We start from the raw sequence: 72,089 nt of genomic DNA, 5'->3' as shown, positions 1-72,089 counted from the left end.
TCTGGGTATATATATATATATGTGTGTGTGTGTGTGTGTGTGTTCACTGCTTCAGATGGGTTAAATGCAGAAAGGAAATTTCACAAGTGTGTGATGAATAAAGTTGTGCTTTCTTTCTAAGCTTTTTTGACCTACCTTCATTAAGTTGGTTTTAAACTACTGAGCAGAGTGTGAGCCTCAATAATTATCAAAAACATTTTGATATTTGTCAATAATATGGCTGCCACATGTCAATCACTTCTAATGAGGTCTTGCTTAATTTACTCCAAAAGTTGTAACTAATGAGTACCTATATGGATTCATATGTAACTTGAAAGGCACACACAGGACAAGATTCTGGGGTCATGTACAAAATTTGGTGATACAAATGGGGTGGAGCTAAGGTCAAATAGCTGTATATCAGGAACCGTAAGTCCAATCAAGCTGAAATTTCATCTGGCACATATAGGTGATAATCTGCAAGTGGATTCTTGTGATGATCTAATTACTAAAAAACATTGTCATTCTCCAAACAGTTATCAGCAGATATTTCAAAAAGTTCCCATTAAGCTATTGCCATGAGACTTGAATGTTAACTTCAGAGAAGGACCTGATACTATCCTAGTACCTGATAAAATATTGCTCAAATTGGCTACTTGGGGGCGCTATTCATGTTCATAGACATCAGAGTTCAATTTAATTAGCTATTTCTCAGGAACCAAAATTCCAGTTGAGCTGAAATTTGGTGTGCTCTATCTTTCTACTAATCTGTAATTGAATTTCATAAGCAGGATTTGAGACACCTAGCACTGAGCAATCATCACAAAATGTAATAAATATTTTCATGTATGGTCAATTTATTGCTCTACGTATCTTGAAAAGAACTGGCCAAAGGGGTGCTATATGCAAAAGTGTTTGGACCCCACAGATTGCCTGTTGTAATATTCTTATTAATAGTAGTAAAACCCCAAATCTGAAAAAGTTGGGATGGTATGGAAAATGGAAATGAAAAAAGAAAGCACTGATTTCTAAATTTATTTTGACTTGTATTTCATTGCAAACAGTATATACCCAATATATTTCATGTATTGTTTGGTCAATTTAATTTCATTTGTTAATATATATCCATTCCTGCATTTGAGCCCTGCAACACAGTCCAAAAAAAAGTTGGGATGGGGAAATTTAGGGCTAGTAATAAGGTAAAACTATTAAATAACGATGTAATTTGAAAGAAGTGATGTCAACAGGTGACTGTAATCATGATTTGGTACAAAATCAGTATCCAGGAAAGGCCTGGTCTTTGAGGAGCAAAGATGGGCCAAGGATCTCCAGTTTGTCAAAAAATGCCTGAGAAAATTATTGAAATGTTTAAAAACAATGTTCCTCAAAGAAAGATAGGAAGGGATTTGGACATTTCACCCTCTGTGGTGCATATAATCATTAAACAATTCAAGGAATCAAGTAATTTTGGTGTGTAATGGGCAAGGGTGCAACCCTAACACCCGTGACCTCCGATCCCTCAGATGTCTCTGCATCAAGAACCATCATTCATCTATAGCTTTACTTTGGGAATAGCATTCATCTATAGCTTTACTTTATTTATTTACTTTGACAAAACTTTGTCAAGCACTGCAATAAGGAGTTACATCCACAAATGCCAGTTAAAACTTTACTGTGCAAAAAGGAAGCCTGATTGTGCCAGATCAGGTTTTCCCTGTTTCTTCCCAGCTTTTCAGTGGTTTTAGAATGGGATTGGCTAATTCATGGGCATTTTAATTATGGGGCAGTCCTCTCGACATTATATCTAGGCAGGGGGACGGCTTCAAGGATGTACATTTTTCTACCAGTTCTTTCCTGTTCCTGGTAACGGGGTTTCCATGTTCGCGGTGTAGTCTGCTGTTTGCCTTGGCTGACTTAATTGCTGCAGTTGGTTCTTCTTATTCTTCTAAGGTAGGCATTTCTATTGTTCCCCCACACTGAACACTTACAGCATGGGATTTTGATAATTTCCACTTTCCTTTTGCTTTGTAGCCTGGTTGGTTTGTGGCATACTGTGGCAACTACAGAGTATCAGTTATCCGCTTTGAGCCTTCAGTGAGGGCAGCTTCACTTTTATCTGAGGTAAGTTAGCTTTTTTTTCCTGCCAACTTCTCTAGGCTCTAACAGGCCAGTAGTTCATTTGATTTTTCTGTTTGTGTAGTCTCTGGGCTGTTGCAGCTTTTCCCTTCCTTCCTATTCATTCTTGCTGGTCGGAGGGCTGTACCATTGCTTATTGGCATTCATAGGCCTGTGGTGCACAACTTCTTTGCAGGTGGCTTTTCTCAAGCTTATTGCTTCCATGCCCTGGCAATGCTGCTGTTTTGTTTTTCTGTTATTTTTTGGTTCTATTTTTAAGTTCTGACTATTGCTGGTGTCTTTATTTGGCTGGGCAGATCACTAGGTATGGGGAGGCTGGAGGACAACACCAGATCTTCTCCTGGCTGGGGGGGGATAAATGGCTTCTGATTGACTGATGAGTTTTGCTGAATAAACCTGTAACCAGGGTGGCACGGTAGTGCAGTGGTTAGCACTGTCACCTCACAGCAAGAAGGTTCTGGGTTTGAGCCCAGTGGCCAACGGGGTCCTTTCTGTGTGGAGTTTGCGTGTTCTTCCCATGTCTGTGTGGGTTTCCCCCACAGTCCAAAGACATGCAGGTTAGGCTAATTGGTGGCTCTAAATTGACCATAGGTGTGAATGAATGTGAATGGTTGGTTGTCTCTGCGTCAACCCTGCGATGATCTGGCGACTTGTCCAGGGTGTACCCTGCCTCTCACCCATAGTCAGCTGGGATAGGCTCCAGCTTGCCTGTGACCCTGCACAGGATAAGTGATTACGGATAATGGATGGATGGAAATCTGTAACCAGCTTTTTGTTTTGTATGGCTTCTCATCCTCCTCTCACCATGTGCTTTTGCTAACATTTCGCCCCCCCCATTTTCACTGGGCAAGAGCTGTTGGGCCAGAGGAAGTGGCAGGCTGGTCCCCTGGTGGTGGAATTTCTTCACTGGTCCTTTTGTAGCTGAGCACATGGGGAGTTAATTTGATGGTGTGTAGTGTCTGGATCCTTTCCTTGTTTTGTTTTTCCTTCCTTTCACACATTCTTCTACTATGGTAAGCCCTAGCACTGTTCCTGGCTCTTTTTAAAATGCTGTTTTATAGTCTGGTATAGTATAGTCCCGTATTAAGCCCTTAGTTTTCCATATAATGTCCTAGGTGCAACCAGTGGTGCTGGTGTCATGAATGTGTATTTGACTTCCCTCAGTCAAAATGCAGTGTTTTGTCTTATTTCAATGTATTCTATTCATAAAATTTGTACAATTTTTTGGAATCCTGTCTTTGTCATTTTAAGTGTGTTCATTCAAACCTGTGTGAAGATTTAGGTTTTCAGTGGTTAAATTTTTTCAACTATTTACTAGGGGCAAGATTCCCTTAGGTGGCAAAGTCAACACTATAAATCTCTCCGTGCTCATACCACATTACCGTATGTTAACTGTGTCCAGAAGTGCTGTTGACTTCTCTGGGCTCTGAGGCATCTGAAATGGATCATCAAACACTGAAAACATGTAATATGGCCAGCTGAATAAGTATTCCAGGTCTTTTTTGTAAGAAATGGACACTGTGTGTTCTGAACCAAAGGCGAAAAGGACCATCCAGACTTTTATCAGCAACAAGTCCAAAAGACAGGGTCTGTCATGGTACAGGGTTGTGTCAGTGTCCTTGGCAAAGGTAACTTACACTTCTGTGATGGCAGCACTAATGCAGAAAAGTACATTGAGATTTTGGAGCAACATATGCTGCCTTCAACACGACATCTTTTCCAGGGATATTTCAGTAAGACAATACAAACCCACATTATACACACACATTGCAAAAGGCATGGCTGTAGAAGAATGGGATAAAATAATACCTGAAACACTTCACCACTTGGTGTCATCAGTGAGAAGGAATGGTAACAATACAAAGTGGCAAATACTTTACTATCCCAAGTTTTTTGAAATTTGGTGCAAGAATCAAAATTGAAATAAGTATTTATTAGATCAAATATTTATCATTATTTTCAGTTTTAATTTCAAAATACTGCCCCAAATTTTCCCATTTGGGATTGTAGTTTTAGTGGTAGTAATAACAGGATTATTCTTCTAATTGTTCTTACCCTTTTTTTTAAGTTTCAGTTTCCAGTTCTGGTTCCTTTGCCCAGCGGATATGAACTACTGATGATTGGGTGCCGGCAGATTTCAGCTATGGAGAAAAAATACTATTATGTGCTATGCAATACTCCATTTACAGTATATACCATAATATATTTTGTATGTTTACAAATGCTGACTTCAGCTCATCAGATGCTATCTTTTTCTGACTCCGTAGAAAAGGGACCACCACTGGACCACCAATGACGAAATATCATTTGGGTGCTGAACCACTCTCAATGCAGCAGTGACACATTGTGGTGGATTAGAGTGCATGGCTTTGGTATGTGTGTATCAGGTCCAGCAGTAGCAAAGGGGTGGGTCACTGCTGGGTTGAGAAATAGTTCAACTAACAGCGAGCCCCTTTCTACTAACAGAGGAGGAGCAACAAGCTATTTAGCACAACAGAGGAACTACAATCAGTAATGGTCAATGTGTTCATTTTGAGTATACGGTGTCTTGCAAGAGTATTCATCCCCCTTTGTGTTTGTCCTGTTTTGTCACATTACAAGCTGGAATTAAAATGGATTTTGGGGGGTTAGAACCATTTGATTTACACAACATGCCTACCACTTTAAAGGTGCAAATTGTTTTATTGTGACACTGTGGTAGCGGGGGTGTGGTCAAGCGCTGGTCTGTGACAGGAGGGCGGAGTCAGGGAAGGTAAGTGGCAGAATCACGACACCTGAGGTCAATTAACCTGTGTTTGTGTGTGTCTTCCCAGTGACCGCGCCCTATTTAAGGAGGGAGAGCGTAGAGCAGAGGAGCTCATCCCCGAACAAGATGCCAGTCGTGTGTGTGTGTGTCTGTTTGAGTTAAAGATTGTTCACTGAAAAGTGTGGCAATAAAACCCCCATTCCAAAACCTGATCTTTGTCCTGCCGTCCTCTGTGCTCCACCCACCCATACGAACTGTTACAGTGGTGCCGAAACCTGGGAACTGGAGCGCAGCAGCCGATCAGCCCCATGGAGTCCTCCCCGTTCGCCGAACTGGTCCATGCCCTCGCCACGGCCCAGCAAAGCCAGCATCAGGTGCTAGTCTCCCTCCGAAAGGATCAGGAACAGCGGTTCAAGGCCCTGGTGCTGGCCCAGCAAGAAGATCGTGAGGCGTTCCAGCACCTCCTCGCGTCGGCGGGGTCCACCAGCGCTCCCACCGCGGGCCCGTCCCCACTCACCCTAACCAAGATGGGCCCGCAGAACAACCCCGAGGCATTTATCATGCTCTTCGAGCAAGTCGCGGAGACCTCGGGGTGGCCGATGGAGCAGCGCGCGGCATGCCTCCTCCCCCTGCTAATGGGAGAGGCGCAGCTGGCCGCGCTACAGCTCCCCGCCGACCGCCGGCTGGCCTACGCGGACCTTCGCCGGGCTGTCCTCCAGCGTGTGGGGCGCACCCCTGAGCAGCAGCATCAGCGCTTCCGCGCTTTGCGCCCGGAGGAAGTCGGCCGGCCTCAAACGTTTGGCCAGCAACTCCGGGACACCTGCTGGCGGTGGTTGAGGGCCGACAACCATGACGCTGAGGGGATCATCGACCAGGTAGTACTGGAGCAATTCATCGCTCGCTTGCCAGCAGGAACCGCGGAGTGGGTCCAGTGCCACCGCCCGGCGTTGCTGGATCAAGCAATCAAGCTGGCGGAGGACCATATGGCAGCTGTCCCGGCAGCAGGACAGCAGACAGCCTCTTCTCTCTCTCCCTCTCCTCCTGTGTCTCGTCCTCGCCCCATTCCCCCACTGCGGAGGCGGGGGCCGGCGCCACTGGTGCCGGCCCGCCGCACCCGCGGTGCCCTCCCATTTCTCCCTTCTGTGTCTGTCTCTCCCCCCCCCCTCAGGTGAGTGAGCCCCAGAACACCGGTGCGGAGAGGAAGCCCGGGCGGGTTTGCTAGCGCTGCGGGGAGCCGGGCCACCTCCAACAACAGTGCATGGTAATGGAGGTGGGCGCCGTGGTCAGGATCCCCGACACGCCAGGAGCCACCCTCGATCGGGCCGGAGCGTATCGCATACCGGTGAGTATTCAAGGGGATACATATCAGGCGTTGGTGGATTCCGGTTGTAATCAAACCTCAATTCACCAAAGCCTGGTGCAAAACGAGGCATTGGGGGGAGTACAGGGGGTGAAGGTGTTGTGTGTGCACAGGGATGTTCACAGCTACCCTTTGGTGTCAGTCCACATTTTTTTCCGAGGGGAAGAATTTATAGTAAAGGCGGCGGTTAATCCTCGCCTCACCTGCTCGATAATTTTGGGGACTGATTGGCTGGGATTCGGGGAGTTGATGAGCCATTTAGTGAAGAGTGGGTCCTGCCATACTTCAGCAGGGGGAGGTCCCGGTGTCGCCTTGGCGGGAGCAGCTGTTACAGAGCTGTCTACGTCATTTCCTTGTCAGAGTGAGGAGCCCTATGCTCCTCCTCTCTCTCTCGGGGAATCCCTCACGGATTTCCCGTTAGAACAGTCGCGAGACGAGACTCTGTGGCATGCGTTTGACCAAGTGAGAGTAATCGATGGTCAAACGCTCCCGCCGAACGCCACCCCGTCCTTCCCCTATTTTTCTATTACGAAGGATAGATTATACCGAGTGACGCAGGACACTCAGACGAAAGAACAAATCACGCAGCTTTTAATTCCAAAGAGCCGCCAGGAATAGGTATTCCAGGTGGCTCACTTTAATCCCATGGCTGGACAATTAGGGCAGGATAAGACACTAGCCCGAATAATGGCCCGATTCTATTGGCCGGGGATTCGCGGTGATGTTCGTAGGTGGTGTACGGCGTGCCGCGAATGCCAGTTAGTAAATCCAGCGGCCATTCCAAAAGCACCTTTGCGCCCTCTACCATTAATCGAGACCCCGTTTGAAAGAATTGGGATGGATCTCGTTGGGCCATTAGATCGGTCAGCACGAGGGTACCGCTTTATATTAGTTCTGGTGGACTATGCAACGCAATACCCAGAAGCGGTGCCTCTGTGCAATATATCAGCACGCAGTATTGCGGAGGCGCTCTTCCGCATTATCTCCCGAGTTGGAATCCCGAAAGAGATTCTGACTGATCAAGGCACCACGTTTATGTCACAGACACTGCGCGAACTGTATGGGTTATTGGGGATTAAGCCGATCCACACCAGCGTGTATCACCCACAAACGGACGGCTTAGTTGAACGGTTCAATCGCACCCTCAAGAATATAATTAAAAAATTCTTAAGTGAGGACGCACGTAATTTGGATAAGTGGCTCGAGCCCTTGTTGTTTTCAGTGCGAGAGGTCCCCCAAGCCTCCACGGGGTTCTCCCCGTTCTAATTATTATATGGGCGTAAGCCACGCGGCGTTCTAGATGTGCTGCGGGAAAATTGGGAGGAGGGACCTTCACAAAGTAAAAACGAAATTCAATACGTTATGGACCTGTGCGCAAAACTCCACACACTCACCCACCTAACCCAGGAGAATTTGCGGCAGGCCCAAGAACGGCAAGCCCGCCTGTACAACAAGGGTACGCGCCTTAGGGAGTTCGTACCGGGAGATAAAGTACTCGTACTGTTGCCCACATCGAGCTCCAAATTGATCGCCAAGTGGCAAGGACCCTTTGAGGTCACACGGCGAGTCGGGACGTCGACTATGAGGTGAGGCGAATGGACAGGGGTGGGGTGCTACATATTTACCACCACAATCTGCTTAAACTCTGGAATGAGGTCCCCATGGCGTTGGTGTCAGTGGTTCCAGAGAAGGCGGAGCTGGGACCGGAGGTTCAAAAAGGGGCATTGGCGTCACGTACCTCTCCGGTCCCCTGTGGAGACCACCTCTCCCCGACCCAACTCACGGAGGTTGCCCAGTTGCAGACCGAGTTTTCAGACATGTTCTCGCCCCTGCCCAGTCGCACCAACCTCATAGAGCACCACATTGAGACGCCCCCAGGGGTGGTAGTGCGTAGCCGTCCTTACAGGCTACCCGAACACAAAAAAAAGGTGGTTCGGGAAGAACTCGAGGCCATGCTCGAAATGGGCATCGTCGAGGAGTCCCACAGTGACTGGAGCAGCCTGGTGGTCTTGGTACCCAAGGCCGATGGGTCGGTCCGGTTCTGTGTGGATTATAGAAAAGTCAACGCGGTGTCTAAATTTGACGCGTACCCAATGCCTCGTATTGATGAGTTGCTCAATCGACTAGGCACGGCTCGCTTTTATTCAACACTGGATTTAACAAAGGGTTACTGGCAGATCCCCTTGACTCCACTATCCCGAGAAAAAATGGCCTTTTCCACACCGTTCGGATTACACCAATTCGTCACGCTTCCTTTTGGGCTGTTTGGGGCGCCCGCTACGTTTCAGTGGCTGATGGACAGGGTCCTCCACCCCCACACCACCTATGCGGCTGCCTACCTCGATGACATCATCTATAATAATGACTGGCCGAGGCACCTCAAACATCTGAGGGCCGTCCTTAGGTCGCTGAGGCGAGCGGGTCTCACAGCCAACCCAAAGAAGTGTGCGATTGGGCAGGTGGAAGTACGGTATCTGGGCTTCCACCTGGGCAACGGGCAGGTGCGTCCCCAAATTATCAAGACCGCAGCAATTGCGGCCTGCCTGAGGCCCAGGACCAAAAAGGGGGTGAGACAGTTCCTGGGGCTGGCTGGCTATTATCGGATGTTTATACCTAATTATTCGGACGTCACCAGCCCGCTGACTGATCTCACTAAAAAGGGGGCACCAGATCCGGTCCAGTGGACGGAGCAATGCCAGCGGGCTTTTTCTGAGGTAAAGGCCGCACTGTGTGGGGGGCCACTTTTACACTCCCCTGACTTTTCTCTCCCCTTTGTGTTACAGACGGATGCGTCGGACAGAGGGCTGGGGGCGGTTTTGTCCCAGGAGGTGGAGGGGGAGGACCGGCCCGTCCTCTACATCAGTAGGAAGCTGTCAGTGCATGAGGGGCGCTACAGCACCATTGAAAAGGAGTGTCTGGCGATCAAGTGGGCGGTCCTCGCCCTCCGTTACTACCTGCTGGGGTGCCCTTTCACCCTCTGTTCGGACCACGCGCCCCTCCAGTGGCTCCACCGCATGAAGGATGCCAACACGCGGATCACCCATTGGTATCTGGCACTCCAACCCTTTAATTTCAAGGTGGTCCACAGGCCGGGGGCGCAGATGGTCATGGCAGACTTCCTCTCCCATCAAGGGGGGGGGGGGGGGGGGGGGAGTCAGCTGCAGGCCAGACGGCCGCCCGGCCTGAGTCGGGCAGTGGGGGTATGTGGCAGCGGGGGTGTGGTCAAGCGCCGGTCTGTGACAGGAGGGCGGAGTCAGGGAAGGTAAGTGGCAGAATCACGACACCTGAGGTCAATTAACCTGTGTTTGTGTGTCTTCCCAGTGACCGCGCCCTATTTAAGGAGGGAGAGCGTTGAGCAGAGGAGCACATCCCCGAACAAGACACCAGTCGTGTGTGAGTCTGTTTGAGTTAAAGACTGTTCACTGAAAAATGTGGCAATAAAACCCCCATTCCAAAACCTGATCTCTGTCCTGCCGTCCTCTGTGCTCCACCCACCCAGACGAACTGTTACAGACACAAACAATAATTACAGTGGGGCAAAAAAGTATTTAGTCAGTCACCAATTGTGCAGCTGGGATAGGCTCCAGCTTGCCTGCGACCCTGTAGAACAGGATAAAGCAGCTAGAGATAATGAGATGAGACCAATTGTGCAAGTTCTCCCACTTAAAAAGATGAGAGAGGCCTGTAATTTTCATCATAGGTACACGTCAACTATGAGAGACAAAATTAGAAAAAAAAATCCAGAAAATCACATTGTCTGATTTTTAAAGAATTTATTTGCAAATTATGGTGGAAAATAGGTATTTGGTCAATAACAGAAGTTCATCTCAATACTTTGTTATATACCCTTTGTTAGCAACGACAGAGGTCAAACGTTTTCTGTAAGTCTTCACAAGGTTTTCACACACTGTTGCTGGTATTTTGGCCCATTCCTCCATGCAGATCTCCTCTAGAGCAGTGATGTTTTGGGGCTGTCACTGGGCAACACGGACTTTCAACTCTCTCCAAAGATTTTCTATGGGGTTGAGATCTGGAGACTGGCTAGCCACTCCAGGACCTTGAAATGCTTCTTACGAAGCCACTCCTTCATTGCCCGGGCGGTGTGTTTGGGATCATTGTCATACTGAAAGACCCAGCCACGTTTCATCTTCAATGCCCTTGCTGATGGAAGGAGGTTTTCACTCACGATACATGGCCCCATTCATTCTTTCCTTTACATGGATCAGTCGTCCTGGTCCCTTTGCAGAAAAACAGCCCCAAAGCATGATGTTTCCACCCCCATGCTTCACAGTAGGTATGGTGTTCTTTAGATGCAACTCAGCATTCTTTCTCCATCAAACACGACAAGTTGAGTTTTTACCAAAAAGTTCTATTTTGGTTTCATCTGACCATATGACATTCTCCCAATCCTCTTCTCGATCATCCAAATGCTCTCTAGCAAACTTCAGACGGGCCTGGACATGTACTGGCTTAAGCAGGTGGACACGTCTGGCACTGCAGGATTTGAGTCCCTGGCGGCGTAGTGTGTTACTGATAGTAGCCTTTGTTACTTTGGTCCCAGCTCTCTGCAGGTCATTCACTAGGTCCCCTCGTGTGGTTCTGGGATTTTTGCTCACCATTCTTGTGGTCATTTTGACCCCACAGGGTGAGATCTTGTGTGGAGGCCAGATCGAGGGAGATTATCAGTGGTCTTGTATGTCTTCCATTTTCTAATAATTGCTCCCACAGTTGATTTCTTCACACCAAGCTGCTTACCTATTGCAGATTCAGTCTTCCCAGCCTGGTGCAGGTTTACAATTTTGTTTCTGGTGTCCTTTGACAGCTCTTTGGTCTTGGCCATAGTGGAGTTTGGAGTGTGACTGTTTGAGGTTGAGGACAGGTGTCTTTTATACTGATAAAGAGTTCAAACAGGTGCCATTAATACAGGTAACGAGTGGAGGACAGAGGAGCCTCTTAAAGTAGTTATTACAGGTCTGTGAGAGCCAGAAATCTTGCTTGTTTGTAGGTGACCAAATACTTATTTTACCAAGGAATTTACCAATTAATTCATTAAAAATCCTACAATGTGATTTCCTGGATTCTTTCCCCCCATTCAGTCTCTCATAGTTGAAGTGTACCTATGATGAAAATTACAAGCCTCTCATCTTTTTAAGTGAGAGAACTTGCACAATTGGTGGCTGACTAAATACTTTTTTGCCCCACTGTAAGATGAAGAAAAAAAACAAAAATCTGGAGTGTGCATAGGTATTCACCCCCTTTCATATTAAAGCCCTAAATAAGAGCTGGTCCAAAAAATTCACTTCATAAGTCACATAATTAGTTGATTTAAGATCCACCTGTATGTGTATCTTACATACACATACAATCAAAGTGTCACATGATGTATGTATAAATCAACCTGTTCTGGAAGGACCCTGACTCTGCAACACTACTAAGCAAGCAACATGAAAACCAAGGAGCCTCCAAACAGATCAGAGACAAACTTGTGAAGTATGGATCAGGGTTGGGTTATAAAAAATATCCCAAACTTTGAATATCCCAGGGAGCACCATTAAATCCATTATAGCAAAATGGAAAGAATATGGCACCATGCAAGGGCATAGGTTTGGTACTAACATTGGTGGGGACATAAACCTAATGCGGACCCCCAGTGGTGCCAACTTCAGGTCAACATTATAGGGTCACAATATTTTGCTCCATTGTGTTCCACCAAAAGAGTATCCATCATCTCTCCAAAGTCCAGACTTTTAAATTTTGAAGTTCAGAACTGTAGTAATTCATGAATAATAATATGCAGTTCATTTGATTAATTGCAAATCTTGCATGTGATGATTAATTCATTCTACCAATTTGCAAATATGTTTTACAAGCGAATAACGCATTGACTGTCTAGAGGGTGTATGTTCCTTTCCCTCATAAATGGAAGTAAAACACATCTGGAGCCTTAAACACTGTATTCCACTGGCAAGGGGAGTTGGCTCTCTTCTTTGTGATCTTTAACTAGTTTTAGAATGCTACTTTAAGCTGAGATGTGATTGATCTAACGGTAAAACAGGACAAGGTCTCTAGAACTTTTTTGACACGTTGAAAGGTTACAATTTTACTTGGCAACAGAATGTACCTGAATTCTGATTGGTGGTTGTTCTGTTATTGCCCCTTTGTTGTCTTCTTGAGCCCAGAGTAGAGAGAGAGAGGAGGGCATTACAGGGTTCTGCTGAAGCACAGATAGTGTTCTGGTTGAGGAAAATTGTGTAAAATGTATTTCATCAATTCAGAACACGCTTAAATGACTTATGAACATTGAGGGAAACCATTGGATAAGATGCCACTGTAATGTATTCATTAGCGGTAAGGGGAAACTATTTTCCTTGAGTGATTTACACTTTGTTTTGAAAAATAGCTGCTTTCTTTTCTTTCCTGACATCTCGCCTACTGCTTTCAAATGAACCCCCTCGAAAACCAATCAGTTCAGCATATGTATGTACAACCTCGATTCCAAAAAAGTTGGGACAAAGTACAAATTGTAAATAAAAACGGAATGCAATGATGAAGTTTCAAAATTCCATATTTTATTCAGAATAGAACATAGATGACATATCAAATGTTTAAACTGAGAAAATGTATCATTTAAAGAGAAAAATTAGGTGATTTTAAATTTCATGACAACAACACATCTCAAAAAAGTTGGGACAAGGCCATGTTTACCACTGTGAGACATCCCCTTTTCTCTTTACAACAGTCTGTAAACGTCTGGGGACTGAGGAGACAAGTTGCTCAGGTTTAGGGATAGGAATGTTAACCCATTCTTGTCTAATGTAGGATTCTAGTTGCTCAACTGTCGTAGGTCTTTTTTGTCATATCTTCCGTTTTATGATGCACCAAATGTTTTCTATGGGTGAAAGATCTGGACTGCAGGCTGGCCAGTTCAGTACCCGGACCCTTCTTCTACGCAGCCATGATGCTGTAATTGATGCAGTATGCGGTTTGGCATTGTCATGTTGGAAAATGCAAGGTCTTCCCTGAAAGAGACATCGTCGGGATGGGAGCATATGTTGCTCTAGAACCTAGATATACCTTTCAGCATTGATGGTGTCTTTCCAGATGTGTAAGCTGCCCATGCCACACGCACTAATGCAACCCCATACCACCAGAGATGCAGGCTTCTGAACTGAGTGCTGATAACAACTTGGGTCGTCCTTCTCCTCTTTAGTCCGAATGACACAGCGTCCCTGATTTCCATAAAGAACTTAAAATTTTGATTCGTCTGACCACAGAACAGTTTTCCACTTTGCCACAGTCCATTTTAAATGAGTCTTGGCCCAGAGAAGACGTCTGCGCTTCTGGATCATGTTTAGATACGGCTTCTTCTTTGAACTATAGAGTTTTAGCTGGCAACGGCGGATGGCACGGTGAATTGTGTTCACAGATAATGTTCTCTGGAAATATTCCTGAGCCCATTTTGTGATTTCCAATACAGAAGCATGCCTGTATGTGATGCAGTGCCGTCTAAGGGCCCGAAGATCACGGGCACCCAGTATGGTTTTCTGGCCTTGACCCTTACGCACAGAGATTCTTCCAGATTATCTGAATCTTTTGATGATATTATGCACTGTAGATGATATGTTCAAACTCTTTGCAATTTTACACTGTCGAACTCCTTTCTGATATTGCTCCACTATTTGTCGGCGCAGAATTAGGGGGATTGGTGATCCTCTTCCCATCTTTACTTCTGAGAGCCGCTGCCACTCCAAGATGCTCTTTTTATACCCAGTCATGTTAATGACCTATTGCCAATTGACCTAATGAGTTGCAATTTGGTCCTCCAGCTGTTCCTTTTTTGTACCTTTAACTTTTCCAGCCTCTTATTGCCCCTGTCCCAACTTTTTTGAGATGTGTTGCTCTCATGAAATTTCAAATGAGCCAATATTTGGCATGAAATTTCAAAATGTCTCACTTTCGGCATTTGATATGTTGTCTTTGTTCTATTGTGAATACAATATCAGTTTTTGGGATTTGTAAATTATTGCATTCCGTTTTTATTTACAATTTGTAGTTTGTCCCAACTTTTTTGGAATCGGGGTTGTACTTGGTATGTGACATTTTCAAAAGAGAGGCAGGAGTAACCAAAAATGCCTGATCAAGAAGGCGGAGGCTGTTATGCTTTATTACATGAAAATGTTTGATTTGATTGTTCGTGGCCCAGACACCTTTTAATGTCCACATCACCATCGGGTTGTTGTTTACATGTGTCATGTTACACAAACTTGGTGAGGGCTCTGCAGGTCTTAACTGAAGCACTTCAAATTAAGGGTTAGCAGGCTGCTAAAGTTTGCAGGCACTTCACAAGCAAGACTAGGTGCAATATTAGCCAACATTAGCACAATCTAATAATGTCTTTGTGACCTTAATGAACACCAGTTATTGTCAGTATCAAGTTGGATTGTTATCTACATGCCACACAAACTTAGAAAACAGTCATATGTATGTTGTTATTGTCGATTTTACAAACTGAATACTCACTGTTGTTAACCGATTCATTTTACAAGCTAATCTAATGTTACATTCCTCAAGGACAGTTTGCTAGCTAGCAGCCGGTCACTGCACTGCAACCGCACTTGCTAATTGACATGGTAGCCAGACTTGCTTGCTGTTTTCATGACCATGCCCCCCAGAGTGAATATTCATGAGTGAATTTTGCATGGTGTTTCGCCCAGTGGAAACCTACAGTAACCTTTTGTGTACCGCGCACGGGGCATGATTTTTTTTTCTTCAATCAGAAATATTGGTAGGGACATATCAGCCGTCGTTTGATACTGGTAGGGACACATCCATACCATCCATACCCAATTCTATGCCTATGGCAACGCTACAAACCTGACGAGAAGGCCGCCCACCAAAACTCACAGACCGGGCAAGGAGGGTATTAATCAGAGATGCAGCAACGACACCAAAGATAACACTGAAGTAGCTGCAAAGATCCACAGCAGAGATAGGAGTATCTGTCCATCGGACCGCTTTAAGCTATACACTCTACAGCGTGGGGCTTAATTGAAGAGTGGCTGGAAAAAAGTAATTGCTTAAGAAAACACACTTGGAGTTTGCCATACAGCATGTGCAGGCGCGGTTTTAGGGGGTGGCAATAGGTGGCAGTTGCCACTGTAAAAATACGTCTTGCCACCCTAGTTGCCCCCCTATTTTAAAGAGAATTATTTATTAAAACACATTTTTAAAATTCTACAGAGATACTAAGCCCTCATCTCATCTCTACCTACCGTTATTTACGTTATTTCACACCCCACCCCCGGAATTTTGAAATGGTTTCACCCAGAGAGAGACGTCCTGTTAGCATTAGTAGCAGGTCAGCCTAGCTCGCGTTTTCACCTGTGTGCTATTCAGTTTAAGTGATGTACTTAATTTGTTTCTTTTAGTTTTACGGAAATCTAGGATGAACACATCTGTATAAGTTTGAAGTCTTTAGTAAAGATCCACAATCTAAACCGTTCGCTATCTGTCTATTTTTTGATACATCGCTAGGGCAGAATAGTTCCATTCATTGCTTGGGAATATACTTTCAGAAAAGATGGTTTAGATGGTTGAATCCATTTTCCTTGATGGTACAATAGCTCAATACATATTTGACAAGATGACAGGGGTGAAAGTAAGCCGGTCCTGGCCGGTCCGGCGTACCACAAAGATTTGGCCGTACCAGAAAGAAAAATATACCGTCACTGAAAAAAAAAATGCACTTTCAGCATAACACACCTGCTAATGTCAATTTACCAAAAGCAACACGTTTTCCTCAATATACATTGCATATAACTTGTTCTGACCTGTCTCTGAATTATGTCTGAAGTGAATTCCTTCTGTGTTTCACTCGACAGACAACGTGCAAGATAGTGCACGTAGCCCACTGCTTAACCATCTTGCGCCAACGTGCGCAGCTGGTATCCAAAGTGTTTTAGTAGACAGAATGTCCAAAATGAAAAGTTAGTTTTCAACTGTTCAGCTAAAAAAAAATGTTATTAAAATGATTGTGTTGTTGAAATGATGTGTTTGCAATTTATTTATAATTAAAAACTGATACAGGTGGATGAAAGAGTGATAATGTGATAAAGTACTATACTAGTACAACTGAGTGATGAGAAATCCTAGTGAATGCTCGATAAGTAGACAATAATAAATAATTAGGTGTATTTTTTGCCGCGCGCGCACTATGACTCAAAATAATACTACCAGCAAGAAATAAAAGTTACTTTCACCCCTGCAAGATGACTTAATTGTGAGTCTTTCTTGAGTGCAAGTAAAAATGATTTCTACGATTTGCATAAACTGCTGCATCGACAACCTACGCCCCCCTCCTGGAACCTATGCCCCTCCTTTGCCACCATAAGGAAAAATCTCTGAAGCCGCCACTGAGCATGTGAGACTCTCCAAACACGGAAGAAGATTCTCTGGTCAAATGAGACTAAAATTGATCTTTTTGGCCATCATGGGAAATGCCATGTGTAGCACAAAACCAACACCCTGAGAACACCATTCCTACAGTGAAGCATAGTGGTGGCAGCATCATGCTGTGGGGATGTTTTTCATGTGCAGGGACAGGAAAGCTGGTCAGGACTGAAGGAAATGGCACTAAATACAGGGCAATTCTGAAGGAAAACCTGTTTGAGTCAGCCAGAGGTTTGAGACTGGGACAAAGGTTCACGTTCCAGCAGGACAATGACCCTAAACATACTGCTAAAGCTACACTGGAGGGGTTTAAAGGAAAACAACATTTAAATGTCTTGGAATGGCCTAGTCAAAGCCCAGACCTCAATCCAATTGAGAATCTGTGGCGTAACTTGAAGATTGCTGTACACCAACGCAACCCATCTACTGTAACTTGAAGGAGTTGGAGCAGTTTTACCTTGAGGAATGGGCAAAAATCCCAGTGGCTAGATGTGCTAAGATAATAGAGACATACTCCAAGAGACTTGTAGCTGTAATTCCAGCAAACAATGGCTCTACAAAGTATTGACTTGGTGGGGTGAATACCTATGCACACTCCAGATTTCTGGGGGGGGGGGGTGTTTCCATCTTATTGTTTATGTCACAATAAAACAACAATTTAAGTTTAAAATGGTATGCATGTGTAAATCAAATGGTGCTAACCCCCCCCCAATCAATTTTAATTCCAGCTTGTAATGCAACAAAACAGGACAAACACCAAGGGGGATGAATACTTTTGCAAGATACTGTACATTCTCACAAACACCCACCTTTTGAAGAACTTTGTCCCTCATGTTAGAGTTGGTGAGATCCTCACTGCTGTTAAATTTTAATCTCAGAAGTGGCATCCTAATCGGTGGCACTACAAAAAAGTCAGCAATGCTGATATTTAGCAACTGTTCTGAAACTTATTTTGACTTAAGTTAGATTGTGAATTGAATATAAAAGTGTAACCTGGAAACCCATACACTTCCACTTCACAGAGAGTGGTAACCTTGTCAACACCGGGAATAATGAGATTAACATAACGACCCCTCATTGTGCAGTTGTAATTTACAGATGCACCACCAGGGATGCTAGAGATAATGACACATCTGCAGAGAGAGAGAGAGAGAGATGAATTGAGTTTTCAAAACTCCTTTAATACAAAACTTTAAAAAAAATTACCAAAAATTTGTCACAATGTACCAAATGGTTAAAAATACAATCAAATAAAAAAGGCAAAATCATTTACTCAAAGGATCCAGCATTTTTTAAATCCTATGCAAACTGCAAATTATCTACAACCACACCCAACACATTATAATGCTACATTTGCTCAAATGATGAAAGATTTTTCATTGCCTTATAAAAATGAAACTCAATTAAAATATGAAACCGTTCAAGACTTGAGAACCATTTCAACACTGTCACTGTCCAATTGTTCAATTTTATTTTTACAACTAACATAGATTGGCTTTTTTTTCTTATCTAAGCAAAAAATTAAATCAACTGTCACCTAAAACACTGTTTCTACACATTTCAGACCAAAAACAAAAGACTCCATTGAGAATGTTTCATTAAAAATAAAAAAAAAAGCACCTGTAAAATAGCAACTAAGGGCCACTGCTTCTCACAGTGCATAAAAGTGTGAAACACCAGTTTCCGTTGAACAAAAAAAGGGCACTCTTGGCCCACATTAGGATTCAAAACCGAAACAAAAGACATTAACTGCAATTGCACCATACACAATCTTCCACTGTAAATCACCAGGTTTTTTTTTTGGTTGGTTGGTGACTTGGATAGTGCTCACCATTCTCATTTTCCTTCAACTGCAAAACCATACATTGTATTGTTTAAAGACTTTACACAGAGTTTATATAATGCTTTACCAGTTGCTTGTTGTGGCAATGGGTGCGTGGCCAAGCGGCAGTTTGCGAATGGAGGTCGGGGAAGGTAAGTGGCCGTCATTACACCTGGTGTCAATTAATGTGTGTGTGTGTTGCAGGGATGGAGCATAAAAGGAGGGGTAACACAGAGAAGAGGTGGACTCCTGACCAGAACGCATGTGTGAGTGAATGAATAGCACGACTAAAGCTGAAAAGCTAGATAAAAAAATAAAGTTTGCAAGAACTTCAGTTCCCGCCTGCCATGCTTCTGTACTCCACCCACATCAGGGATTTACTACACTTGTTTTGGTTCCAATAAAATCAAATTAGCAGAATGCAAGTAAACCTCTGAACATCCTTCTAGATTTAAGAACAGCAGGGGCGTGTTTAGCCTATTTTTGGGGGTGCTCAAGCACCCCCAAAAACGAGCTCAGCACCCCCTAGCTCAGCACCCTCAAAAACACTGCTTTTGGACGTAATTTTCAGAAATAAGTGCCCTTGCGCACTGCGCAATGAATGTGTGCGCGGCCGTGTGTGTGTTCTTGAATTCACCTGTTACGTGATAGCTCTATGAGCAGTAAAATACCTCTCCTCCTTGCGTCCCCTCTGATTGGGTTGCCTGTCCGCGCGAGTGCTTGCTACAACATGGTGTTTTTTTAAACTGGATTCCACGCCGATGAGGAACTCGAAGTAGCACCTGAGTATTACTGGCATAGCGAGATGTGAAGGTACGGACTGGAGTTACAATTGTTAAACACAACACAATAATATGCATAATGCAATATTGATGTTCCCTGGTCTATGAACAGAATGATAAAAACGACATTTATCATCCATATCGAGATACATACATGTCAACCTATACGGAATGTCCGTATTTTATACGGATTTGATCCAATAAACGTAGTATATGGGCGTACAAATAAAGTTATACGGATTCTTAAAAAAAAACTTCAATATTTATTTAGAGCTATAATCAAGTCCCACAATGATAAAAGAGCGCATAACATTTACAAACGTACTGTACACCACACAAAGCACAGACAGCCAGTAAAGTCTTATGAAATCGCGCGTTATCTTGTGGTAGTGAGACTTCGTTCCACTTCTGATCATGTGCACACCGCATTGCGAGAATCCCGCTAACCGTGAATTAACATTTTGTTTGAAAAGCGTATTTCCACCTGAACGACTTTCACTAGCGACTGAAAAGATTCCGAATGGGCACTCCGGCAAGATCAACACAGACACTTGCTGTGACATGCAGCCGAGTGAGGTATTGGTGCAGAGCGCTAAAAAAGCTGTCATGGAGTACAGTTCAGAACATTAGAGTGACACTTTGTGTTTTTGTCAAACATTGGAGCTTTGTATTCATTCTGAAGGTTTATTGTTATTAATATTGAATAAAAAGTAACTTGGATATATCATTGTTAATTATCATTCAAATTTTAGGTAAATTATTTTAATTTGCATCTTATACGGATTTTATAAGGGAAATACGGATTTTGGAGGTTGGTTATACAGGTTTGATTGACCAAAGGTTGACATATATGGAGATACTTAATTAGCAAATTAATCAAAACAGACACTGAAACGTACATGCATGAAGCAAACAATTAAACAAATGACTATCAAAAGAACACTACCAAAATATAACAAATATAACAAAAAATATAAACTAATGTAAACTAATGTAAAATCATAATATACACTATTATTACACAATACACAATAACACTAACAATTACCACTGTTCAAAATGAATAGCTCCAACATTACAAATGCAGTAGTAGGTCTTGTTTAGTTAAAAATATAACGTAAATATTTGTGTCAGTGGTTGTAAATGTGTAGATATCATAGTTTATTGGGTCAGCTTCTGTTAAAACATTGCATAAGTCTAGTCTTGTCTAGTTAAGTCTAGTCTAAATGCGGAATAAACGTGGAAACACTGTCGTTCAAGCCAGGTGCCTCTGTCAGCTCTGGGGGCTAAGCACCCCCAAAGATCAGATGCTAGAATCGCCCCTGAAGAACAGCATCAAGTTGGGGAAAGGATCTTTGCAGTCTGGCATGCACCACGCCCAGATGTAGTTTCCCAACATTATCAAATCTTCTGCCATTATAAAAGTAGTAGCCAGGCTACTCCATGGATAGATCTGATCCTCAGTTGACTGGCTATTGTCTCACTATTACCAAGATCAGGACCTGCTAACAGTAAATTCTCTAGGGTTATAAGCCCTGACCTGAGAAGACTACATGTAAATGCAGGAAAGGACCATTCATGAGTTATGTCCAGAGCTGAACCATAGACCAGGGGCTCTTTTAATAACCCGTACAAAAACTCAATGCCTTTTGTTCACTGCACTGTTTTTTTTTTTTTTTAAAGGACCCGACTTTAAAAATATTACTATAAAAAACAGGAAATTTACTGAGGTTCATCCTCTTTGGATCCATCCAAAATAATGGTCTATCCAGTCCCAATCCATCAATAGTCTGTAAAATGGCACAAGCCACAGATTTGCAAATTGATTTCATTGGACTTATGACGAGACGCTGTACAAACTGTACATGAAACACAGTAACTCTGCTTTGTAAATGTACAAGTCCATGCCCACCTTCCTCTTTAGGTAAGTACAAAACACTCTGTGATATGCAGTGTAGATTGTCCCAGGAAAAAAAAAAAAAACAACAATTTCTAGGATTGACTGTATTTTTGGTAGCAAGTGTGCTGGAGGGTCCACACAAACCAGCCGATGTCAGAGGGAGGATGCCACTAAATTGTTGATAAGAAAAAGAAAGAAAGCACAGCTTTATTCATCACACACTTGTGAAATTTCCTCTCTGCATTTAACCCATCTGAAGCAGTGAACACACACATGCACAATGAGCACACACATACCCAGAGCAGTGGGCAGCACGGGCGATTGCTCTAAGACAACAAGGGAGGCTCAGCCTCCTCTAAAAATGACGAACATCGTGTAGGATGAATTGCGCTAGGCTTATGTTATAGCCGACCTTATAACATTGCTATTTCAGATCCAGAATCATAGAAATATATGTGCTCAACCCACTACAGTGCGAAATCATTCCGTTATAACTTTCCCCAGTTTGCCTAATGTGTGCGTGAGTTTTTCCCCCTCGTGACAGTGTGATGCAGCCCAGCCTCAGTGGATTGGGAGCTATGTGCTTGTCAATCTCAAAATCCAAGACGATTATTGGACAAATACTGCGAAAACGCCCGCCCACGGAGTCTCACGGACTCCCAGCCTCAATGGACTTCAACGGCATTTGGGAGCTATGCGCTTTTCAATCTCAAAATGCAAGACGGTTATTGGACAAATACTGCGAAAATGCCCGCCCACGGACTCCGAGCCTCACATGGGAGGGACATGGCAGTTTCCGCGAGGAGACTGGTGATTGGTGAAAGCGGCCGGATATTTTCTTTGATTGACAGCTCGTTTCAACTATAGACAGGCAGCGGTAGAGTGTTGCCAGATTGGGGGGTTTTAAGTGCATTTTGGCGGGTTTTGAACATATTTTGGGCTGGATAACGTCAGCAGTATGTGGCAACATCAGTTCAGTCCCATGCGGATTCGCAAGTGCTGTGGTGTATTGTAAGAGATCAGCTTACATTTCGATTTCATTCATTACATACGGTTTCTACCAGCTTTTTTAGTTTGTATATATTTTCATTGTAAATAAAGTGTAAATATAGTGTTGTCAAGTTTGCTATCTTAGTTCCAGAAATTTCGTTTATTTGAGTGACTGAACTTGAACTTGAGGGGGCTAGTCAGCTAGCAAGAAAGCTGCGCACGGATGCCAAGCATTGCTGATTTAATTTTGGCGAAGCCATTTGCCAGTCTTCCTTTCGAGGAAAAAATTTAAATTAAAGAGCAGGGTAGACCAACGCCTCAAATTGACTTGGTGAAAAAGGTAGGGAATAATACTCGTTCCTTTCAGCTCTCCTGGTACGAGAAAGTGAATTGGCTAACAGCAAGTGACCCGCATCAACAACAGTAAATAGGCTACTTTAGTAATATGTCATGGATGGACCAAAAATATAGAATCTATTTAAAATGTTTATGCTGGGGGGGCGTGGTTATGGCGCTGAACTGAGCACACGTCTTTTTGTGAGCTCCTGGCGATTTTTTCTGGAAATCCTGTAAATTTTCCTTTAACTGCATAAACAGTGGTAACTATCATTTGCGGCGACATATCAGTATACACCGTTGATAATATGCCCGCAAAGAAGGCACAAAACAAATCTAAAACTCACTCTTCTCCGGGCGAGGAAGACGATTTCTCGGATGCTAACAGCCTAGCAGCTAACTCAACAGTTGAAGCTAGCCCCGGGCCTCATGTGGACGTGAACGCTGAAGTGACCCACAACACGGACATTATTCAGGTACTCGACGGGATCAGAAATGACTTTTCCACTAAGATTGATGTGGTTCTGAAAGCTATCCTAGACGTCAAAAGAGACGTGAAAGACTTTTCGGTGCGCATGGATGCAGCAGAAGCGCGCATTAGCGACGTGGAGGACACCGTTAATTCAGAGAAAGGCAAAACGGATGCGCTAGCTAAACAAATGACTCTCCTCACGAATAAAATAGACGAGCTCGAAAACTGTTCTCGTCGTTCCAACCTGCGACTTCTTAACGTGCCAGAGAAGATAGAAGGAAATGACGCGGTGGCTTTTCTTGAGAAATGGCTCCCAGAGGCGCTGGGACCCGCGACATTCCCAAGATCACCGCTCATCGAGCGAGCGCACAGGTTACCCGGCCGGTCACAATCTAATCGACCCGCTACACCAAGAGTCCTTATCGTGAAGTTTTTAAACTTCCAAGATAAAGTCAGGGTGATGCGAGCAGCCAGGGCCAAAGGCAAAGTTACCTGCGACGGTCAAGAGATCATGTTCTTCCCGGATCTGTCAGTGGACCTCCACCGACGAAGAAGGGGATTCGATCGGGTAAAACAACAGCTTCGATCCATGAACATAAGATACGGAATAATGTACCCAGCAAAGCTACGAGTTACGTCTGATGGACGAACACGGGAGTTTGAAACCCCAGCAGATGCTGAAAAATTCATCCAAGGACTACAGAACACTGAGGACTCACAGACTAACTAGTCTGCCTGCTGTATCCTTTACTACTCGCCTATAAGAGCCATATTGTGATAGTTATTGTGGACTTTATGGGACAGTAACACAAGAATATTGGTTATGCGGTCACTTTTTTTTTTCTTTTTTTTTTCTGTCCCTTCTTCTGATAAGAATTTGCTGTTTTTATATTTTTTGTATCATTCCTCTGTTGCCACAGATGGGGTCTCCCATTTAATCTTTTAAAAGAGACTGCCTCGTGCCCATTGTAGGCGGACTTTCATTCGTTCACTGGAGAAGTGGATATTCACGGGAAAGCCTGCTTTCTTTGTTAAGAGTTCAGCTGCAAAATGATTATGTTGATCATTCTATATTCACATGTTTGTGTAGGTTATATCTTTGCCAGAAGTCACACTTGACTTGTTTGTTTCGATTTCTTTTGGTCTGTTATAATGACCGCTTGGTTGAGTTTAGCTGCTCCCTTGTTTACACTGGATCAGTGCGTGCTCACAACCGCATTCCAAGGTAAGGGGGAGAGTGGGGATGAGCGATTAGCTGTCTTGTTCAGGTTGACAGCTAAGGGGGTTCTTGTATGGCAGATTTTAAGTTTTATGTTTGTTTTTCTGTGCTGTTCACAATATGTTGTGTTTTGCTGGTGCACTTCCAATACAACACACAGATACTTAACGGGTTTACCAATAACCAAAGATGATGCTACGCTGTACATTTTGAGGTATTACTAAGACTAGATGACTTCAAATAATAATTTCAAATTTACTTCTTGGAACGTTAGAGGGATGGTAAAGTTGACTAAACTTAAACAGGTTATTACCAGGCTTAAACATCTTAAGTCATCAATTGTGTTTATCCAAGAGACTCATTTACTTAGGGAAGATTTGGTGAAAGTACATAGGAGATGGCCAGGCAAAGTGCTAGCGTCTTGTTTCCCTTCTCACTCCAGAGGGGTCATGGTGTTAATTCATAATTCGGTGCCTTTTCAAGTAAACAACACCATTTATGATAAAGCTGGTAGATTTTTGGTGGTTCAAGGAACTCTATTGGGAGAGAATATTAATTTGGTTAATGTATATGGCCCCAATGATGACAACCCATCATTTTTTGAAAATCTATTTCTGTCGTTGGCCACCCTCACGGGTAAGATAATATTGGCAGGTGACTTAAATTGCGTTTTAGACCCGAAGCTTGATCGCTCGTCAGGGATAGATACATCCCATTCTCATACAAGGAAAAAAATATTACAATACATGAAAGACCTCAATCTCTGTGATCCGTGGAGAACTCATAACCCCAACAAAAGAGAATTCTCGTGCTACTCAGCAGTATTTAAAACCCACTCTCGAATAGATTATTTTTTAATTTCCTCATCTCTGCTAACCAGTATAACTAATTGTGTATATGATAGCATTGTTTTGTCAGATCACGCCCCAACCTCATTATTTTACAACGTGGGACAAACGAATAGACACTCGGCTAATTGGCGCTTACACCCTAAATGGCTTCAAGATGCAGATTTTATGAAATTTGTAGGAGAACACATCGACGTCTACTTTTCAATTAACACAGATCAAACAACAGCAGCCATTAGATGGGAAGCCTTTAAAGCATATATTAGAGGACAAATGATAAGTTTCACCAGCTCCAAATTTAACAAATTTAAACAGACAATGAATGAATTAGATTCTAAAATTAAAGAATTAGAAAGAGAGGTTATCATAGATGATTCTACACACAAAAAACTAGAATTACGAACTCTTAAAGCTAAATACGAGGAGCTTTCTATGCTTAAGGCTGAAGATGGTTTAACAAGACTGAAACAAAGTTTTTATGATCAGGGTGAAAAGCCGGGTAAATTGCTAGCTTGGCAGATAAAGAAACTGGAATCCGACAGAGCCATTAATACAATTAGGAATGAACAAGGAGAATTATCTACAAATCCCACAGAGATAAATAACACCTTTGTCTCATATTATAAAACTCTTTATAATTCTGACAGCCCTACAAACCAGCTAAATCATTACAGTCTCCTGGATGGATTGGTCATTCCCTGTATTTCTGATGATACAAAAAATGAACTGGATAGGGAATTAAACCTTGATGACATTTCTAATGCAATTACAAACATGAGAGGAGGTAAGGCTTCGGGTCCAGATGGGCTGCCGATAGATATCTATAAAATATTTAAAATAAAATTAATAGCCCCATTATTAGATGTTTATTTGGAATCCTTTGAAACAGGTTGCTTACCCGCCTCTTTACGTAGTGCTCTGATTACTCTTCTTCTAAAACCAGGCAAAGCGTCAACTGAATGCGGTTCGTACAGGCCCATATCACTTTTAAATTCTGATGCAAAGATTATAGCTAAGGCTCTAGCTATGAGACTTGAGAGAGTCCTACCAGCCATTATACATGGGGACCAGAATGGTTTTGTGCAAAATCGCCAGGGATTTCATAACGTGAGGAGAGTCCTTAATATAATCCACGAGTGTGAAGAATCCTCTGACACTGCAATACTTTCACTTGACGCGGAAAAGGCATTCGACAGAGTCGAATGGCCCTATCTTCTTGAGGTACTCAAGCGTTTTGGCTTTGGGGATTACTTTTGTAGATGGGTCAAAATTTTACTTGTGGATTCTTTTGCAATGGTATCTACTAATAACCTTACCTCTCAGCCTTTCAAGTTATTTCGAGGCACAAGGCAAGGGTCACCAATTTCACCCCTACTTTTCGTATTAGCCATGGAACCGTTAGCAATTGCGATCAGATCACAAGCCACAATTCATGGTATTAAGATTGGAGAAACGGTACATAATACAGCACTGTACGCTGATGATACCATTGTATTTTTATCACATCTTGTAGAATCTATACCATCTCTCTTAGAGTTGCTTGGTCAATTTGGTGCTATCTCTGGGTTTAAAGTGAATAAAGAGAAGTCATCTATTATGTTTCTAACTGCAAAAGAGAGGAAGAAACCAACAGTATCCCACCCATTTGTGAACGCCTGTGACGGATTTAAGTACCTGGGCATCAGAATAACTCCAAAGATAAGTAATCTTAGCGCTGCCAACTATGAGCCCATGTTAGCAGAGTTGGCAGAAGAGATCACTAGGTGGACAACACTACCTCTCTCGTTGTTGGGTAGGATAAACATTATAAAGATGACTATACTACCAAAATTTTTGTACATTTTTCAGTCAGTTCCTCTCTCCCCTCCTCCCTCCTTTTTTCCTAGGGCCAGAAAACTTCTTTCTAATTTCATCTGGAACAATAGGAAGCCAAGACTCAGACTTTCCCTGTTATACTTGCCTTACGATAGGGGAGGGCTACAATTGCCAAATCTTGAGTGGTACTATTGGGCTGCGCAATTGAGGGCCACAATGTTTTGGTTTTCTGAGGGTGTTCTCCTGCCCTGGTTAAATTTAGAAAAACTAGCCACAAAAGGTTTGTCACTGAATAGCTATCTATACTCAGCATCCTTTAAAACATTAAAGAAGAGTACTACTAATCCTTTTGTAAAAAACACTATTGTTGTTTGGCATGTAGTTCAAAAAAGGATGGGAGACTCCCTAGGGTTATCTTGCTTCTCCCCAATCTGGGGTAATGATCTCTTCGCACCCGCAAAAAACGATATGGGTTTTAAAACATGGATGAACAAGGGCATAGAAAAACTACAGGATGTATATGAGGATCATACTTTAATGTCATTCAATGAGTTAAAGGCAAAGTTTGATATTCCACAAAAACACTTCTTCAAATACCTACAACTTAGAAGCTTTATCCTAGCACATCTAAACAATTCTGTACAGCAACCTCCGTTCTCAATCTTAGAAACACACGTGGCAAAAAACTGTTGGGGTAAAAAACTGGTCTCTCGGTTTTATAACATGTTGATTGAAAATTATAAGGAAAACTCTGATTGTAAGAGACAGGCGTGGATACGAGACTTACAAGACGATATTACAATCTCAGAATGGAGTAAAATATGTTTGAAAACACACACTCAAACTATCAACACTCGATTGAGAATGGTACAATTTAATTGGATAATGCGAACATATATCTCTCCTGTACAGTTAAATAAATTTGATCCTAATATACCCGATCTATGTTATAAGTGTAACATCCACCAAGGTACATTGTACCACTGCTTATGGCAATGCGAAAAGATCCAAAAATTTTGGAGTTCAGTGTTGAAATACATCTCTCAGATCACAAGTTGTCCTGTACCGTTGTGCCCTAAATTGTGTATTTTAAGCATTTATCCAGATGACTGTTCTTTATCTTGTAAAGAAAGAAAACTGGTTGACCTTTGTTTACTGCAGGCCAGACGCTGTATTGCACTATGTTGGAAGAATGTTAGTTGCCCCTCTTTTAACCACTGGTTAAATAACTTAACATCGGGTTTGGCCCTAGAGAAACTGACCTATATTGTTAGAGGGAGGGCTTCTGAATTCTACATCATTTGGAGGATTTTTCTGGAACTGTTGAGGGTTGGGGGTATGGGGGGGACAGCGGAGGAATGAGATAATGAAAGGCATTTGATTTGTTGTTGGGAGTGTACGATGTAACCTATATTTAATATTTGTGGTATCTATTATAATTATTAGTTTTGTTTGTCTATTTATGTTTATGTATTATATATGTATGTGTATACATATTGTATTATTTAATTCTTATTTAATTTATGTATTATTTTTATTATTTGTACTGCCATACGTTTATGATGTTCGTTGTGTTTGATGTTGTTATAATTAACAGAAAAATCAATAAATATATGTTTTAAAAAAAAAAAAAATGTTTATGCTGAGTATATTATATTGGAATATATTTTTTTCTGGATATGAATTAAACACAGCTACAATTTGGAAAACGTTTTTAAACAAAAACACAGCCGAGAACATTTCACACTACAGACCTGGATTAAAAGTGAAGGGTTATCAAAATTATCAATAAAACATTTCTCAGTCAAAATAAGTAAAATATAAGGAAAGTGTCATTGAATGAAATGTGTGGCACCCAGCTCTACTGCTGAGGTTCCTGACAAAGAGCTGCTTTCAAAAATGATCAATTTTTAAACAACATGCCACAATTTTAAAATATAAAATATAACCCCCCCCCCCCAACACCACCATCATGTATATTGGACAGTAGGCTAATGGGCCAAAAGAACCTGTTATTTCACAGTTTGTGACCCTGCCAACAATCAGCCAGATCAGCAAGAGTATGGGCAATCAGCAAGAGTATGGGCAAAATTGATGTTTTTTCTTTTTAAATCTGGAAATATCGTAACCAACCAGCCTCCCCTGTTTGAAAGACTACCAGCCGCCACTGGTGGGCAACCATGATAACAGTGCCCAGGGAGCAGTTGGGAGTTAGGCACCTCGCTCAAGGGCACCTCAGCCCAAGACCATCCCATATTAACCTAACCTGCATGCCTTTGGATTGTGGGGGAAACCGGAGCACCCAGAGGAAACCCACGCAGACGCGGGGAGAACATGCAAACTCCACACAGAAAGGCCCTTGCCGGCTGCTGGGTTCAAACCCAGAACCTTCTTGCTGTGAGGCGACCATGCTAACCACTACACCACCGTGCCGCCCAACACACCCCCTATAGGACATTTTATTAAACAAAAACTTCTATTTATTAAGATGATCCTTTACTTTTTCAACAACTCCTTCATTTTTTTTGTATGAACATTTCATCCCCTAAAAAAACTACAAGATATTTAAAACCCTCCCTGGTCCAATTTAAGCCATCTGGGAGACCTGGCTCCCAATCTGACCACTTCCCAACCACCATAGGAACACTTTTTGACCAGTTAACTTTTGCACAGGAAATAACTCTAAAATTCTCAAATATTTTCAACGTTACATTGACATCCCTCTGGCCACTAACAAACAAAACAAGATCTGCATAAGCTGATACCTGAAAAACACTTCCACAATTTGGAATAGTCATCCTGCGTAGATATTTTCTTAATTTTATCAAAAAGGGCTATATTGCCACAGTATATAATATGCCAGACAAAGCACACCCTTTTCTAACACCCCATTGCCTTTAAAACAAGTACACACGTCACTATTAACCAGGGCTTTGAACCGGTTTAAGGAACGAAAACGAAAACCGGGAACTTTTTCTATTTCACATGGAACAGAAACGAAACCAGAAACTTTATTATTTTTTATGTTCCGGAACAGAAACGCTTATTAAAAATAATGGTAACCGGTTAATACCGGTTTTTATTTCGTTCCTCAAAGTTTCCGTAGCCTACAAATAAAAAAGTCATTCTTCTCCTGCGCAAGTTTCTATGACCCGCTGGGGTTCACTTCCTGTGTGATATTCGCTGACTGAATGGAGAGAGCGGGAGGGTGGACTACTATCACGTCTCCACATCTTAAATAAGAGGTAAATATTGCAGTCTATCGTTATTCAAATACTTCAATTTCAAACACGATATCAATATATTTGTCCACGTTAATGAGAGGCTCGCGAACATTAAATGATGTTAACCTCTGTTAGCCTATCAATGCATAGGGCCTGACTAGCCTTTGGTAACACACTAAACGAATTATCTTTCATTTTTGGCACTTTTTCTGTTTGTGTAGATGGGAAGACATACTGAGAATCCAAATCGCCAACATTTGAAATAATAATTGTTTTGAATTATTTCTTGTCTTATTTAATGAAGGTTGTAACAGAATTAGCCTACATTTGGCTTAAGCTGGATGAGACAGAGACATAATTTTATAGCCATTTGTTAAACAGCTGACAGGGAACGTAATTAACCGTTCCGGGAACGAAATTATTTTGTTCTAACCGGTTCGGGAACGTCTATTTAATGGTGGAGCCCAAAACCGGAAACGTTAAAATTCCGTTTCTGTTCGGAACGAACCAATAGGAAAAAAATTCTGGTTCAAAGCCCTGCTATTAACCTTTAATATACTGTCAACACCACAGTAAGAAGTCTTATGTTATTAATAAAATGTGGACTAAAACCAAAAACCAGAACATTCCACAAGTAGTTGTGCTCAACCATATCAAATGTTTATTCTTGGTCTAGTGACACTAGACCAAAATAGAGGTTAAAAATCCTGCCTGTGTCAAAGACATATCTGATGAAAGAAATACTCTTATGAATCAACCTACGGTATGTACATGTATGTTTTTTGCAGTATTCCACTTTATTCATATGTATAGGGAGGGAAAGTGAAACACAGCGATCCTAGTGGTAGCGTTCCTAAGCCGAGAGCCATGCTATTGAAAATCCCATAGACCCAATTTTTTTAAAAAATCCCATGTGAGGGAAATTTAGTGAATGAACATTCCTATTCCCTGTGTTTCTGTGTGTTGAGCTCAAGTGGCCTAGTGTACTGAGAAAGATGTTTTTCCCATGTTGTAATCGCCTTTCTGTGGCCTTGGTGGTGATAAGCAGGGTGCCTGAGTTCTCCATAACTACGCATCCGCCTGCACATACCAGAGCACGCCAGGTGCACGCTTTAACAAAGCTTCATAGAAAATCTTGAGCCAATCACGTGAAGATACGAGCAGTAAGCGAATGCCTTTAGAGTATAATAGATAACAGCCACTAAAACATAACTCAGAGTGCACGTACTCTCGGCATCATCAGAAGTGGTGTCTTCTTCTATTCTTCTTTTTCCTTTCATATTTTATATATCTGTTTATATGATCTACTATAATAAATAACTGAAAAGACAACTGCTAAGCGTTCTGAAGTGTTTATTAGAAATTTCCATTACACCCACGAAGTTATGACGTGGAACTTGTACACCCCCCAAAAATATGTTGTATATGTTGGGATTATCTACTAACTGTGAAAGTATCAGGTGAAATGTCGCTGTCTTTTAAAAGATTGAAATTGCGCCTAACCTGTCAGAAACGGACTACAACCAAACTGTCTAGTCAGAGTCGCTCATATTACGTCAGCAGTAGGCTTAGCTATCCCACGACCGGGAAGATCTGTGTATTTTGATCATGCTATGTTTTGTGCCAGACTGCAACCACCGGTCAGAGACAAATGGTTGCAAATTTTTTATTTTCCCAAAGGATCCCAAACAACGTCGGATTTGGATTGAAATAATCAGGTGAGTTGCATGTACAGTACACAGTCCTTTAGTTCGATTTTTTTTGCAATCTATGTTAGCTTCTGACACTAATGTTAGGCTAACATGTGATTAATGCTAGATGTACCTGTAGTTGAACAGAGGTTTATAGTCAAGTCAAGTGGTTTTTATTGTCATTTCAACCATATACAGTGAGACGAAATACCGTTTCACCATGGATCAAGTGGTGTTACATTTAAATTATATAAAAAGACATTCAAGACAAGGCAACATATTTAGTGCACGCTATACAAATCGGCATGTTGATGTAGGCTACTCGCCGACTGCTACCTGCTACAGATTTGGAAAGGCGCTAGACTTGCGGTGACGTCACATACGCGACGTCGGGTCCGTGTAGTCTTTGATCAGCTTATTAAAAAACATTCAAAACAATTCAAATCGGTGGAAAAAATAAAGTATGATCACCAGGATCGATAGAGCTGCCCGACATGCACAACATATGTAAGCCATTGTCTTAACTTTGAAGTGTAACCCGAAATGTAATTTTTTTGAAAAGATATTCCCATTCATGGGCGGCACGGTGGTGTAGTGGTTAGCGCTGTCGCCTCACAGCAAGAAGGTCCTGGGTTCGAACCCCGGGTCCGGCGAGGGCCTTTCTGTGTGGAGTTTGCATGTTCTCCCCGTGTCCGCGTGGGTTTCCTCCGGGTGCTCCGGTTTCCCCCACAGTCCAAAGACATGCAGGTTAGGTTAACTGGTGACTCTAAATTGACCGTAGGTGTGAATGTGAGTGTGAATGGTTGTCTGTGTCTATGTGTCAGCCCTGTGATGACCTGGCGACTTGTCCAGGGTGTACCCCGCCTTTCGCCCGTAGTCAGCTGGGATAGGCTCCAGCTTGCCTGCGACCCTGTAGAAGGATAAAGCGGCTAGAGATAATGAATGAATGAATGAATTCCCATTCATTTTGCCATAGAGGTTGGAACGCATCCAGTAGGGGGCGATGATATTACTTTCCTTCCCTATTATTGAAATAATCTTTTTATGGGTGTTATCTGCCATTCAGGTCCTTGTATACATTTTTATTATAAGAATGAGAAAATATTCGAATGCTCACATTCATATAAACCTGTGATTTAGCTTGTAGTTGGAACTTCTGTAGAGTCGTTGATACAGAAAATTAAACACCTTCTGACTATTCAGATTTGAGAATTCAACATGCCTGTAGTATAAGTAGTACAGTTCATTTCTTGGCATCATATAGGTCAGAATTACACAATTCTTAATCATTAAAAATGTCCTTGCCAGTCAGATAAAGAACTGCAGTAATACATTTTTATGGACATGCTCTGTAATAATTTTGGGGAGTCATACTTCAGAAAAATAAAGTGTACAATACTTTAAAATCCACAACACTAAATGTAAGAGTGACTTTATTTAAAGCACTAATTGATGTCATTTAAAAGATTTTGTAATGTATTTCTTAAACAACTTTTTAAAAAGCCTTAGTGTTTTATAATTATGTATGAAGACAATGATCAGTCAGAATTCCACATTATTATGAGCAGTTTGAGTCGAATGTTATAATGCGTTATTGAAGCTTTGAAAGCATACAAAGAATTGTTACCAAATTACAAATACTTATAGGCACCAATGTTTATGCAATGTCTAAAAGTAAACTCTTACTGTTTTATGCTAGTATTTTATATCAATTTATTTAAAAAAAATCACCTGGGGTTATCGTTGCCATTGTTGAGTAAGGAGTTGCCAATGCGAATCTCGGCACCATTTATCCGTTGTGAACAGCAGTCGCGTCGGTTTGTGATGGTTACATTCTTAATATCATGCACTGCCAACAAATCCACCCTCCACCATGGGTTGTCCTCAACAAGTGTGTGTGTACATGAGAGGGATTGTATGTTCGATGCTCTATTGCCGTCAATAGCAAGGCGAGCATAGTACATAAAGGCTAAAGAAGATTGTGTTGCTTTTCCTTTTAAGGCCACATTGCCTGGAGGGGAGAAGAAAACACACATATGTATACATGTGCTTTAAAAGAAAAAAATATTTACACACACAAACTGATTAGTCTACTTAACAAGACAGAGCAATCAGGATGCTCTCTCTCTCTCTCTCTCTTTATACACACACACACACACACACATACATACATATGTGTGTGTGTGTAAAGAGAGAGGGTGGGTTTTACGTCTTCTCGCCCGGACCACAAGCGTCAGTTAATTCAGTGTATGAAGGAGCGTCATGGCAGAGTGCCCCAAACAATGAAAATACAAAATCCGCTTCACCTCAGACTATACGAAAGTACAACCCCGATTCCAAAACAGTTGGGACAAAGTACAAATTGTAAACGGAATGCAATGATGTGGAAGTTTCAAAATTTCATATTTTATTCAGAATAGAACATAGATGACATATCAAATGTTTAAACTCAGAAAATGTATCATTTAAAGAGAAAAATTAGGTGATTTTAAATTTCATGACAACAACACATCTCAAAAAAGTTGGGACAGGGCCATGTTTACCACTGTGAGACATCCCCTTTCCTCTTTACAACAGTCTGTAAACGTCTGGGGACTGAGGAGACAAGCTGCTCAAGTTTAGGGATAGGAATGTTAACCCATTCTTGTCTAATGTAGGATTCTAGTTGCTCAACTGTCTTAGGTCTTTTTTGTCATATCTTCCGTTTTATGATGGGCCAAATGTTTTCTATGGGTGAAAGATCTGGACTGCAGGCTGGCCAGTTCAGTACCCGGACCCTTCTTCTACGCAGCCATGATGCTGTAATTGATGCAGTATGTGGTTTGGCATTGTCATGTTGGAAAATGCAAGGTCTTCCCTGAAAGAGACGTCGTCTGGATGGGAGCATAATGTTGCTCTAGAACCTGGATATACCTTTCAGCATTGATGGTGTCTTTCCAGATGTGTAAGCTGCCCATGCCACACGCACTAATGCAACCCCATACCATCAGAGATGCAGGCTTCTGAACTGAGCACTGATAACAACTTGGGTCGTCCTTCTCCTCTTTAGTCCGAATGACACGGTGTCCCTGATTTCCATAAAGAACTTCAAATTTTGATTCGTCTGACCACAGAACAGTTTTCCACTTTGCCACAGTCCATTTTAAATGAGCCTTGGCCCAGAGAAGACGTCTGCACTTCTGGATCATGTTTAGATATGGCTTCTTCTTTGAACTATAGAGTTTTAGCTGGCAACGGCGGATGGCATGGTGAATTGTGTTCACAGATAATGTTCTCTGGAAATATTCCTGAGCCCATTTTGTGATTTCCAATACAGAAGCATGCCTGTATGTGATGCAGTGCTGTCTAAGGGCCCGAAGATCACGGGCACCCAGTATGGTTTTCCGGCCTTGACCCTTATGCACAGAGATTCTTCCAGATTCTCTGAATTTTTTGATGATATTATGCACTGTAGATGATGATATGTTCAAACTCTTTGCAATTTTACACTGTCGAACTCCTTTCTGATACTGCTCCACTATTTGTCGGCGCAGAATTAGGGGGATTGGTGAGCCTCTTACCATCTTTACTTCTGAGAGCGGCTGCCACTCCAAGATGCTCTTTTTATACCCAGTCATGTTAATGACCTATTGCCAATTGACCTAATGAGTTGCAATTTGGTCCTCCAGCTGTTCCTTTTTTGTACCTTTAACTTTTCCAGCCTCTTATTGCTCCTGTCCCAACTTTTTTTGAGACGTGTTGCTGTCATGAAATTTCAAAATGTCTCACTTTCGACATTTGATATGTTGTCTATGTTCTATTGTGAATACAATATCAGTTTTTGAGATTTGTAAATTATTGCATTCCGTTTTTATTTACAATTTGTACTTTGTCCCAACTTTTTTGGAATCGGGGTTGTATACCATTGTCTAGTAGAGGTAAAAATAATGATGGTGTTGCGCCATGTACTGTTTGCAATAGTGATTTTAGCATTGCCCATGGTGGGGTAAACGATTGTAAAAGACATGTTGAAGTGGACTTATTTGGTAAAAATTCATACATGTTTACAAGGACGCGTTATCCTAATGGGCTTCATGGGCAGCTGCCCAGGGCCTCGGTCACTAGGGGGCCTCGGAGGTAGCGAGATCGGAAAATATAAAACGATATTTTCAGAAGTTTTGATCATACTGATAACATTTTTGATACATTTCGCCACCCATAAGGAAGCCCACACCTTGTCCCGTTGCATAAATCACCCGTCATTGTCAATATGATCACTGTCCACCATGTCTTCACACGCTACGCCAGCTTGAGTTCAATGATTTAATTCAGGGGTTTTCAAAGTGTGGGAGAATCAGCCCCTCCAGAGAGCAAATAAACAACATCGCCCCTCCTTACAATTTTTGTTGTTGCTGTAGGGTTGTTTTACAATCAGGGTACAAAGTTTGTGTCACAGGGGTCCAAAATTCAAATTGATTCAAACTGGTTCTTGTACCAGTTTTTAAGTGAAGGACAAGTTAAAGAACAGAGTTCAGGTCATTTTTTGACATGTGTGTATGGTAGTTTTGTGTAATCTGCTATAAGATGGGAGAAACAAATGAAGTGATTCTCGGAGAGGACATTTTTTTGACAATTCAGAATCCACTACTTCCATAGTGCTTTTAAATATAAGGCTGTAAGCTTTGTGTTAGTTGTCTCTAATATTTATGTCCCAATATCTTGACCACATTTTAGGATGAAAATAATCATTTTAGATATGTTATTTTATATTGAAAAATTAGCTGTCTCGGAGAGGACTTTTTTTTGACACAATTACATACTAATTTGATCAAAATAGTCTGAAAACTTACTGGCATTCAACATTAAAACTTAACTATGTTTCCAATGATATGGAACCAAATATGTGTTTTATGGTATAAAGAATGATTTAAGTGCATCCCTTTTGGAGCTACCTGTGGTCAAAAAAAGCACTTTTTCTAAATGACACGAGTAATTTTGCTAAATACGACATATTGCCATACATTCACCCAAAATAACGTTATCACCAATTTATTTTTTTTTTTTTGCATGGTAAATAGAGCTATCACAGGGCTACAATAAACAACCAAGTTTATTTAGTCAAGCCTTTTGATATTGAATATAATAAGTGTTAAATGTGATTTTTAGCTTGCGTACCCTGATTGTAAAACAACCCTATACTTAATGTTCCATTCGTATTAAAAAAAATTGTTGTTGTACACATCTTTATTTTTTTTCTTTTACACATTTTAAACATCTGTGCTTTTTGAAAACATCTTTTTTTACACATTTAAAACATATGAGCTTTATTAAAACATCTTTTTTACACATTTTAAACATCTGTGCTTTTTTAAAACATCTTTTTTTACACATTTTAAACAGCTGTGCTTTTTAAAACATCTTTTTTACACATTTTAAACATCTGTGCTTTTTTAAAACATCTTTTTTACACATTTTAAACATCTGTGCTTTTTTAAAACATCTTTTTTTCTTACACATTTTAAACATCTGTGCCTTTTTTTAAAAAAGCATCTTGTTTTACACATTTTAAACATCTCATAGCATCGTTAGCAAGCACCTCTTGGCAGACAACACACTGTGGCAGTGGAGCATCTTCAGATCCAGTCCATGAAAATCCAAACTTTAAATAATCGTGGTCATACTTCCTTCTTTTTTTTGCTTGGCCCAGACTCTGTCTCCTAACTCACTGTAGCTTTAGGTCCAAAAAATCGATCCATTTTGTCTCTGGCAAAGACTAGCTGAAGTTCGCTAAATGTCCACAATACACTCTTAAAACGAATGTGTTGGAAATCAACACATCTTTTGTGCAAGTTTAATTTCAACAAGAGTTGTGTTATATTTCAGAAATGTTTAACACCAAAATTGCACAAATAACACACATAATGTGTTAAAATGAACAAAAGTTCTGTTGTCCCAATCTGGACATAGAGATGTGTTAAAAAACAACGCAAGTTGTGTTATTTTCAACACATGTGTTTTAAGAGTGTAGTAACTTATTCTGGTTTATTTTTCCTCATGTTGCGCCCCCCCTGAAGAACTCTGGCGCCCCCTAGGGGACGCACGCCCCTCACTTTGAAAAGCCCTGATTTAATTAATGACTTCGCTTTCCAGAAAAGTAGGTAAGTGCCCTTGTAAGTTGACCCATGGCTGTCAAACTGAATGCGCAAAGCTGTGTGCCATTGCTGTTTGGGACATTACGTGTGTGAAAGGATGAAATGTTTCACATAGCCTAACATTTTGAGATTTATTTCTGAAAAGCAAGATATTTTTCTTTCTTTGTTATCGCTGTGTTTCACAAGTTAAAAGTTGCCTGGATTCCAAAATGAAAATGAATGGTTATATACCAAATGAATGTTCTTGTTCTGAATACTAAAGAAACTGTTGTAGGCCTAGGTTATGTTCATTGACTCACTCATTCAAAGGCTTCTTGAGGCTAAACTTTAGTTAACCAGACTTGTTAACCGTGATGTCTGATGGATTTTTTCACCATGCAATTGCCTATTTCACCATTGCTTTTTCTCGATTAAATAGGTGTTGATGGATATAAAGTTTTATCGTTCAGTAGTATTTCTAATTGTGCCACTGTCATTATTTAAGTTTCTGTGTCTAGTTAGACAGGCACATCTGAGGGGGTGAATTTGCTGAGCGCAGTTGACAACAGGCGGGGGTGGGGCCTCAGGGGGGGGGGGGGGGGGGCTGCCCAGGGCCTCGGCAAGGGTTAACGCGGCCCTGCATGTTTAAAAAAAAAAGTATACATAGCACCGAGGACAGCACAAAAAAGTATAAATACACATTTCTAATGTGGTCCTCTAAAGTGAGATTAACAGGTGTCATTTGTTCATGTGCATATTATTTATAATAGAGCAGCAGCCACAATTATCGACAGTCCATAATTATCGACACCTTTTCAGATTTACCAATTAAAAACAATTTTACAAAAGTGAGTTTCAGTTACAACAGTTATTATTGATTAATTAATCAACCAGAAGACCCCCCTCGCCGTTTGATCTCGTTACCTGAGATGGGATTTTTTTTAGCATGATCAGCAATTCAAGGAAAACCCAGACATTATCATTGCAGGTGAGCATGGTGGAAAGATCATGGACATGTTTTACTTATCAAATTCACCGATATTTCATGATCTCCTTGTCGAAGCCTACTTTGTTTCTTACTCTTTCGTTTGACAATCGCCATTTGGTATCTAAATGCGCATTTGACAAGTCACGTGAGGTGTCGATAATAGTGATCACTTCCACCGTGTCCACCATTATCGACACCCTGTGGAATTAAATGACTGTGGCAGCGGGGGCGTGGTCAAGCGCCAGTCTGTGACAGGAGGGCGGAGTCAGGGAAGGTAAGTGGCAGAATCACTACACCTGACGTCAATTAGCCTGTTTGTGTGTGTCTTCCCAGTGACCGCGCCCTATTTAAAGAGGGAGAGCTGAGAGCAGAGGAGAGCTCATCCCCGAACAAGACGCCAATCGTGTGTGCGCGTCTATATCAGTGAAGATTGTTAGACTGAAAAGTAGAGCAATAAACGCTATTTTTGAACCCAATCTCTGTCCTGCCGTCCTCTGTGCTCCACCCACACCTAGTGAACGCTACAGTGGTGCCGAAACCCGGTAAAGTGGAGCACCAGCCGAGCAGCCCCATGGAGTCCTCTCCATTCGCCGACCTGGTCCACGCCCTCGCCACGGCCCAGCAAAGCCAGCACCAGGCACTCGTCACCCTCTGGAAGGAGCAAGAGCGGCGCTTCGAGGCCCTGGTGCTGGCCCAACAAGAAGATCGCGAGGCGTTCCGGCACCTCCTTGCGTCGGCGGGGTCCACCAGCGCTCCTACCGCGGGCCCGTCTCCCCTCACCATCACCAAGATGGGCCCGCAGGACGACCCCGAGGCGTTCATCGCGCTCTTTGAGCAAGTCGCCGAAGCCTCGGGGTGGCTGATGGAGCAGCGCGCGGCGCGCCTCCTCCCCCTGCTAACGGGAGAGGCACAGCTGGCCACGCTACAGCTCCCCGCCGACCGCCGGCTGGCCTACGCGGACCTCCGCCGGGCCGTCCTCCAGCGTGTGGGGCGCACCCCAGAACAGCAGCACCAGCGCTTCTGCGCGTTGCGCTTGGAGGAAGTCGGCCGGCCGTTCGTGTTTGGCCAGCAACTCCGGGACACCTGCTGGCGGTGGTTGAGGGCCGACAACTGCGACGCCGGGGGAATCATCGACCAGGTGGTGCTGGAACAGTTCATCGCTCGCTTGCCAGCAGGAACCACGGAGTGGGTCCAGTGCCACCGCCCGGCATCACTGGATCAGGCAGTCGAGCTGGCGGAGGACCATTTGGCGGCTGTCCCGGCGGCAGGACAGCAGACGGCATCTTCTCTTCTCTCCTCTTCTCTCTCTCTCTCTCTCTCCCCCTCCTCCTGTGTCCCGTCCTCGCCCCATTCCCCCACTGCAGAGGCGGGGGCCGGCACCACCCCAGCCGGCCCGCCGCACCCATGGTGCCCTCCCATTTCTCCCTTCTGTGTCTGTTTCTCCCCCACCTCAGGTGAGTGAGCCCCAGAACACCGGTGCAGAGGGAAAGCCCGGGCCGGTTTGCTGGCGCTGCGGGGAGCCGGGCCACCTTCAACAGCAGTGCACGGCGATGGAAGTGGGCGCGGTGGTTCGGATCCCCGATGCGCCAGAGGCCGCCCTCGATCGGGCCGGAGCATATCGCATACCGGTGAGTATCCAAGGAGATACATATCAGGCATTGGTGGATTCTGGTTGTAACCAGACCTCGATTCACCAAAGCCTGGTGCAAAATGAGGCATTGGGGGGAGCATGGGGGGTGAAGGTGTTGTGTGTGCACGGGGATGTTCACAGCTACCCTTTGGTGTCAGTCCACATTTTTTTTCCGAGGGGAAAAATTTATAGTGAAGGCGGCGGTTAATCCTCACCTTACCCACTCTATAATTTGGGGGACTGATTGGCCGGGATTTCAGGATTTAATGACACGCTTAGTAAAGAGTGGGTCACCCTCTGATGAAGACGGAAGTTACACCGTCGAAACATGTCAGGTAAAGGTAAAAAAGCTTTTACATGTCTGAAACAAAAGAAAAACTAATTATTTTAATCCTCATTAAGATTTCGGACAGCACTACAAAATGGCAACCCCACTATATAGTGCCCTATAGTGAGTAGGGAGTGATTTCGGACACAGGGAATGTCTATTGCCTGTTGACATTTATTAGTAAACTAAAAAAACTAGAAAGTAATACAAACAACAATGTATGATTAACAAAATATGATCTACGAAAATACTTAGAAAGTATTTTGTGGAACAAAAAGATTTCCTGACACAGGTTAAACATTTTCAGTTAATTTGTTTACAAACATTAGAATGACTTCCTCATTTACGTAAGCACTGACATTGATATATTTATATAAAATATATTTTGCACTAAATATAAGTCTATGTAAAACAAATTTTAAATAAAAACTGTTTTGTTAACTTAATACCACATACCAATTTTTTTAAATAAATGTGGCAGCGGGGGCGTGGTCAAGCGCCGGTCTGTGACAGGAGGGCGGAGTCAGGGAAGGTAAGTGGCAGAATCGCTTCACCTGAGTGTGATTAACCTATGTTTTGTGTGTGTTCTCCCCAGTAAACCGCGCCCTATTTAAGGAGGGAAAGTGAGAGCAGAGGGGAGTGATGATCCAGAGGAGACGACAGTCTGTGTGCGCGCGTCAGCCTCTTAGACTGAATTCTGTGTGTTAGACTGAAAAGTTTGGCAATAAAACCCAGTTGTCATCCTGATCTCTGTCCTGCCGTCTTCTGTGCTCCACCCACACCTTGTACACGCCACAATAAATAATCATCTGGATGCTGATAATTGTGGAACGGTATTGATAACTGTGGACAAAGGTGTCGATAATTGTGGAACAGTGTCACGTAATCTGATATGCTACGTAATCAGGAATCAACTCTTTTTTTTTCCCCAGTGGAAGTTTGAGTAATTATTCATGCACAATTTACATATTGAAAGTCTTTTCTACTTTTGCAATGGCCAAAAGATCATTAAGGTGTCAATAATTGTAGCTGCTGCTCTAGCTGCCAAGGCTGCATTATAAGGCCAAACTCCTTGAAGGAGTTGCTTAAATTTGCAATAGAATATCAAAAAAATTATTTAAATATAGTAATAACAGTTTACATAAATAGTATAAGTCATCTACATATTTTGTTGTCACATTTTCTACATATAGGCCGATCTAATTCCTATCTAATTTGGTGCTGTCAAATTCTAACTGTGATGTAGAAAGAGCATTCAGCATGATGCGTCACATTGAAACAGAATTCACGAGTCAACCGTCTCACTAAACACTTGTGAATCTGATGTCTTGCAAGATTAACAAGTTCACTGACACAGACAGCCACGAGGTTGAGGTTTCTGGCATATTGCTCAAATCTGCAAAGCAGGCCACATCACAATCCAACAAAAGTTTGCAAAAGAAATAGGAAGGCTAGTATTTGTATTTATAGAATACTAGTTTCAGAAAAGCTATTTGACATATTTCTGTTCATCTAAGTAGTCTCTGAAAAAAACCTTTATGTTCCATTCATGTTTATTTCAGTGTCTAATTAAAGTAATTTTCTCTAGTGACAACATGTCCTGCTTGTCCTTTCATACCGGGGGGGGGGGGGGGGGGGGGGGGTGTTATATATGGGGCTTGGGGCTACTTCCCTGAAATGACTTTTTGCAGGTTGGAATGTCTGTATTATATGGTCATGAGTGTTTTACTGGGAAATACACCACTCATATTTTTCATACGAACTACATCTGGGACATCAAGAACTGCAACCATGTCATATTTTTCAATGTCACTGTTGAGGATATTGATGTTTTGATAAATTTGGGGACTGTTTGTTTGTAGGATAAGCAATATGATAACAATATTGCATGCTATCGAACCAAATGAATGAAATCCGCTAGAAGGGAATAGAATACATATTTTTATTCAATGGAAAAAGTGTCCTGTATGTATAATAATTCCCAATATTTCACTTTGATGACGTCACTCCCAATGTTTTCTCACTGGTTTCATGTGCGTTGTCAAAATGGCGAACCAGTTCAAAATTAAATTTCTTTTGATAAATTTGTGTATTTTTTGTGGATGTGTTTGCATAATATAAAGAACATTACATGGTGGTACAAAGACATGAAGTTTATATTTTCGTGTTGAAAAATATCACCTGTTCGCTTCGCTCACCTGTGATATATAGTCACCACTCGAAGATAAACTTCATATTTTTATGTGACCGTGTTTTATATATGCATACACATACGGTACTATATTCTTACCTTGTTGATGGGTCAGCATCCACTGCAATGAGAAAATGTACATCCCTGTGCAAAAATATCTAATCTCAGCTCATACATTCGGAAGAGATGTAACAGAAAGAATATGTCATTTTTTAAATATATGATAGGTATCGTCATTTTAACTGGCAACGTAAATGTAATTAAAAGTGACATTAAATAAAGCTTAGTGTATTGCATCTAACACTGTTAAAAATAATACTTGAATTCAGTTTGATACTTGAAATCACAGTTTACCTAAACAAAGAAGCTTGGGCCTCTGTGAATTCTCCATTTTCTGCTCAAATAGAAAGACAACTTTAGATGATTTACACCAGCAGTCAAGGAAGGAAAGGAAAATAGCCAGCTGGAAAAGCAATGTAGCATTCACCACTTAAGACTCGGACTTCTACCATGCACATCCAATTATATGAACTGCATCATATAAAAAATATATATAATGTGTGAAAAGAAAGACACAGTTTAGATAGATTTCTTACCTTACTCAGCATCAACCAGAAAGTAATCTCTTTGACCATTTTAAACTTTGAGCTGTCCACTGGGTATTTTGCTAAATGATTATGTAGTTTATTTGAAAGGCAAATGCACTTTGTGCTTTACAAATGCAAATGTGTTTACTTCAGGCAATAGCCTGTAACAAAGTTTTTTTTTTTTTTTAAATGATGCAAAAAGCTTCCATTTAGGTTTTATGTATCCAGAAATTGTTAGGACTAGGACTGTTTTGGCCTCTAGAGGCCGCTGTTATTTCCTTTTCATGTCGTGTTCATTTTGGCCTCTAGAGGCCGCCACTGTTCCTGTGTTTTGAGTTTGTGTTAATTGCCTAATTATCTTCACCTGTGTCCTTAATTAGTTTGTCTATTTATACCCCTGAGTTCAGTCCTCTTGTCACGGAGTCTTTGTGCTGTTATGTTTATCTCCAGTTTCCTTTGTACTGTGTTTTTTTGATCTTCTTAGCTTTTGTATTTTTGCACTTTGCTTTTCTTTTGGATTACACTCTTTGGTTTTTTTTGTCTTTTGTTTTGCCCTGTATATAGTGTATATAGTTTAAATAAACCTTTTTGATTCTTTTTCTACTTCCGCCTCACGCCTCTGCATTTGAGTCATCCCCCTGGTGGCCTAGTGGGGGTTTGCTGGATCATCACACCAACGAACCAGGTTCGAATCCCAGCAAAACCCTAACAGAAAGACTCCGTCATGACCGACTCAGCAGAGGCTGCTTCAACTGTCTACCCGGCCAACCTTCAGGGAATTATGGCAGCTTTGACACGCTTCGGAGCAACCATGGACGCTCATGGACGTACGCTCACCAGCCAACGTGAGGCCCTCGCTCGCCACGAGGAACTGCTTCAGCAAATTGGGAAAACCCTGGCACAGCTGACATCTCTGCCTGCATCTCCTGCTCCTGATCCAGTTCCTGATCCAGCTCCCACTCCTGCTCCAGTGCCTCCTGCAATGCTGCCTTCTTCACCTCGCGAACCCAGCCTTCCTGCACCACAGAGGTATGACGGCAAGCACAGTGAGTGCCGAGAGTTCCTTACCCAGTGTCAACTCACCTTTGAGCTTCAGCCTACCACCTACACTACGGATCGCCGCAAGATTGCCTTTGTGATCACCTTATTAGCTGGTAAGGCGCGAGCCTGGGCTACTGCTATCTGGCAAAGACAGGGACCTGAGTGCTTTGATTTCCAGCTGTTTTCTGAAGAGATGCTTCGGGTCTTCGATCAGGCAGACATCAGTACCGACGCAGCCCGAAAGCTCATGTCCATCCGGCAAGGAGGAAGCGTCGCAGATTACGCCATCTCGTTCCGAACACTCGCAGCAGTAAGTGGATGGAACGAGACTGCCCTGGTGTCAGCCTTCCACCATGGTCTGTCTGACCCCATCAAGGACGGTCTGGCCTCTATTGGATGCCCAAGTGACCTCGAAACCCTCATCTCACATGCTATTCGTCTGGACAACAGGATGAGAGAACGCCACCAAGCCTTGAGCCCCCCCAGCCTCCCTACCTCTACCTGGAGACCATCTACCTCCTTCAGTGACTGTCCAGAACCCATGCAAGTGGGTCGTACTCGCCTCTCCGCATCTGAGAGGGAGCGCAGAAGGAGGGACAAGTGCTGCATCTACTGTGGCAAACCTGGTCACTTCCGAGCATCATGTCCCGAACTCTTGGGAAAAGGACCGCCCCGTCCAGCCGAGGGAGGGTTGTGACGGGGCCTACCCTCTCTCCCGGACTCCCTGGCCAAGGAATCTACATCCCGGTCTCCATCTCCTGGGGTGAGTCTGTCCACTCTTGTCAAGCTTTGATAGACTCAGGGGCGGCTGGGAACTTTATGGATATTCACTTCGCCCAAAGCATCAATATTCCGACTGCACCTCTTGAAGTCCCACTGTCTGTGTCTGCCCTCGATGGCCAAGCATTAGGTGATGGAAGAGTCACTCAAGTTACTTCTCCAGTCTTCCTCCAGTCTCAAGGTCACAAGGAAGAAATATCCCTGCACCTGATTCCTTCACCTGAGTTCCCAGTTATTCTAGGCCTTCCTTGGCTTACTCGCCACAACCCTCGCATAGACTGGGTAACAAGCCAGGTTGTGGAATGGGGCCCTGCATGCCATGCCTCTTGTCTGCTCTCTAGCTCTCCTGTGTCTCCTGCCGAGCCCCCTGATCTCACCGAGTTATCTCAAGTTCCCACAGAGTACTGGGATCTCAAGGAGGTATTCAGCAAGAGCAGGGCCGCCGTTCTTCCTCCGCACCGGGCCTACGACTGTGCCATCGACTTGCTCCCTGGGACTACCCCTCCTCGTGGCAGACTGTTTTCACTCTCTCAGCCAGAACGCAAGGCCATGGAGGAATACCTCAAAGATGCCCTGGTCTCTGGGTTTATTCGACCCTCCACTTCACCTGCTGGAGCCGGCTTCTTCTTTGTCGGCAAGAAGGATGGGGGGCTCCGACCATGTATTGATTACAGGGGCCTGAATAAGATCACTGTGCGCAACCGATATCCCCTTCCGCTGATGTCCACAGCTTTCGACCTGCTCCAAGGCGCCACCATCTTCACCAAGTTGGACCTACGGAACGCATACCACCTCATCCGTATCCGACAGGGAGACGAGTGGAAGACTGCCTTTAACACCCCGTCTGGGCACTACGAATACCAGGTGATGCCCTTCGGACTCACCAACGCACCAGCTGTTTTTCAGGCCCTAATCAACGACGTCTTAAGGGACATGATTAACCTATACGTTTTTGTCTACCTCGATGACATCCTTATCTTTTCCAAGACCGTGCAGGAGCACCGCCACCATGTCCGCCAGGTTCTCCAGAGGCTGCTACAGAACAATCTGTTCGCCAAGGCCCAGAAATGCGAATTTCATGTTCCCGAGGTCTCCTTTCTGGGATTTATTGTACGGACAGGCCAACTCCAAATGGACCCTGCCAAGACCCTGGCCGTCCGGGATTGGCCTACTCCCAAGTCCGTTAAGGAGGTTCAGCGGTTCTTAGGATTCGCTAACTTCTACCGCAAGTTCATCAGGAACTTCAGTTCTGTGGCAGCACCCATGTCAGACCTCACCAAAGGGACAGGTGGATCTTATGGCTGGTCTCCTCAGGCAGAAAAGGCGTTCAAAGACCTCAAGGACCGCTTCTGCACGGCACCCATTCTGGTTCTCCCGGACACCTCCCAACCATTCATCGTGGAGGTGGACGCCTCGGACAGTGGTGTCGGCGCGGTGCTCTCTCAACGTTCGGAAGGAAAGCTGCACCCCTGCGCTTACTTCTCCCACCGCCTGAGTCCTGCTGAGTCCCGGTACGATGTGGGGGATCGAGAACTGCTAGCGGTCAAACTGGCCCTTGAGGAGTGGAGGCACTGGCTGGAGGGAGCACAACATCCATTCCTGGTTTGGACTGACCACAAGAACCTGGAGTACCTCCAGCAAGCCAAGAGACTGAACCCTCGACAGGCTAGGTGGGCCCTGTTTTTCAGTCGATTTGACTTCACCCTCTCATACCGCCCCGGCTCCAAGAACACCAAACCTGACGCACTGTCCAGACTGTTCTCTGCCACTAACAGGGAGAATGAAGTCGGGCCTATTATCCCTGTGTCCCGGATTGTGGCCCCTGTCCGCTGGGGTATTGAGGAGGCTGTCCGACGAGCCCAACGCCAGGACCCCGGTCCTGGGACGGGGCCACCAGGCCTCTTGTACGTCCCACATCAAGCCCGGGCCAAGGTTCTCCAGTGGGGTCACTCTTCCCCTCTCACCGCCCACCCGGGAGTTCGGAGGACCCTGGACTTCCTGAAAAGACGCTTCTGGTGGCCTAACATGGAGCAGGAAGTAAGGTCATTTGTCCTGTCCTGTGAGGTTTGCACCAGAACCAAGAACCCACGACAGCGTCCCCAGGGTCTCCTGCATCCTCTGACCATTCCCCGGCGTCCCTGGTCCCACGTGGCAGTCGACTTTATCACGGGTCTCCCTGAGTCACAAGGTAACACGGTCATTTTGGTCTTAGTTGACAGATTCTCCAAGGCCTGCCGCTTCATACCACTGTGCAAACTCCCCTCTGCTCTTGAAACTGCGAAACTTTTGTTTAATCATGTCTTCCGAGTCTTTGGTCTTCCACAGGACATCGTCTCAGACCGAGGGCCCCAGTTCTCCTCCCGAGTGTGGCACGGGTTCTGCAAGGTCATCGGAGCCACTGCCAGCCTCTCCTCTGGGTTTCACCCACAGTCCAATGGTCAGACGGAGAGGCTCAACCAGGACCTGGAAACCACCCTGCGAGGCCTGGCTATGGATAACCCGACATCGTGGAGCACCTGGCTGCCATGGGCGGAGTACGCCCACAACACCCTGCAGTCATCGGCCACCAAGCTGTCGCCATTCCAGTGCCAATTCGGGTTCCAGCCACCTCTGTTCCCGGACCAGGAGGAGGACGCGGGGGTGCCCTCGGTCAACCAATATGTGAGACGGTGTCGCAAGACCTGGAGCAAGGTCAGGAAGACCCTCATACAGACCTCCAGAACCAACCAGACTCAGGCCAACCGCCATAGAAGACCTGCACACGCTTTCCGCCCTGGGCAGCGTGTTTGGCTGTCCACTAAGGACCTTCCACTGCGGGTGGAGAACCGCAAGCTTGCTCCTCGCTACATTGGCCCCTTCAAGGTGGTGCGCAGGGTGAACCCTGTCTCCTACCGGCTCCAGTTGCCCCGGACTCTGAGGATCAACCCCACTTTCCATGTTTCCCTGTTACGGCCCGTACTGACGTCTACGTATGCCCCTGCCCCTAGGAACCCCCCACCCCCCCGCATCTTCCAGGGGCAGACTGTGTTCACTGTGAATCGCCTGCTTGACTCCCGCCGGGTCCGCGGCGGGTTGCAATATCTGGTGGACTGGGAGGGCTATGGTCCTGAGGAGCGCTGCTGGGTTCCTGCTCGGGATGTCCTTGATAAAGAACTATGTCGGGACTTCCATTCGGCCCATCCGGATCGCCCTGGGAACGTCAGGAGACGCTCCTAGAGGGGGGGGTCCTGTTAGGACTAGGACTGTTTTGGCCTCTAGAGGCCGCTGTTATTTCCTTTTCATGTCGTGTTCATTTTGGCCTCTAGAGGCCGCCACTGTTCCTGTGTTTTGAGTTTGTGTTAATTGCCTAATTATCTTCACCTGTGTCCTTAATTAGTTTGTCTATTTATACCCCTGAGTTCAGTCCTCTTGTCACGGAGTCTTTGTGCTGTTATGTTTATCTCCAGTTTCCTTTGTACTGTGTTTTTTTGATCTTCTTAGCTTTTGTATTTTTGCACTTTGCTTTTCTTTTGGATTACACTCTTTGGTTTTTTTTGTCTTTTGTTTTGCCCTGTATATAGTGTATATAGTTTAAATAAACCTTTTTGATTCTTTTTCTACTTCCGCCTCACGCCTCTGCATTTGAGTCATCCCCCTGGTGGCCTAGTGGGGGTTTGCTGGATCATCACACCAACGAACCAGGTTCGAATCCCAGCAAAACCCTAACAGAAATATGTAATACAGGTATAGGTTTTACGCAGCATGACTCCTGAGTCATCTCTGTCTGAGTAACGAAAATTGTTATACAAATTTGTTGCACAAAAGTGAAAGCAAAACTGTTCCAGCCAAAACTGATATGATGAATCACCCAGTATTCCATTTGGCCATCAGCTCACTTGTTTCTCCTTCAAGAGATGAATATTGTTTTATTGACTTTCAGGATTAAGAGCTTTTCATTTCCAGCAGCTATTTAAATTAAACTATTAATAATAATATACAACACCTAATCCAAAAAAGTTGGGATGTTAAAATTGCAATTAAAATTGAAAATATTTATTTTTAAATCATCTTTGACCTGTATTTTTTTATTTTTTTTTTTATTTTTTTTTAGATTAGATTAAACATTACTGTCAGTGTGCAGAGTACAGGTACAGAGCCAGTGAAATGCATTTAGCATCTAACCAGAAGTGCAAATTATAGTATTGTTTACAGGTAAGTGCCTGAAGTAAGTACTTTAGCATAGTGATGCTATATGTTACAGTATGTACAGTGATGGACAGTGGAGAGTTACAATATACAAATGTTTGTAAATAATTAAATGCATAATTACAGAGGGGAAGTGGTCAGGATTAGAGAGAATATAAGGTTGTATTTACAGTTAGCAGTATTTAACATATGTACAGTTATTCATTTGTATATTTTATATACATTAAATGAACAAATGATATGATTAAATGAACAAATACAAATGATTGAACTGGCGTTCTGTGCAGCAGTAGTATGAACACATATGTACAGTTGTTTGTATGTACAGTAATACGATTAGATAAAATGGCATAGTCTGTGCAACAATGTAAGTGGTTCATTTTGTACCAAAAATTAATAGTGCAAATGTCATGTTAAATTATTGAACAGTGCAAAATGAGTGCGGTGATGCTAGCAGAGTGGTGGTGTGGAATTCAGCATGGTGACCATCTTTGGCAAGAAGCTCCCCCTGAGCCTGCTAGTGCAGGAGCGGAGGCTCCTGTAACGCCTGCCAGATGGGAGAAGGGAGAAAAGTGCATGGCTAGGGTGGGTGGCACCCTTGATGATGTTACTTGCTCTGCCCGAGCATCACTTGTGATGAACATTCTCAGTGGATGGTAACTGAGTGCTGGTAATCCATTGGGCAGTTTTCACCACCTGCTGGAGCACATTATGGTCTGATATGGAGCAGTTGCCATACCATACTGAGATGCAATTCATGAGTATGCTCTCAGTGGTACAAAAGGTAGAAGTCCAGCAGTATCCTGGAACAGTGATGAGCTTTCTTGAGGCTCCATAGGAAGTAAAGATACTGTTGTGCCTTTTTTTTTTTTTTTTTTACCAGGATGGAGGAGTTTAGGGTCCAGGTGAGATCAGTGTAGTTGTGGATACCAAGAAACTTGAAGTTCTACAACACACTCAACAACAGCTCCATTGATGAAAATGGGAGTGTGTGCATGGCTCTTAACCTGCCTGAAATCCATGATGATCTCCTTGGTATACTATGTGTTAAAGGATATATGCAGAACCTTTAATTAAATTTGAGTGGATAGTATCTCCATCCTTGACTCTTGTATGCTGCATAAATGGAAATAAAAATATATATGTTTTTGAGAGTTAAAATCAACCACAAAGTTGGCATTCGAGCTACCCCACTGAGACAGCCAGCCCTGAGTGCGTCACGTCACAGTGATAACCAGTTTTAAGGCTGAGGCCTTTAACAGCTATAGACCAAAGTCATATAAATAAAAATTTATGGTGAAAGTAAGAAATACTGTTACCAACTTGCTCAACGAAGACTGATTTGACTTCATTGATTGTGGGTTGACCCTCATTAAAACAGGATAGGTGTTATAACTTATGCAACATACATGTACATGAATGCATTTTCACTGATAAAACATAAAAGGCTAATTAAATAATCAGATGAACTGAGACAATCACATTCTGAAGCAAATTAAATAATCTTATACCGGTAACTTAAACACACAATACAAGTTACATGTATTAATCTAAATGCAGGTAAACAACGTGTTGTTTTTGTTGTTTTGTATCCAAATGAGAGTCGGAGTTTACCCATCTGTGTTCTCACTTCTTGAAGGCCGATCTTGTGGCCGATTGTTTTGAAACAATCTGACTTTCAGTTGTTCGTTCAGTTCTCCATTCGTTTGCTTCTTCCATGTAAGGGCAAGATGGCAGCAATATCCAGTGGAGAAATCAGACGGCTGCTCCACTCATTCTCCATTTTCTCCATACTGAGTACTCCGCCATTACTGCTCGGCTCAGGCAATTACTAAAATCTGGGATGGGATGTCACTGGTTTTAGCAACAACCGTGGGGAGGTCACTGCCCAAGCGATAATATGTCACGTCCCATTCCATTCTGGGTTTTACCAACAACCCTCGGCTCACACTCCGGGAGAACTGGTGCAACTGAACTTACTTTCTTTTTTTTAAATAAAATAAAATAAATACTTTTATTGTAGTCTTATTTAATTGTTGGTACTGCACCCTCTTTCAATACAGGCTTATATCCAACACTCCTCAACAGATCAGAGGTTTTGTACGAGTCTTCAGTAAAACGTGCAGAGCAGAGGAGATACCACTTTGTAGGCACCCGATGTGCCTGTGAACTTCTCACAAAATGCATCCAAATCTTTGCAGTTTGAACATTCTTGGGCCATGAATGCAACATAAATCCACCTTCTGTGGTGTTGCTCCACCGGCCAGCAACACATCTACGTGGCATGGTGATAAATTAGCTCAAAATGGAGGATCAGAGTTGCAGTCAGCTCTGTATTTTAGTATAGCGGAAATGGTGATGAGACCGATAGACTTCCTGCTGTGACATTACAGATGTCATCATTCATATAGATAGCAGTCTGAGTGAATCACTTTAATCATAAAAATTACTATATTAAATTTATTGTTAATGCTTAAAACTATTCCTGTGCCATTCTTGAGGTCTCAAAGCATTTATAAACGAAAGTGAGGCCATGGTTCTGCATATCTCCTTTAAGCACCAGGCTGTTATCGTCATACCACGCAACCAAGTATTGGACCTCATCCCTGTAAGCTGGCTCATTGCCATTTCTGATCTGACCCACCACCATGGTGTCATCTGTAAACTTGATTATGGTTTTGCAGCCAGGGACAGAAACACAGTCATGGGTGGATAAGAAGAACAGAAGAGGGCTCAGCATGCAGCCTTGTGGCATGCCTGTGTTTAGGGTTATAGTGTTGGGGGAGAGATTGTCTAACTTAATAGCCTGGGGTCTGTTAGTCAGAAAGTCCAGAGTCCAGTTGCAAAGGGATGTGCCAATACCAAGCTGGCTAAGCTTGGAGATCAGCTTGGAGGGGACCAGTGTTAAATGCTGCAATGAAATCAATGAATGCCATTCTGACGTATGAGTTATGGCAGTCCAGGTGGGTCAGAGCAGAGTGGAGTGCCATAGAGATGGTGTCCTCTGTTGACTTCTTGCTGCTGTAGGCAAACTGATGTGGATCCATTGTGGTAGGTAAACAGGTTTTCAAGTATGACACTCAAAACAACACAACAGCACATTATTTGATGTTTTACCTTTTTTTTCAAAATAAACATTTTTTTTTCAATTCTGATTCTTGCAACACATTTCAAATAAAGTTGGGATGGTAAAACATTTACCACTTTACTCTCATGTCTGCACCTGCTCACATGCAGGATTCACTTCCAAGAGTTCACGGGAGCCTTCAAACATGGCCACAGCAAACTACAACAACCACACTGCACCTCACCACTCTCAGTCTCCAGAGTACTAATAATCATCAATACCTGTTCCGAATCACAGCCTCATTACCACGGTGTATAAAAGGGCTCTCAGTTTACTCAAATATTGCAAAGTAAATGCTCAGTGTTCCCTTACATGACTTTAACAAGCCTTATTACTCATGCTATTTATCTGGGTATTGATATACATCAAATCAGCCATGACATTATGACCACTGACAGGTGAAGAGAATAATATTGATTATCTCATTACAATGGCACCTGTCAATGGGGATATATTAGACAGCAAGAGAACAGTCAGTTCTTAAAATGGACGTGTTGGAAGCAGTAAAAATAGGCAAGCGTAAGGATCTGAGTGACTTTGACAAGGGCCAAATTGTGTTTGCTAGATGACTGGATCTGAGCATCTCCAAAATGGCACATCTTGTGAGGTGTTCCCAATATGCAATGGTTAGTACCTACCAAAAGTGGTCCAAGGAAGGACAACCAGTGAACCGGCGATAGGGTCATGGGTGTTGAAGGCTCACTGATTCCCATGAGGCACAAAGGCTAGCCCATATCATCCAATCCCACAGAAGAGCTTCTGTAGCACAAACTGCTGAAAAAGTTAATGTTGACACCTTTCTGTTTTAGCCATCACAATCTAGCACTTGTCAAAATCACTCAGATCCTTGCGCTTGCCCATTTTTCCTGCTTCCAACACGTCAACTTTAAGAACTGACTGTTCTCTTGCCATCTAATATATCCCACCCATTGACAGATGCAATTGTAATGAATCAAATGTTATTCTCTTCACTGGTCAATGGTCATAATGTTATGGCTGAACAGTGTAATTTTGTTATTTGGTTTATGCTTTCTGTCTTCACCCGTGATATCTTGTTTGTTCTCACCCGATCATCGCCTGTTTGTTGACTCTGCCTTTGCTCTACAATTTGGATTTGTTTGCCAGCTTTGGCTTGAATAAACTCTCTGACACTTACATCTGTCTGTCACCTGCATTCCTGACATTTACAATGTTGCCATTCCTTCTCACAACACTTAATATATGTTTAGGGACTGAAGACACCAAGTGATGAAACATTTCAGGTGTTATTTTGTCCCATTCTTCCTGTAAGCAGGTCTTAAGGTCTTCAACAGGACGCAGTCATCGTTGTCTTATTTTATTTTCAAAAATTCACCACACATTTTCTGTCGGGGAGAGAGGGGACAGACATCCTCTTCTGCAGCCATGCCTTTGTAATGTGTGCAGAATGTGGTTTTGCATTGTCTTGTTGAAATATCCCTGGAAACTATGTCATCTTGAAGGCAGAATATCTTGCTCCAAAATCTCAATGTATTTTTCTGCATTAATGCTGCCATCACTGGTGGTGTAGTGGTTAGCACTGTTACCTCACAGCAAGAAGGTCCTGGGTTTAAGCCCAGTGGCCGACAAGGGCCTTTCTGTGTGGAGTTTGCATGCTCTCCCCGTGTCTGCGTGGGTTTCCTCCGGGTGTTCCGGTTTCCCCCATAGTCAAAAGGCATGCAGGTTAGGCTAATTGGTGGCTCTAAAATTGACCGTAGGTGTGAGTGTGAGTATGAATGGTTGGTTGTGTCTATGTGTCATCCCTGCGATAACCTGGCTACTTGTCCAGGGTGTACCCCACCTCTCACCCATAGTCAGCTGGGATAGGCTCCAGCTTGTCTGTGACCCCGTAGAACAGGATACCCGGCTACAGATGATGGATGGATGGATGGATGGATGGATGGATGGATGGATGCTGCAATCATAGAAGTGTAAGTACATTTCTGACAGACCCTGGCTTATGGACTTGTTGCTGGTAACAGTCTGGATGGTCCTTCTTGTCTCTGGTCTAGCGCAAACAGTGTTCACTTCTTAAAAAAAAAAGATCTGGAATACTGATTCGTCTGACCACAATACACATTTCCAGTGTGTGATGATCCATCTCAAATGCCTCTGAGACGAGAGAAGTCAACTAGGCTTCTGGACACAGTTAACATAAGGCTTCATTTTTGCACAGTAAAGTTTTAACTGGCATTTGTGGATGTAACTCCATATAATAGTGCTTGACAAAGGTTTGCCAAAGTAATCCTGAGCTCCTGTGGTTATATCAGCTATAGATGAATGACGGTTCTTGATGCAGTGATGCCTGATTGATTGGAGATCATGGGTGTTCAGTTTAGGTTTGTGCCTTTGCCCTTTATGCCCCACAGTTCCTTCAGATTCCTTGAATTGTTTAATGATATTATGCACTGTAAAGGATGAACTATCAAAATCCCTTCCTATCTTTCTTTGAGGAACATTGCTTTAAAACATTTCAATAATTTTGTCATGTTGACAAACTGGAGAGCCTTGGCCCATCTTTGCTCCTCAAAGACAGGCCTTTCCTAGCTACTGCTTTTATACCAAATCATGATTACAAACACCTTTTGACATCACCTGTTTCAAATCACATCATTATTTCATTGTTTTACCTCATTACTAGACTTAAATTCCCCTGTTGCAACTTTTTTTGGAATTGTTGCAGGCCTGAAATGCAGGTATCGATGTATATTAACAAATGAAATCCAGACAAAACATGAAATATCTTGGGTTTATACTGTCTGCAATGAAATACAAATGAAAGTATATTTAAAAATCATAACTTTCTTTTTTATTTGGATTTTCCATACTGTCCCAACTTTTTCTGATTTGGGGTTATATCTAATAATTGTCATTATTAATAGTAATATAATTATTATTAATTATTACTGTTGTTACTTTTTATATTTTAACTGTTGAAGCATAAGTAATTGAATGTTAATTTCAATAGTTATAAATTTAGAAAGTTAACACTGTGGAAAAAGTGCCTTGAATCCACTTTGAGGGGTTTTGGTTTTCAAGAACGCTTTAGGAAAAATATTATTCTGCATACATTTTGCATGAGGCTACTTAAAGCTCCTGGAGTGCCAATCATATTTGCTTCTGCTGGATGTATAGGGAAAACAACTAAGTTCATTCATGTGGCAATAGCACAATGTATAAAATAATGCAGATACAGATAAGGGCTTCAGTTAGTGTTCACATCAAACATCAGAATGATAAAAAATGTCATCTGTGTGATCTCAGTGATGATGTTATGGTTCTTGGTACCAGATGAGCTGGTTTGAGAATTTTTAGAAGCTGATCTGGGATTTTCACACAGCTATCGCTTGAGTTTACACACAATGATGGGATAAAGCTGACAGAAAGGCTACAGTAATAAGAATTCTTTATGACTGTGGTGAGCAGAAAAGCATCTTGGAACATACATGTCAAACTGAATGAGGTAGATAAGTTACAACCAAACTGGTTCCACTCCTGTCTGACAAGAACAGAAATGTGAGGCTACAGTGTGCACAGACTCAGTGAAACTGGACAAATATTGCCCAATTTGATGAATCTTGATTTCTGTTGTGATACGGAGATGATAGGGTCAGAAATTGGCATCAGCAGAATGAATCTGCCTTGTGTCAACAGTCCAGGCTGCTTCTGATGGTCTAATGGTGTGGTTGATATTTTCTTTCAACTTTTTAATGCAGTCATGTCAATATGGACTAGAATCTCAAAGAAATCTTTCCTTAGAAATCCTTATGGAATCTATGTCATGAGGAATTGAGGCTGTTCTGAGAGCAAAGGCTGTCCTACCCAGGATTATTATGGTGTTCTTAATAAAGTGGCTGGTAAGTGTTTAAACAGAAGCTCATAAAATCTTTCACTCCAGGCACTTTGAGTAATGCAAAATGTATGTAAAATTTATGCAAAATACTATTAGAACCCTGTGTATTTGTGTGTGTGTGTGTGTGTGTGTGTGTGTGCGCACGCGCGTGTGTGTAGAAAGATGACTTTAGATGCTGTGTAATTCCTTTTATTAATATTGTCCCTATGTCATTACTGTGAGCACTTTTCAGTGTGTAACTTCTCCATCTAATGAAACAAAATAAAAGAAACAAACAAACAAACAAAAAAATCTAAGCCGGTCACAGCTTGTCAAGTCCAAGTTGAAGCTCAAGGGTGAGACTGATGCGTAGGCTGTGCCATCTCCCTCACTCTCTGGCTCACAAATGTCCTTTTCCACAAGTATTTTTCCTAAAAATATCTGTAATAGTCCAAAAGACTATACAAAGTGTTATGATTATTGTGACTGTTTACTCCGTGTCTGTTCTGCCATCCTTGGGTTTTGCCAGAATATTTCTGACTGTGTTGCTGTGTCTGCTTCCTGCCTGTACACCTCAGTTCTACATCAGGTACGCCTCAGTTCTTATTGGTGACTTTTGTAGTTGCTCTTTGGGTCCTATCCATACCTGTGACCTCCACATCATGACAGAATTTCTTTGCCACACTATGGACCCAGCAGACTATGATGCTCTCAAACCTGCACTGGCTAAACAGAGCTCGGCTCATGGGTCTCATCAGCAAGAGATCATAGCAGTTCACCAGAACATGTCCTCTATCACTGACACTCTACAAAGACTCTCCTCCCAGATGGAGTGCCTTCAGGCTTTGATCGCAGGCCAACCAGCACCGGCACCAATCAGTCAACCGGCTGCTCCTACCTTACCCCCATGAGCCTCATGTGCCTGCTCCATAGCCGTGTGACGGTGAACCCAAGACCTGCCGTTCGTTCCTCTCACAGTGCTCCTTAGCTATGGAACTTCAGGCATCTGCCTTCCCTTTTGAGAGCTCGTATGTAGCTTATGTCATCACGCTTTAAACAGGAAAGGCAAGAGAGTGGGAGACAGCTGTTTAGGATGCCAGGGCGCCCTGTTTTAGTTTCAGGGAGTTTACTGAGGAGATGCAGAAGGTCTTTGACCATTCTCCCAAGAGCAGGGAAGCAGAGAGACAGCAAATGGGGCTTAAGCAAGATGCTCATTCAGTTCATGATGATGCCATCAAATTCCAGACTTTTGCTGCAGCACTTGACTGGAATGTGAGTGTCTTATTTGACACCTTTTTTTTTACGGGCTAAATCATGCCATCTTGGATGAGGTTGCCCCTTGTGATCTTCCTGATAGCCTGGATGGCTTGGTAGACCTGGCCAGTCAGGTGGATGCTCACCGAGAGCTGTGTAATCAGAGAAGGGATCGGAGGTGGAGCTGTAGGGTTGAACCCAGGACCATCACCCGTCCATCAAAGGGTGCCATCCTCAATGAATCATTGCCCATGCAATTAGGCAGGACCCAGGTAACCCCAGAGGAAAGAAGGCACCATCGAGAAAATAGTTCCTGTTTTTACTGTGGATGGGCAGGACATTTCATTTCCCGCTGCCCGGTAAAATGGTCTGCCCACCAGTAAATACAGGGATACAGGTGGGTGTCTCTATACAGACTTCCCATGCTGTTAGGTCAATGTTAAATGTCAAGATCATGTTTTGGAATGAAATCAAATCTATCCAGGCCCTCATTGATTGTGATGCTGACCAGAGCTTTATCATGACTTCCTGGGCTGAAGGACTGGGCATCCCCTTGTGGGAGTTAGATTGTCTCCTCGTGACCAGAGCTCTGAACAGGGCTGAATTTAGTCCCATTTCCCATGTCACAGACCCAGTAACTTTGAATGTTTCAGGTAATCATGTCGAATCAATTTCGTTCTATGTCATGAATGACTCCCTTGAACCTGTTGTGCTTGGCCTTCCCTAGTTATGCCTCCACATTAACTGGAGCTATGGGACCACCCTCTCCTGGAACACCTGCTGCCTGGCTACCTGTCTATCTTTGGCTCAGAATCCTCCGGCCCCTCTTGTTACCAGCCCTGATGACACTATGGGTCTTTACAATGTGCTCCTGAATATCTGGACCTTCATTTGGTGTTCAGTAAGGCTTATTAGAACTAGAAGATATGACCACATCATCCTATCTTAACCACACTGTATTGGCTCCCAATCAAATTTCATACTGATTATAAAATACTACTATTGACCTTTAAAGCACTGAATGGTCTTGCACCATTGTACCTGAGTGAACTTCTGGTCCTTTATGATATGCCACACCTACTTAGATCAAACGGTGAAGGCTATCTGCTGGTACCTCATATAGTGAAGGCTACATCAGGGGCAGAGCCTTTTCTTACAAAGTCCTACAGCCTACAATTATGAAACAGCCTTCCAAGTGACACAGACACAGTCCCAATGTTTAAGTTTAGGCTGAAAACATCTTTTTAGTCAAGCCTTTCATTAATAGTTTTTATAAGGTAAAGAAGTAGATCTGGAGGGTCCTCAGGCATAGTGTGTTTTAGTAAACTGGGATGTATGGTTGCTGTTGCTCCCTCACACTCAGGTTTGCTGATGGTGTAGGGGCTGGCTGCTTTATGTCCCAGGGCTCCCTCATGTCTGTCTTACCTTCTGTTTCTCCTCTATTAGTTATGCTGTCATAGTTAGTCTTGCCAGAGTCCCTGCTTGCACTCAGTGCAAAATATATACTGTTCTTACTCTTTAGGTGACATTGGGCATACCCAACAACCTGTGTTTTCTCTCCCCGTCTCTTCCCTCTGTCCCTCTCTGTTGAGTTACATGTCGATCCTGAGACACTAGTGATGCTGACCTCTTCTGCTCCTCAGACTCGCCTGATCCATTCTGATGCCCTATGTCTGGCTGGAGTCTCATCACATTGCTCCTGTGGAGGACTACAATTGTCATGAACAGTTTTGCACTCAAGTTTCCATCAATGAACAGTTTATGACTTTAACAAAACAGACTTCATGTTAAAGCTGTAATGATTTTCCTGGTTACACAGTTATACTTTGTGACTATATAGGACACAGTTATAGAAGTTAGTTATTTATAATCACGTTATCTGTTATCACCCAGATGAGGATGGGTTCCCTTTTGAGTCTGGTTCCTCTCAAGGTTTCCTTTTCATGTCGTCTGAGGAAGTTTTCCTTGCCACCATCACCACAGGCTTGTTCATTGGGGATAAATTAGGGATAAAATTAGCTCAAGTTTAAAATCTTTAATTTTCTGTAAAGCTGCTTTGTGACAATGTCTGTTGTTAAAAGCGCTATACGAATAAACTTGACTTGTGCCACCTCTCTTCCCCCCCAATCAGCCCTACAACTGTGCCATAGAGCTATTACCTGGAACCACACCTCCTAGGGGTCATATCTATTCTCTCTCCCCCTTGGAGTGGGAGGCCATGTACAAATACATCTCAGAGTCCCGAGCAGCTGGCATTACCCATCCATCATCTTCCCTGGCAGGAGCGGAGTTATCTTTTTTTTTTGAAAAAAGATAAGTCCCTTTGGCCCTGCAATAACTATTGGGGACTAAATGCTATTACTGTTAAGAACCCCTACCCCCTACCACTCATGTCCACTGCTTTCGAATTACTTCATGGGGCTCAGTTTTTCTCCAAGTTAGACCACCACAATGTCTATCACCTGGTATGAATAAGAGAAAGGAATGAGTGGAAGACCATATTCAACACTCCTACTGGTCACTATGAATACTTATTTCTTCCATTTGGGCTTACTACTGCCCCCCCCCCCCAAGCCCTGATGAATGATGTCTTATGAGATTTTATTCACCAGTTCGCCTTCTTATATCTTGGCAATATTCTCATCTTCTCTCCCACATTGGAGGTCCATCAATTCAACATCAGACAGATCCTGCAATGACTCCTAGAGAATCAACTTTTTGCCAAGGCAGAAAGTGTGAATTTTACAAGTGCACCATTTCCTTGTTGCGCTGTCCTCTGGGGTGGTCCAAATGGATCCCAACAAGGTCAAGACAGTCTCTGAGTGGCCCATTCCCTCTTCCTATAAGGAACTGAAGCACTTTGGGGGGTTGGCCAATTTTAATCAAAGGTTTATTAGGAACTATAGCACCATCGCTGCTCCCTTGACCAAGCTCACTTCCTCCAAGCACCCCTTCTCATGGACTAGCCATGCCAAGAGTGTTTTCTCTTCACTAAAGAGCAGATTCACCATGGTGCCCATTCTCATTATCCTTGACCCTGTTGCTCAGTTTGTCCTTGAAGTGGATGCCTCGGACCTGGGTGTTGGGGCCGTCCTGTCTCAGAGATCAGCCAAAGATAATAAGGTGCACCCCTGCACGTTCTTTTCTCATCGCTTGACACCAGCTGAACCCATCTATGGCATAGGAGATCAAGAACTGCTAGCTATCAAACTGGCCCTGGAAGAGTGGAGGCATTGGTTGCAGATGACGGAGACTCCGTTCATCATATGGACAGATCATAATCTCAAGTACATCAAGTCTGGTAAATGTTTCAACTTGCGCCAAGCCAGATGGTCATTGTTTTGCTCCTTCTTTAATTTTGTACTCTCATTTACACCAGACTTTAAGAATTTTAACCCTGATGTTTTCTCCAAGCAGTTTTTCCAGACTCTCAGCAAGGCACCATCAAACCCTTTCTCCCTGCTTATGGTCTAGTAGCTGCTGCCTGGCTTGACATAGAAACTGTTGTCCAGAATGCTCTGTCCAGTGATACAGGACCAGGTAACAGCCCACCCAACTGCCTTTATGTGCCTCTTTGTGTGCATTCCCAGGTGCTTTAGTGGCTCCAAGGGTAACACCTGCAGCCTGATGATTATCAATTGCTTCTCCAAAGTTGCTCACTTCATCCCCTTGCCCAAGCTGCTTTCAACTAAGGAGATGGCAGAACTGTTAATCAGCCATGTGCTCCAGGTTCATGGTTTGTCTATGGACATTGTGTCTGACAGGGGTCCTCAGTTCTGCACACTTCTGGAAAGAATTCTGCAAACTTATTTGGGGCCATGCCCAGCCTCTCCTCGGGTTACATCCCACAGACTAATGTACAGATGGAGAGTACCAATCAAAAAAGTCAGAGGTTGCTCTACAATGTCTGACATCTGGTGATTCTTCCACCTGGAGCCAGGTGCTTCTTTGGATAGAATATACCCATAACAGCCTTCCCTCATCGTCCACAAGGCTGACTCCATTCTAGTGTTGCCTCAGTTACCAGCCTGCTCTTTTTCTCTAGCAGGAGGAGGAGGTATCTGTCCCTTCAGCCCAAGCCTTTATCTGATGCTGTTAGAGAATTTGGGCACATGCCAGATATCATCTGTTATACTCCAATCATGCGTACAAGAGGATGGCAGACCAATACAGCAGGCCAGCTCCTGTACACTATCTGGGACAAAGGGTCATGTAGTCCATGGCCAATCTCCCCCTCAAGGTCTCCTCCCATAAGCTGGCTCCTAGGTTTGTTGGACCCTTTCCTATTTCTAAGGTCACCAACCCCACAATGGTGAGATTGTCATTGCCCAAGTCTATGCGGTGCATCCACCAGTCCTTTCATGTCTCCCAACTGAGAACCCTGGTCTCTAGCCCCCCCTCCCCTTTTGAAGGCTGCTCCCCCTCCCAGGATCATTGATGGAGGTGAGGCCTACATGGTCAGGTAACTATTAAAGGTCTATCGATGAGGGTGGGGGTTACAGTATTTGTCGACTGGAAGGGTTACAGCCTGGAAGAGAAGTGGTGGGTGCCAGCATATTTCATCCTGAACCCTTTGCTCATTGGGGACTTTCACTGTTAAAATATGGAAGCTCTGTCTGGGTTGCCCAGAAGCATCTGCAGGGGGGTGGGGGGGTGGGGGGGGGGTTACTGTTATGATCCAGCCTGGACCTTCCAAGTCCTGACTTGTAAGTTCCAGGTTTCCCCCTGTTCTCCCTATGCTGCGCTAGCACACCTATACATTTGCTTTTAGTCACTATATAAACATGACGGGGAGAATTGCACGATGCGGAAAAATACTCGCCGTCACATTTTGTCTAGTCCATGTTCATTTTTGGTTTTCTTTACTGCCTTTCCCTGGTTTTCTGACTTGGATTATGTTTTTGGATTACAAGTTTTGCCTGCTGTTTTTTGGGCTTTTTGACCATGACTTTGACTCTAGAATCTGTTTTTTCCTGGCTATTAATTGCCAGCAGTGCTCAGATTTCTCCTGGGATTATTGTGACTGTTTACTCGATGTCTGCTCTGCCATCCTTGGATTTAGCCAGGATATTTCTGACTGTATTGCTGTGTCTTCTTCCTGCCTGTGCACCTCACTGTTCCACTCATCAGGTATGCCTTAGTTCTTATCTGTGACTTTTGTAGTTGTTCTTTGGGTCCTATCCATACCTGTGATCTCCAGATTGTGACACCTACCAAAAGGGGTCCAAGGAAAGACAACAGGGTCATGGGCATCCAAGGCTCATTGATGCGTGTGGGGAGTGAAGGCTAGCCGATCTGATCCAATACACAGAAGATGTACTGTAGCATAAAATGATGAAAAAGTTCAAGCTGGCTATGATAGAAATGTATCAGAACACACCATGCATCACAGCTTGCTGTGTATGGGGCTGGTAATCCACAGACCAGTCAGAATGCCCATGCTGAACCCTGTCTACTTACAAAAGTCCCTATAATGGGCATGTGACCATCAGAGCTCAAGCATGAAACAATGCAAGAAGGTGTCGTGGTCTGAGGAATCATGTGGATGGGTAGGTGTGTGTTCATCACTTACTTGGGGAAGAGATGGCACCAGGATGCACTATGGGAAGAAGGCAAGCTGGTGGAGGCAGTATGATGCTCTGGGCAATGTTCTGTTGGGAAACCTTGAGTCCTGGCATTTATGTGGATGTTACTTTAACACATACCAGCTACCTAAACAAATGTTGCAGACCAAGTACACCCCTTCATGGCAACAGAATTCCCTAACGGCAGTGGCCTTTTTCAGCAGGGCAATGCACTCTGCAACACTGCTAAAATTGTTCAGGAATGGTTTGAGGAACATGACAGAGTTCAAGGTGTTGACTTGGCCTCCAAATTCCCCAGATTTCAATCCAATCAAACATCTATGGATTGTGTTGGACAAAAAAGTCCAAGGAGGCCCCATAACTTACAGTACTTAAAGGGTCTGCTGTTAACATCATGGTGCCATATACCACAGCATACCTTCAGAGCTCTTGTGGAGTCTATGCCTCGATGGGTCAGAGCTGTTTTGGCGGCACAAGGGGAACCTCCACAACATGAGGCAGGTGGTTTTAATGTTATGGCTGATAAGAGTATATGGGATATATTCCACTTTAATAGGTACACCTGCTCATTTATGCAGTTACCTAATCAGCCAATCATGTGGCAGCAACAAAATGCATAAAATCATGCAGATACAGGTCAAGCGCTTCAGGTACCATTCACACCAAACATCAGAATGGGGGAAAAAATATGATCTCTGACTTTAACTGTGGCATGAATGCTGGTGCCAGATAAGCCATTTTGAGTATTTCAGAAACTGCTGACCTCCTGGGATTTTCACACAAAAGACTCTAGAGCAGAATACCACATTGGGCTCCACTCCTGTCAGCCAAGAACAAAAATCTGAAGCCATCATGGACACAAACTCTCCCAAACTGGACAATTGAAGACTGGAAACAGACCAGGTGATCTCTCCCCCCTCCCCTCCTCATTTTAACTGTCCAGTTTCAATGAGCCTGTGCCCATGATAGCCTCAGATGCCTGTTCTTGGCTGACAGGAGTGGAACCCAATATAGCCATTCACTGTTGTAATCCATCCACTCCAAGGTTAGATGTTTTGTGCATGCGGAGATGCTTTTCTGCTCACCAAAGTTGCCAAGAATGATTAGATCTGTAATTATATCCTTCCCAGCAGCACAAACCAATCTGGCAATTTCCCTCTGACTTCTAATCAACAAGGCATTTCCACCTACAGAACTGCCACACACGCAATGCTTCCTCCCCCCTCTATATTCTGTACAAACATGGAGACTCTTGTGTGTGAAAATCCCAGATCAGCAGTCTCTAAGATACTCAAACCAGCCCATCTGGTACTAAAAACCATGCCATAGTTAAAGTCAGAGATCACATTTCCCCCATTCTGATGTGAACATTAACTGAAGCTCTTCATCTTTCAATTTATTTATTTATTTTTTTCTCTCCGTGCTTCCACGGAAGCAGTCGCATTCTCTCTGCTCTCCCTCCTTTTTGTTTCCCTGCTTGTGCTTCTTTGTCTCGTCTCGTCTGCTGTACTCTTTGAAGAGACTCTCCCCACATTACTTTCTAAACTAAAAAAAAAAAAGCATGGAATTGATAAACTGGTCTCATAACGAAATTGACACAGTTTTCTCGACGAGAAGCCTGGGTTGGGGGGAACCCGCCTGTCCTGCCAGAACATTTGCGGCTGGTTACGCGATGGCTGCATGGGAGCGGTGGCGAGTCGTGTGCCTGGCGATTCTTTCTGTGGAGGACATTGAAGATATCTACCTATTTGGAACCATGATTACAGGACTTTTGCTGATTGGATTAGGCATTGCCCTGGTATATCGAGGAAATCAGACAATGGTGACAGCTGTTCAAAGCCCCACAAAGCTGCCCGATATGATTGAAGCGGTGGGCAAAGCTGTTGGCACTCAGACTGTGGCTATTCAGAACTTGAACCACAATATGGTTATCTTGGAGAAGCTTTCAGCTTTACATGGAATAAGTATTTCAGAGACCAATTTGAACAGAATGGACGGAATGGACAGATATGGACGCGCGGTGTGGACGTGCAAAGACTGCGTCTGGAAAGACCAAACAATTTATATCTTATTGACATTCGGCTCCCTGAGACAGGACCGGCCTCGGTTAAGGCCGTTGCTGAGACAACATTTCCCCCTGAAGGTCACTGCTGGGAGATGCTCTCGCATTCCTTCTCCAACTTTCTGCGGTCACCATTTTCACACCCAGTGTGACAAGCGGGTGCGTGACCAGTGCCTTCATGGCTGCAGGAGCGGACGGCTGCCTGCTTGCGCTGGGTTACCTCTACCTCCTCCCCTCCCCCCTCCCCTGATTGCCCCCTCCTTCCCCCCCCTCAAGTCCCGTGTTTTAAAATGTACTTGTGTTATTGTGTGCTTATGTGCAGAGGTTTTTTTTTTAAATGTTCCCACACTGTACTCCTGACAGGAGCATAGTGGGGGTGTGGGTTTTTTTTCCTCATCTCTCCTCATGTTATTGTGTTTCCTTTTCTTTTATCCCTGTCTTCCTGTCCTGTTCCCCCTCTGCAAGGACAGGTTGATGGTCAATTTCACTGGTACAGTGATAATAAAGGGTTCATTCATTCATTCATCTGGATTTGCATGATTTTATGCATTGTGCTGTGGCCACATGATTGGATAACTGCATACATTAGCAGGTGCACAGGTGTTCCTAATAAAGTGGACTGTGAGTGTATGAGTTTTATTTATACTTTCCTGTAGTATTACCTGTATTATTTAGTAACTTGTATTCTGAGCAAGACTTTCAAACAATTAATATAAAAATTTGTGCCAACATTAAGCAAAAAAAAACAACAACAGACCAACGGGGCACACATTACGATTTTAAAGACCTTTATTACCTTTGATTTTTCTTACTATGGTGAATTGAAGTAAATTCAGATTTATTAAAGTGAAAAACAATCCCAGATTTTCCCAAAATTATGCAATTTATATATAATTATTATTAAAATACAACTACAATATGCTCCTAAGTAGAGTGTAAAGAAAACACAATCTTTTAATTAAATCACACTGGAGTACTTTAATATTTCAAGTGTTAACAGCCCTAATTAAAAGGTGGAGCACAAACAGCTAACATGAAGGTGCTTTTCATGAACAAAAGTAAAATATCCCTGCAAATATAATTCAGAATGCTAACAGTGAAATGCATTCAAGCCAGTTTGGAAGGCATAAATGAAAGCTTCCCAAAATACTTAAGAATCAAAGGTAAAATATGCTTATCTTCAGCTGGGTAGGCAATAAAAAGAGTAAAACACTTTGCTTTGCTGTATTTTGAAATGATGACAGTGTCCCAGTAAAAAATTGGTCAGATTATATTACATAGAAGGTAACACCATTGGCAATAGCTCAGTAGTACGATTACTTACTATAATGGTATGTTCACACCAAAAGCACCAAGCGCACCAAAATGACAAAGTCTTTACTTTTGTATGTTGAGTCAGTGTCTCGTCAGTGAACAGCAGCATGACCATTGGCAGGCATCTTGGGTGGTGGGTGAGTCAAAATAAAGTTGAAGGCTGGCCAACTTTATCAGGGTTCTAACTAGGCCTTTTCAGCATATTGGACTGATACGCAATGTTTCCTTACTGCTATGCTCACAATATTGACATGCCTGTAAAAGTTGCCACTACACTAATAAAAAGACTTGTCAATCTTGAAAATGTGGTATTTTGTTTAACTTTCTCGTTATCCCCACGCAGTGGCGACAGCACACTGCCATGCGAATGTTCTACATTTGGACATGTTCCACTCCCCATTCATGTAAGCGCCCAATGCATAGCTGCCCAAGTAGTTCCATGTGGAGACCGTCACTGATCATGCTTGTCCAGTTTACCTCCATTTTGCTGTGCTCGCATTAAAGTGCCATCCATATTAAGAGGCGCTTATGCACCATGTATGTAATACATGCCGGTCCCCGAATTAGATCTGGATAGTCATGTATTGTAATTGAATAGCTGAAGCTGAAAATAAAGCTGACACTCAGTGAACATCAACTGGTTGTTTTATTCTTATTCCATAAATGTGTCACCAATATAGCTGAATATTAATTATAAGAAGTCTTCAATCAAAAACAATCACAGCAACTTTTTGAAAAAAATAAATCTCATTAATATTACCAAAAAAGAGTTACTTTCAGGGAGGCCTGCAAGTGCACTAGAATGTATCTCCAAGCATGTAGAACCTGTGAGCTTTTGGGGGCCTAGGGCAGCCCTCGAACCCCCCCCGGCCGTTATGACTGGTGCCACTACATTGATATTTTGGTCTACTTAAAACCCTGCTTTATGGTAATGAACTATGATGCAGTTTGGTGGCAACCAATTGGAATTTAGATGTGTTCTGCTCTAGAGAATACTAGAGAACACAACCGTGTAAGTAATGGTTCTGTTCAAATCATTCCCAAGTACAATGGAGGAGAAATTAATACTTGTAGTGGTGGTGTTTCCCCATTATTTATGAAGTATCCCAAGATGCATTAAAGAATTTTTCTTCTCCGTGCTCTCACGGAAGGCGGTCACATTTCTCTCCTCTCCTCTTTTTCCTGCTTGAGCTCTTTGTTTCATCTTGTCGGCCTATACTTTTTTTTGAGAGACTCTCTCCGCATTGAATTTCTAAACTAAAAAAGCATGGATTTGATAAACTGGTCTCCTAACGAAATTGACACAGTTTCTGGGTTCGGGGGAACTCGCCTGTCCTGCCGGAACGTCTGTGGAGGACATTGGAGATATCTACCTATTCGGAACCATGATTACCAGACTTTTGCTGATTGGATTAGGCATTGCCCTGGTACATCGAGGAAATCAGACAACGGTGACAGCTGTTCAAAGCCCCACAAAGCTGCCTGATATGATTAAAGCGGTGGGGAAAGCTGTTGGCACTCAGACTGTGGCTATAGAACTTGAACCACAACATGGTTGTCATCTTGGAGACGCTTTCGGCTTTGCAAAGAATAAGTATTTTGGAGACCAAACAGAATTGAATTGAACAGAAATGGACAGATATGGACGAAATGGACAGATATGGATGAATGGTGTGGACGTGTAAAGACTGCGTCTGTTCGAAAGACCAAACAATCTATCTTATCGACATTCGGCTCCCTGAACAGCACCGGCCTCGATCAAGGCCGTTGCTGGGAAAACATTTCCCCCAGAAGGTCACTGCTGGGAGACATTCTCGCATTCCTTCCCCAATTTTCCACGGTCGCTGTTTTTCACCCCCAGTGTGACAAGCGGGTGCGTGACCAGCACCGCTTGCATGGCTGCAGGAGCAGACGGCTGCTTACTTGCGCTGGGTTACCTCTACCTCCTCCGCTCCCCTCCTACCCCCCTCAAGTCCCATGTTTTAAAGTGTACTTGTGTTATCGTGTGCTTGTGCGGAGGTTTTTAAATGCTCCCACACTGTACTCCTGATAGGAGCATAGTGGGGGGGTGTTCTTTTTTTCCTCATCTTTCCTCATGTTACTACTGTGTTTCTTTTTCTTTTATCCCTGTCTTCCTGTCCTGTTCCCCCTCTGTAAGGACAGGTTGATGGTCAATTTCACTGGTAAGAGTGACAATAAAGGGTTCATTCATTCATTCATTCATTCATTCATTCAATAAACTGCATGTTGAAATTTGACTTAGCACTTTAGCATCAAAACAAAAGTCACACCACACAAATGGCTTGGAATTACTTAAATGTCATTTGTTTATTTTCTTACTAAATATATAGTCATGATTTTATATTATTTTATTGGATTTCTTACCTTCACATTTAAAAGATTTCATGAGGTTAACTTCTACTTGTATACTTAACCCTACTCGCGGTCAGTCAGCACAAAGGTACCGGTTGACATGAGTTTGCTTTGCAGCCACTTTAAATAAAAGTTTGCAAGACAAAGCATTTGAACCAAACTTGTAGCCGCCCACTTCATCTACGTCACAAAACCTCTGCAAACTTTGACAGCGTTGTTGTCAGGGCTGCCAGAGTGAATTTTAATGCTCTTGCCGCTTTTGGTGTGAATGTACCATAACTTCCCTTCCTAAAATTTGAAGGAGTTTCAAACTGTATAAACCTAAGTCCCATCTATGTAAGGCTCAGGATCACAGTCCGTCTCTCCATCAATAAAAATAGCAACAATGCAAAACTACAATGTAAGTAAAAACACTTTTTGTCCTAAGCCATACATCCACCACCAAAATGAGCAACAATTTTTTTTTCCAACCCCAGCATAAATAATCTTAGCTAAGTATTTGTCAGTATCTAAATATTATTGTTTCCTGTTTTTTTTAGAGATCTCTGTGCTTAATAGTTTTCCATATCTTCTTCCTCTCTTACATAGACTGGTCAGAGTGACTGACCACTAAGAGAGGAAGAAGATATGGAAAACTATTAAGCACAGAGATCTCTAAAAAGCAGGAAACAATAATATTTAGATACTGACAAATACTTAGCTAAGATTATTTATGCTGGGGTTGGGGAAAAAAAATGCCAGTCAGCACAGATACCGGTTGACGCGTGTTTGCTTTGCAGCCACTTTAAATAAAGTTTGCAAGACAAAGTATTCGAATCAAACCTGTAGCTGCTCACTCCATCTTCGTCACAAAACCTCTGCAAACTTTGACAGTGTTGTTGTTAGGGCTGCCAGAGTGAATTTTAATGCTCTTGCCGCTTTTGGTGTGAATGTACCGTAACTTCCCTTCCTAAAATTTGAAGGAGTTTCAAATTGTATAAACCTAAGTCCTATCTATGTAAGGCTCAGGATCACAGTCCATCTCTCCATCAATAAAAATAGCATATGTGTTACGTTCATTATGTCTTTATGTCTAACATCAGCTGATTATAAAAGCATGTCACACACCAACATCCGGGTGACCCTCTGATGAAGACGGAAGTGACACTGTCGAAACATGTCAGGTAAAGGAAAAAACTTTTACATGTCTGAAAAAAGAAACTAATGATTTAATAAAAAATAGCAACAATCCAAAACTACAATGTAAGTAAAAACACTTTTTGACCTAAACCATACATCCACCACCAAAATCAGCAACAATTTTTTTCCAACCCCAGCATAAATAATCTTAGCTAAGTTTTTGTCAGTATCTAAATATTATTGTTTCCTGCTTTTTAGAGATCTCTGTGCTTAATAGTATTTCATATCTTCCTCCTCTCTTACATGCAACGTATTAATGCCCACAAAAATCTTAATTGTCTTTTATTCTCATTATACTATTCACTTCTGTGCTCACTGGTCTTTCTTACACTTTTCTTTTTCTTGCTCCTCCTCCTTTTCTTCTTCTTCCTCCTCCTCCTCTTCCTCCTCCTCTGCATTATTCATGATTTCCTGCAGCTGTTCTTTAATCTTCTTCAGTTCAATAAGGCCGTCCAGCAATTCCTTGCACACATCCCTAATCTTGGCTGCAAACTTTGTCTTGGCCCCTTTGTGCAGTTCCCTGGAGTCTTTGGCTAAAAAGAAGACATCAAGGGCCAGGAAGAGGCCAGACATGACCCCGCTGGCGATGCTGAGGACCTGAGTGGCTTTGGCAACCCCAGTGGCAGTACTGAGCACTTGCACAGTGCTTGCCAGGTTCTCAGCATTGATAAGTAATGCCTTACCAGCACGGCCACCCTCCTTCATTACATGCTTCACATTCTTGTTCATTGCCTGCTTGGAGATGCTGTCCATGTACTGCTGGAAGTTGCACTCTTCGAGAGTCTCCATACCTGTCTGCAAGAGAGATAAAAAGACGCAGGTGGGCAAATAAGGAAAGAATCAAGAATTTGTATAGCTATTTGCCTTTATTTACTATTAACCTGCTATAATTTTATAGGGGAATAAAATCATAAATGCTATAAATGTTGAAGCATCAGTAGCTAATTTAACTAACTGAAGCATTAGTAACCAATTCTGACCATTTTGGTGAACAAGCCTCTGAGTTTAATGAAGTAAATATTTGTACACATGTTGTTCCCATGCCATCATGTCTCACCTGCAAGAACTGAAGACATTCTCTGATGTCCTTTATCTCCTCCTGGTAGTTGAGAATGATCTGCTCCACTTTGGCCCGGTCTGTCCTTGAGTGCATTGTGTCTGTGATGTTGGCGGATGCTGACGCGAGACCCCCTGCTGTTGCAACGCCGATGCCTACTGCTGTTACAATAAGTGATGACCCAAAAGTGACAGGTGCCAGTGCCCATCCTGTGATGGTGGTGATGCTACCAGCTACGCTAGCCACTCCTCCTCCAACGCTAGCGGTCACAGTTTTCTTATGGAAGTTGTCTGCTGCATCAGCAACTGCCAGTAACTCGATGACTCGCATATACAGTGATGGCTCTTGCTTTTTGAATAAATAAACGTAAAGACGGGCAGCTTTGAAGACACGATCTGCAGCTGCTTCTATGGCTCTGAGCAAGACAGAACATTTGTATCATTTATTGTTAAAGATTATACATTACTCACACTTCAGAGATCAAATTTATGTGAGGAATAAAGCACGACAGGACTACTGCAGGGCAGTAATCAACAACAGAGTAGTGCAAAGCAGAAGGTAAAAACTAAACAACTAAAAACAGTAGTTCACTCATTTTTCTCTTCAAGGTAATAAGACTTCCTGAATTTACTGAAAGATGTAAAGGAACTAATAATCTTAAAGGGCACATCTTGGGTAT

General features: G+C 43.0%; 2 protein-coding genes across 19 annotated transcripts in view; both read right to left on the bottom strand.

The window, feature by feature from the left end:
* Nucleotides 1-14,664: 14,664 nt before the first annotated feature.
* LOC132882562 (fucolectin-like) lies at nucleotides 14,665-43,416 on the bottom strand. Its single transcript, XM_060915656.1, has 6 exons — nucleotides 43,371-43,416; nucleotides 43,116-43,160; nucleotides 33,501-33,780; nucleotides 17,664-17,803; nucleotides 17,457-17,571; nucleotides 14,665-14,668 (listed from the first exon to the last, which is right to left on the bottom strand). The coding sequence occupies exons 1-6, from the start codon at nucleotides 43,405-43,407 to the stop codon at nucleotides 14,665-14,667; spliced, it is 621 nt and encodes a 206-aa protein (XP_060771639.1). The 5' UTR covers nucleotides 43,408-43,416.
* A 26,439-nt stretch (nucleotides 43,417-69,855) lies between these two features.
* apold1b (apolipoprotein L domain containing 1b) overlaps nucleotides 69,856-72,089 on the bottom strand; it is a 103,309-nt gene continuing 101,075 nt past the window's right edge. For all 18 annotated transcript variants that reach the window (XM_060916940.1, XM_060916943.1, XM_060916947.1 and 15 more), the window contains 2 exons: nucleotides 71,411-71,825; nucleotides 69,856-71,148 (listed from right to left, as the gene is read on the bottom strand). In XM_060916940.1, coding sequence (XP_060772923.1) covers nucleotides 70,666-71,148; nucleotides 71,411-71,825 — 898 coding nt within the window. In that variant the 3' untranslated portion in view covers nucleotides 69,856-70,665. The remainder of the gene's footprint in view (nucleotides 71,149-71,410; nucleotides 71,826-72,089) is intronic.

This window comes from Neoarius graeffei, chromosome 3 (genome assembly GCF_027579695.1).
Source record: "Neoarius graeffei isolate fNeoGra1 chromosome 3, fNeoGra1.pri, whole genome shotgun sequence".
NCBI classification, from domain to species: Eukaryota; Metazoa; Chordata; class Actinopteri; order Siluriformes; family Ariidae; genus Neoarius; species Neoarius graeffei.
This window is presented reverse-complemented; position numbering and strand designations above follow the sequence as displayed.

What these genes read in the sequence shown, in the direction of transcription:
- LOC132882562 (XM_060915656.1), bottom strand. Translation starts at nt 43,407, where the DNA reads ATGGAGAATTCACAGAGGCCCAAGCTTCTTTGTTTAG. An exon ending in GCCCAAGCTTCTTTGTTTAG is followed by an intron (nt 43,161 to 43,370) that starts GTAAACTGTGAT and finishes ATTTTTGCACAG; the next exon opens with GGATGTACATTTTCTCATTG. An exon ending in GGAAGTGTATGGGTTTCCAG is followed by an intron (nt 17,572 to 17,663) that starts GTTACACTTTTA and finishes ACTTTTTTGTAG; the next exon opens with TGCCACCGATTAGGATGCCA.